Source organism: Daucus carota, chromosome 2 (assembly GCF_001625215.2).
Source record: "Daucus carota subsp. sativus chromosome 2, DH1 v3.0, whole genome shotgun sequence".
Taxonomy (NCBI): Eukaryota; Viridiplantae; Streptophyta; class Magnoliopsida; order Apiales; family Apiaceae; genus Daucus; species Daucus carota.
The window spans coordinates 25,704,048-25,776,136 of record NC_030382.2 but is presented as its reverse complement, the minus strand read 5'-3'; the positions used below and the strand labels follow the sequence as shown (position 1 = coordinate 25,776,136).

At 36.9% G+C, this 72,089-nt stretch overlaps 2 protein-coding genes, 1 long non-coding RNA gene and 1 pseudogene across 3 annotated transcripts; 2 read left to right on the top strand and 2 right to left on the bottom strand.

Moving 5' to 3' along the window:
• The first annotated feature begins 24,371 nt into the window (after positions 1-24,371).
• On the top strand, positions 24,372-30,199 carry LOC108207237 (protein MALE DISCOVERER 2). Its single transcript, XM_064086793.1, has 13 exons — positions 24,372-24,471; positions 24,559-24,691; positions 25,051-25,122; positions 25,559-25,702; positions 25,808-25,951; positions 26,689-26,820; positions 27,243-27,304; positions 27,391-27,813; positions 28,615-28,805; positions 28,910-29,042; positions 29,129-29,283; positions 29,456-29,647; positions 29,737-30,199. Exons 1-13 carry the CDS (start codon positions 24,372-24,374, stop codon positions 29,995-29,997), a joined length of 2,142 nt encoding a protein of 713 aa, XP_063942863.1. The 3' UTR covers positions 29,998-30,199.
• An 868-nt stretch (positions 30,200-31,067) lies between these two features.
• Positions 31,068-32,423, bottom strand: LOC108206994 (CBL-interacting serine/threonine-protein kinase 12-like; annotated as a pseudogene).
• Positions 32,424-55,701: 23,278 nt separating this feature from the next.
• Positions 55,702-56,667, top strand: LOC108207236 (uncharacterized). Its single transcript, XM_064086792.1, has one exon. The coding sequence runs from the start codon at positions 55,702-55,704 to the stop codon at positions 56,665-56,667; it is 966 nt and encodes a 321-aa protein (XP_063942862.1).
• Positions 56,668-59,777: 3,110 nt separating this feature from the next.
• Positions 59,778-61,952, bottom strand: LOC108206995 (uncharacterized). Its single transcript, XR_001804203.2, has 3 exons — positions 61,822-61,952; positions 60,596-60,674; positions 59,778-60,227 (listed from the first exon to the last, which is right to left on the bottom strand). It is a non-coding gene; the product is annotated as an uncharacterized LOC108206995 (long non-coding RNA).
• Between the last annotated feature and the right edge of the window lie 10,137 nt (positions 61,953-72,089).

Here is a 72,089-nt window from a genome sequence, read left to right as displayed (position 1 = left end):
ATGTCTACTGGATATCTCTGACTACATTCCAGTTTTCTGTCTCCCAGGTCTAAATTGGGCATAATGTCTTATCTTACATAGCTGTTAGAGTCGGCAATGAAGTACCTTTATTCTGGAACAAATCTATAGGTTACAGGTATTTAGTTAAGTTCTATACTTTTATACGCATGTGTAGAAGTCACCACAGAAAATATTAAATAGATTTTTTGCCTAGAGCTAAACCAAAACTGATTTCTTAGCCAAAAAAAAAAACCAATTAGTGCCAGGAATTTCCAACCATTTGTCATCAGTTGATTATAAGCAGTACTAACACCAGAATTTTTGTAACGTACTAACTTATGAGCAATAATTAATTATTTACCTTTTCTTTTCCTGGTCCGTGTGTCTTGTATAGATTGTTCAGTACCTCTATCGCCACCCGAATAATAGAATTTCTTATCTCTCTCATCGCGGGATGGTCTTGAGGCAGATCAGAATATCCTCCAATAACATTCCTTGCTAAAAGCTGTACTTCCTCGGGTGTGAGCGTGTACTCCTCCGGATGTGCTCGGGCCTGGTTTAGGGTCTCATCCACAACTCGCAAAAACATATCATCTTGTATGCGAGCCATGGAAGATCTACCAGAGCCCTCACCTTTCCGAGGCCGCGATGAATCTAATTCTAGACCTATATGTATACCAGTATGTTTCATTAATTAGACACATGTGTACCAAAAAATTCTATCTTATATGCGAAACAATTCAACTATATAACAAAATTGTACTTGGAACATCAGCAGGCCGAATACGCGGATGTCCAAGAATTGTGTTCTTGCGAGCACCACCTACCGCCTCTAGCCAAGTCTGGATATTACCTTTCTTAGGATCTACCCCTTGCTCTGAACATATATTAACATACCGCTCCTATAAAATAGATTTTTTTACATACAAATGGGAGTATTATGTAGAAGAAACCAAGGTTGCCAAAATCTGATTAAAAAGCATACATTAATTAGCAGTGCTAGATATGAACTGTGAGGGAGAAAGCATAATTAACATAGCGGCTTTCAATTTCAGTCCTTTAATTTTATTTAACCTGCTACAGAACATTGGTTAAATCTGGTCCCTCAATCTCTAATAATGTGCCATAGGATCAGTAACAAACTGGAATACCCTAATTATCCCCTACTTGGAAAAAAGCTTTAAAGGGCTTGCAGACCAGAATATATGATCTAGTGGGGGGTTAAATCTGGTCCCTCAATCTCTAATAATGCGCATCTAGTTTATAAACAAGTTCATACCAGTGCGTAAGAGGAATTATAGACCATAAACAATCAAAATGAGTAATCTCAACCACAAACATTAAATAGTTTTATTATAGATTACATACATAAATACACACACAAATAGTGCCATATAAAATCAGCTAACTAAAAGTACACTTCTGAAAACATCATACTGAAACTAGCAGTGCTACAATGAAGAATAAAATCAAATACTTACAATGATTTTTTTGGCTTCCTCGGTAATCCAGTTGCCCTTCCTCTCTTTGTCTTTCAAGGTATGGCAGTCCTTATAGACAACAGTATAATCGAGCTTGCCATGTTTTTCCGCATAATCCTGTTTGTCAAACAAGGAAGTTTAACGAATCATGTCCTGTAACTACGCGGAACGAAATTAATGACACTAATTCTATATATTAACTAATTCTATATAGTAACTAAGTTTATACATTACTTAGCATACCCGATGACGACGATCAAATGAACACGCGCCAGAGGTGTGAGGAATTTTGACTGCAGCCCGGGCAGCCTTGCCAGCTTCAGATTTCTTTTTAAATCCATCTGATACCTTCTGCATAAATACATGACAATCATGTGACTTCATGCCTTGAAATTTTAACTGGGATCTCTTACAACACCTCTTCAAGTTTGATGAACAACCATCCGGGAGTTTCACTCGATGAACCCGATTACATAGCAATTTTAACTGATCCCGGGTTAGGTTATATCTAGCTTTTGGCTTGCGTGTACCATTAAGCCATAACTCTTGCATGATGCCCATTGCTTCCAAGTCCTTTCTCGATCTGATGGTATCCTTTGTTTTTACGCTATCGAGAATAGTGTGAAAAATGTTATCAAATACATTTTTCTCTGTGTGCATGACATCAATGCAATGACGAAGACGCAAGGAATCCCAATATGGCAAGTCAAAAAAGCAAGTGACATGCGTCCAGTTATGCCAATCTCCAAATCCAATTGCCCTTTCCTTGGAATGTGGTTTCCCAGGTTGTGGAAAAATTATACTATCAAGTTTGTTGCGAATAACGCAACCTTTCATCCGGTTTTTTCGTCGTTTATCTAAGAACCCCTTATGCAACCCATAAAAACTTGACTTCCTGCTGTGTGGCAGTTGTTTAGCTTTAACTCCACCCATACACACATGACAAGCCATTTTCCCGTGAGTTGACCATCCACTAACCATTCTCAACCCAGGAAAGTCACTTATAGTCCATAATATGGCTGCTCGCATCATAAAATTAGTCTTCGCAGAAGCATCAAATGTCTCCACACCAACATTCCATAAAGTGATCAACTCATCAATTAGAGGCCTGAGATAAACATTCAAATTCTTTCCTGGATCATTCGGCCCGGGTACCAGCAGTGTCATGAACATATATGGATCCTTTGTAACCATAGTGTGTGGAAGGTTGTACACAAGTAGGACAACAGGCCATACTGAGTAAACAGTAGAGGTAGCATTGCTGTACGGGGGAAATCCATCGGTTGCAAGGCCAAGTCTGACATTACGAATCTCTGCTGAAAAATCAGGAAAATTCTTATCGAACTCTTTCCATTCTTCTCCATCTGCAGGATGAGTGAGAACCCCTTCAGTCACAATTCTGTTCTTGTGATACTTCATATGTGCAGCCGTGCGGGTAGACATGTACAGACGCTGCAAACGGTCAGTGATTTTGAAATGTCTCAAAACCTTTCTTGGAACAGTATTATTCCCAGCATTTGTTGTAGCTTTATATCGACTCAATTTACAATACTTGCAATTTCTTAGATCTTTATCACCGCCATAGAACAACATACAATCATTCTCGCATGCATGTATTTTTTCATATCCCAAACTCAACCTTTTAACCATCTTCTTAACAGCATAATAGTTGAGAGGAAGCTTATGTTTATCCGGAAACACATCTCCAAGCAAAAAGAGCAGCTCCTCAAAAGCTTTATCACTACATTTGTTGCGATTCTTCCAATGTAGTAATTTCGTAACAAACTTCAATCGAGAATATTTGAGATTGCCCGGGTATATTGGCTCACCAACTTTATTCACGTTATCTAAAAAAGTTGATGCTTGCTCATTCGGGTCCTCGTTGCTACTATTTTCCGCTCCAAATGCCCCCCCACCAATAGCATCCATAAACATTTCATACTCGTCAAACACATCTTCACGATCATCCATTTGTTCATTTCTTGATGCACTAGCTTCACCGTGAAAGCTCCATATAGTATAACTCTCAAGAAAACCGTTTGCAAATAAGTGGAACTCGACATCGGGAATGAGTTGGTATAATGCATTCCGACATGTATTGCAAGGACAATTAATCAAAAGATTCGGATCATTCGGCTTACTAGAATTACTTCGCGCAAATGCCAAAAAATATTTAACCCCCTCATTATATTCATCCGTAAAACCATATCCACCGGGTTTTATTCGCTTAGTGATCCAACTACGATCCGGAGACATCTATGAATAATAAATAACAAAATTTCAATTATAAATATGCACACAAGCCCACATACAAATATTGAAAAATTATATAAATCTAAATAATATATGGAAGATCAAAATTTCTACAATTTAAATGGAAAGATAGAAAAGAAATACTTACAAGAACGATTGATGCAAGTGTTGAGTGTAATTTGCTATATCACATTTATTCGATCAGGAGCATATTTTTTGGTTTTGGTTAGGAGCATATAGAAATGATGTTGGGGAGAAAGAGGCAGTAGCTTCTGAGGGATATATGGTAAGTTACGACGGAATTATCGTATCCGTCGTAAGTTCTGTTTAAAAATGAATATCCTCCCGTTTGATTTCAATGTGGGCAGGTGGGAGTTAATGCGTTAGGTAAACTTACGACGGTTATATTACGACGGAAAAAATTCATTTTATTTTCATTTATTTTTTGCCTTTAATTAGGTAGATATGTTAACTTACGACGGTTATATTACGACGGAAACAAAATCGCTTTATTTTCATTTATTTTTTTCTTTAATTAGGTAGATGTTAGATATAATTGATGATTACTAATATTCTTAAAGTCTGTTTTAGAACAGGAATCATCAGAGTTTAATCTGGAAGCTGATCAGAGTTTAGCAAAGTCTGACAGAGTTTGATAAAGTCTGACAGAGTTTGATAAAGTCTGACCAGAGTTTACATAGTCAAGACTCGTCAGAGTTTACACGTGGAAAGAGCTCAGAAGCGGATATACTTCAAGGAAGGATAGAAGCGGAGGAGTGATTTACTGGCTATGGAAACTAAACAGAAAACTGGAGCAATCTTTGATTGATAGAATTCATAGCAGATATATAGGATATCAAATCAGAGATTGATTTTGTAACTGTGTCTATATAAACACAGATTAGGGTTACTCTAGAGGAGTTGAGTTATCGAGTATATTTTACAGAACCCTAGCAGCTCTTAGTGATACATTATAAATCACTGAGAGAGTTTTTGTAACCATTCAAGCTTTGTGAATATAAGAGTTTACTGCTTTCAATCTCTTATATTGTCTTACTGTGTTACAGATTGTGATCACTATATCAGATTATATAGTGAATTTATAGGACCTAACAAGTGGTATCAGAGCCAGCTCTGTTAAGATTACTACAGTGAGATCTTAAACACAATCATGTCTGAAAAATCACAAGCTTCATCCTTTAGAGTTCCAATCCTTAAGGCATCTGAATATCCAGTCTGGAAAGAGAGAATGATAATATTCTTAGACTCTGTTGATCCAGAATATCTTGACAGAATCTTTGATGGACCACATATGCCCACCAAGCTCTCTGTTGGGCTTGCTGATGAACCTCAGAAGATGGTTCCAAAAGAAAAGAAAGATTATACCCCTGAGGACATCCTGTCAATTAGTAAAGACTCAAAGGTGAAACACCTTTTGCACAGTGCTCTTGACAATGCAATTTCTAATAGGGTAATTGGGTGCAAAACTGCTAAACAAATCTGGGATGCTCTGGAAACCAGATGTCAAGGAACTCAGGCCATTAAGAAAAACAGAAAAACAATCCTTACACAGGAGTATGAGCACTTTGACTCAAAATCTGGTGAGTCTCTGACAGATCTGTATGACAGATTTGTCAAACTATTGAATGACTTATCTATGGTGGACAAGGAATATGATCTTGAAGACTCAAATCTCAAATTCCTTCTGGCTCTTCCTGAAAAATGGGATTTGAAAGTCACCACAATAAGAGACAATCTAGATCTTGGAGAAATGTCTCTTGATGATGTTTATGGAAGACTGAAGACTCATGAACTTGAAATGGAGCAAAGGAGCAAACGTCATGGAGGAAAATCAAAGTCTGTTGCTCTGAAAGTTCAAGAGGAAGCTGCTAAGAGCAAAGGAAAAGCTCATGTCACAAAGTCTGACATTGAGTCATCAAACTCTGATGACTCAAACTCTGATGTTCCCTCAGACTCTGAAGAAAGTGATGATGAGATGATGCAGTTAGCAGCATTGATGGTGAAAAGCTTCAAGAAGTTGGCCTACAAAAAGTTCAACAAAGGCAAAAGTTTTTCAAGGAAAGACAGAAACTCTGACAGAGTTTATGACAAGAAGAACTTTAAGAAGAATGAGGGCAAAGAAGGAAAAGCTGGAAAAGCTGACAAGTATACCTGTTTCAACTGTGGTGAAAAGGGACACTTTGCATCTGAATGCAAGAAAGCCAAGAAGGAAAAAGAAAAAGCCTTTATCACCAAGAAAGGAAACTGGACAGATACATCTGACTCAGAAGAAGAAGTCAATTATGCTCTGATGGCAAACACTGACAACAACTCTGAATCTCCTGCTAAGGTACCTCATTCTACTCTTGCCTTTGATACTGAAGATATAACTGAGTTAAGATTGTTTCTTAAAACTTTGCATACCAGCTTTAGAGATCAGACTTTAGAAAATGAAAGATTAAAATCTGAAACTCTAAGTGTAAAGAAAAGGAATGATTATCTTGAAAAAGAATTAGTTCAGATGTTGGAAGTTCAGAAAGAAAGAGATGATGCTGTCATTATCAAAGATGAATTATTAAAGAGGTATGCATCTCTTCAATCAGAACTTGCTAAGGAAAGGGAAATTATTAAAACATGGACTAATTCAGGCAAAACTACTCAGGATATCTTAGGTAGTGGAAACTGGAAGAAGGGACTAGGTTACACTGATAACTCTGAAGCTGAGTCATCAAAAACAGAGTTTGTTAAAACTCAAAAACCTAAGGTTAAACCTGTCAAATTTGTTGTTGAATCCTCTAAGTCTAAACAGAGTAGACCAAAATCAGAGATTAACAAAAATTTAAAATCTGATAAGCCCAAACAGGTTAACATAGGACTGATGACTCAGAAACAGCTTAAACACAAGCTTAAAGAAGTAAGACTAATGACAAAAACAAGGAGCCTAGGAAAAACAGAAATGGCAAGATTGGAATAGACAAGAGTAATAACTACATGCCTGTTCCAAATGCACCTAGGAAAACATGCCATAACTGTGGTAATACTAATCATCTTGCTAATTTTTGCAGGAAGAACAAGGACATTAACTCTTTACCTACAAAGTCTGGAGTTAGAAAAAGTAGTATTAGATATAAACCACAAGATCCATGTTTTCATTGTGGTAGTTTATGGCATTCTATTTATACTTGCAAAGAATATCATAGTTTGTATTATGATTATTATCAATTGAAACCTTCTTTGAAGAAGTTTAATAAAAGCTCTGCAAGTACAAAATCTGTTTCTAGTACAAACTCTGTTGCAAAGTCTGTTAGCTCAAACTCTGATAATAATACCGCTGCAAAAGCTAACAAACTTAATAAGGCCAAGGGATCCAAGCAAGTCTGGGTCCTTAAAACTAACAATTAGTGGTCTTTGTGATTGCAGGGCAACAGGAAGAATATTCTAGTCTTGGACAGTGGATGTTCAGGACACATGACTGGAAATAAGGCCCTGCTGTCAGAGTTTGTGGAAAAGGCTGGCCCAAGTGTTTCTTATGGAGATGGCAACATAGGAAGGACTCTGGGATATGGCAACATCAATCTTGGAAATGTCATCATATCAAATGTAGCTCTTGTTCAAGGGCTAAAACACAATTTACTCTCTGTCAGTCAAATCTGTGACAGAGGATATCATGTTGATTTCTATGAAGAACACAGTGAGATAGTAAGCAAGTCAACAGGCAAAGTGGCAGTGATTGCTCACAGACATGGGAATATTTATGAAATCCACTTGCCTACAAACTCTGAAGGAAAAGCAATCTGCTTGTCTACAAGGATCTCTGCAGAAGAAAGTTGGAAGTGGCATAAGAAGCTCTCACATCTGAATTTCAACTCTATAAATGAGCTTATAAAGAAAAAGCTTGTGAGAGGACTCCCTGAATCACTACTCACATCTGATGGATTATGTGATTCATGTCAAAAGGCCAAGCAGAGAAAGACATCTTTCAAGAGTAAGACTGAATTCTCAATAAAGAAACCATATCATCTTCTACATGTTGATCTATTTGGACCAGTTAATGTACCATCCATTGCAAGGAAGAAATATGCTCTTGTCATTGTTGATGAGTATACCAGATACACTTGGGTATATTTTCTTCACTCTAAAGATGAAACAGCCTTGCATCTGATGGATCATGTGACACAACTGGACCATGGATCTGAAGACAAAGTGAAGATCATTAGAAGTGATAATGGAACTGAGTTCAGAAATTCAACAATGGAAGAGTTCTGCAAAGAAAGAGGTGTAGTGCAACAATTCTCTGCACCTGGTACACCACAGCAAAATGGTGTAGTTGAAAGAAAAAACAGGACTCTTATTGAAGCTGCCAGAACTATGCTTGATGAGGCTAAATTGCCTACTTATTTCTGGGCAGAAGCTGTTCAAACAGCTTGTTTCACTCAAAATGCAACCTTGATTAATAAGCATGGCAAGACCCCATATGAGATGGTGAAGAAAAAGAAGCCAAATCTGAAGTATTTTCATATATTTGGGTGCAAATGCTTTGTCTTGAAGACTCATCCAGAACAGCTTACCAAGTTTGATTTAAAAGCTGATGAAGGCATCTTTGTAGGTTATCCTCTGATAACAAAGGCCTTCAGAGTCTACAATCTAAGAACCAAGGTGATCATGGAATCCATACATGTGTCATTTGATGACAAGAAAATCATGGGCTTAATAGATATGGATGATCATGAAAAACTGCATTTTGAAAATGAAGAAATATTCTCTGATTCGATAAACTCTGATGAACAGTCAAACTCTGACTGTGAACAAGATACAGCAAACTCTGATGAAAATTTACAAGTTCATGATGATGAAGCACTTGCTGAGGGGGAGCATCAGAATGTTTCAGACTCTACCCAAGATTCATCAGAGAATGCTGATTCAAACTCATCAGAGAATACTGATTCAAACTCTGATAGCACAAACTTAGGGGGAGCTACAGAGAATAATCAACAGAATCAAGAGAGCATGGATCAAGGGGGAGGATCCAATGATGAAAATGGTCAACTTCCACATGCTAGGAAGTGGACAAAATCTCACACACCTGATTTAATAATTGGAAATCCAGAAGCAGGTGTGCAAACAAGGACAGCTACAGCAAATGAGTGTTTACATCATTGCTTTCTGTCTCAAACTGAACCAAAGAAAGTGGAGGAAGCTCTTCAAGATGCTGACTGGATTCAAGCCATGCAAGAGGAGCTAAATGAGTTTGAGAGAAACAAAGTATGGACCCTAGTACCAAGACCTAAAGACAGATCCATAGTTGGTACAAAATGGGTGTTCAGAAACAAAACTGACAGTGAGGGTGTCATTACAAGGAATAAAGCAAGGCTTGTGGCAAAAGGGTATTCACAACAGGAAGGTATTGATTATGATGAGACATTTGCTCCAGTTGCAAGATTGGAGGCAATCAGAATCTTTCTGGCCTATGCTGCTCACAAGAAATTCAAGGTATTTCAGATGGATGTCAAAAGTGCTTTTCTAAATGGGAAACTGGATGAAGAGGTATATGTTGAACAACCTCCAGGCTTTGTGGATCCAAAGCATCCAGACTATGTCTATAGATTGGACAAGGCACTTTATGGACTAAAGCAGGCTCCAAGAGCATGGTATGAAACTCTGGCTCAATTTCTTCTTGAGAATGGATTTACCAGAGGTACCATAGATAAAACTCTATTTTATTTGAATCATGGTAATGATCTGCTTTTAGTTCAAATCTATGTTGATGACATTATTTTTGGCTCCACTAATGCTAAACTCTGTCAAAGATTTGCCAAGCTCATGCAGTCCAGGTATCAAATGAGCATGATGGGGGAACTCAGTTATTTTCTGGGTTTACAAGTTTAACAGACTGAAGATGGGATTTTTATAAATCAAGCCAAGTATACCAGAAATCTCTTAAAGATGTTTGGTATGCAAGACAGTTCAGCTGCAACTACTCCTATGGCAACAGCAACCAAACTAGACAAAGATACTGGTGCATCAGTGGATATCACAAACTATAGAGGCATGATTGGATCTCTGCTTTATCTGACTGCAAGTAGACCAGACATCATGTATGCCACATGTCTATGTGCAAGATTTCAGGCAGATCCAAGAGAGCCTCATCTGATTGCAGTAAAGAGGATATTCAGATATCTCAAGGGAACCACATCATTGGGATTATGGTATCCTAGAGAATCAGATTTTAGTCTAATTGGATACTCTGATGCAGATTTTGCAGGTTGCAAAATTGACAGAAAAAGCACAAGTGGGAGTTGTCAATTTCTAGGTGGAAGACTAGTTTCTTGGTACAGCAAGAAGCAGAAGTCTATTTCAACATCAACAGCAGAGTCAGAGTATATAGCTGCAGGCAGCTGCTGTGCTCAGATTCTTTGGATGAAGAATCAACTGTTGGACTATGGGTTAGCATTTTCTAAAATTCCTATTTATTGTGATAACCAAAGTGCTATTGCTATGACAGGAAATCCAGTTCAACATTCTCTGACAAAGCACATCAGTATAAGATATCATTTTATAAGGGAGCATGTGGAGGAAGGAACCATTGAACTTCACTTTGTTCCCACAGAACAGCAGCTAGCAGACATATTCACCAAACCACTCAGTGAAGCAACCTTCACTAGGCTGGTGAATGAGCTAGGAATGATATCAGGAACTGAGTAAACATACTGGTCAGATCTTTCAAATTTCAATTGTCAAATTACAATATGTATTACTCACAAATTTGCCATGATATACTCTGATTGCTAAATCTGATGACATTCTCTGATGATATACTCTGTGTGCTATACTCTGATGACATTCTCTGATCGTCATTCTCTGACGATATTCTCTGATGTTTGTAAACTCTGAATCTTGATTAATGATTTCATTTTTATTTCTCTGAGAAAACAAACCTGTGAAGATACTATGAAGCATGATATGAATTAGTAATCATGAATCTCAGTTCAGTTCTTTAATCTTGATCTCAATTTTGTGCTACTACTTAACACTATATGCATATTGATATCATTGAGACTCTATTATTTCACATATCTTAATTATAAGTGAGACTGACTAATTTGCATTTTCTCTCAGTAAATTAGACAGTGATTATAAACTCTGATGATATATACACCCCTGCAAATAAGCATGGTACTCCTTTGAGATCTTAGATGTCTATATGACAGTGACTGGGAAGACCCAAACACTTACTGGTATTAAGTAATTGCCAAGATTTTATAATCTATGGTGACCAGTCACAATCTCTGATTACTGGAGAAATACTGTTGCAAAAATAATAAAGGTCGTGATTCATTTACACCGAAAAGCGTCCTTGAAAAAAAAAAAAAAAAAAAAAGGGTTGGGTTATTTTATATATTTCTCCATCAGAGTATATCTTTTGTCTATGTCTTGAGAGTTTAAATAAATTATTCTTGTCTACCTTATAATTACGAAATTGTGAAATTTTCAAGTCTCTAATTTAATATGTTAAAACACACACATACTGTCACAAGCACATTATTGAGCTATGGATTTTGTGACAAACTCTGATTTTCTGATGAATTTTCTAAAAATCATGTCTTTATTCTGAGGTACTTAGAAATTTATTTTCTTTGATGAAAATCTCAGAGTTTAAAATTCGAGAGATTTAATCTTGATTTTTAAATCTTGTACATTTCAGGAGTACAAAAATATTCAGAGAATATGAAGGGAGTATTTCAAACGGATGTATTGTTAGTGGGTTTACATGAAAAACATTTTCATAGGAGAACGTGTAATCAGCATTTATAACTGCACTGTTTTACTGCGCTCATAATGATTACTTTCTTTTCTCCATGCCACTAACTCTCGTCCACCAGTTAAAAACTGACAGGTGTCCATGTGAACAAAGAGACGTGCGTGTACAGCTACACAAAATCTGAAGGGTTTATCACATCAGATTTTATTGCTCATTATTCTCTTATACACTCAATCCCTACACACACTCTCTTCACAAACTCTTACTCTCTTCTCTCTGAAATTCAAATCTTCTCACACACATTTTCTCAAACATCTTTCTCTACTCACAAACTCTGTTATAATGGCAACTACTACATTCACTCATGCAGGTGTGGACTTTGTCCCCAATAACTATACAGCAATTCTTGACACTGCCGAAGCTCCAAGGGATTATCATCCCATGCAGCAATTTCTTGCCCAGAGTGCTATTGCTACAGCTCTTACCGCTCCTGCCAGACTCTCAGGAAGCCAAATCATCAGTTTTTGGAGGACGGGTAAGTACGACAATGGTGGTGAAAATGGATCACCATCAATTGTGTTTTCTTTATCTGAAGACATTTCATCCTGCTCATGCTCAGACATCTAAATCCATAGATAGTCTCAGAACAGAGGTGGCAAGTATCAAGGAGACAAATGATCTTGAAAAGAAAAGGACCATGCTTCCTCTGAAAGAGAATGTACAGAAGCTGGTGACTGCAAATGAATCTCTGGACAAGAGAATGACTATCATTGAGTCAACTCAGGAGAAGATGTCCAAACAGCTTGAAGCCATCCAATCTTCACTTTCTCTGATCACATCCATACTGATTCCTGATGAGGATGATGTCAAAAAGGGGGAGAGAGTAGCTCAAGTCAAATGCAAGTCTACTACTCAAACTCTGAAGAGAAAGAAGAAGGATGATGATGATGATATTGATGATTTCACCAAGCACAAGAGATTTCAAGCAGGGACTGGTGGAAGAGTTTCAAACTCTGACAGTCAGAAACAATCTAAGCAAAGTACAAAGTCTGGTCCAACACATAACTTCACATCTGGATCTAGGCAAAGACCAGTGACTGGATCAGACAAACCAATGACTGATGAAGAGCTTGCTAGATTAGTTTTTGAACAAGAAAATCCAGAAGCCAATTTGGATTTGGAGTTGATTGCTGCAGAGGAAGCTGAGCTGAAAAAGGAACATGTTGAAGCTATAAACTCTGGAAAGATCCAAAAGCCTGCAAAGTCAACTACCAAGCCAAAAGAGAAAGGAATATTGATAAAGGAACCTACTGTTGCTGATCAGAGTTTACCAGTCAAAAAGGTATACTCTGAAGATGAATATACTTCCAAGGGCAAAAGCAAAGTAGATGAACGTCTGGAGAAAGGCTGGGAAAAGAAGAAGTCTACAACCTCTGACAAGGATCAAGTTGTAAAGGAAAAGAAATTAGAAGCTGCAATCTCTGACAAAGCTCATGTTGCAGAACCTCAAAAAGAAATATTAACCTCTGACAAAGCTCAAGTTAATAAGGATGCAAAGACAGACACAACCTCTGACAAAGCTCAAGCTGTGTTTAAACCAACAACTACTCCACTGGCTGGATTTGCAAAGCCTACTCTGATGACTGAGATAAGCTTTGAAAAGGGCTCAATTCAACCAATCTCTCATCGTAAGGCAGGAAGAGATAAAGGAGGGCTGGGATCCAAATATGAGAAATTTGATCAGAGTATAGGATCAAGACCAGATGACCCCTCATCTCTCTGTGCTCCCAAGACTGGAGTATTGCAAGACAAAATGGACAAGCTTGATTCAGTCCAGCTGGTGAAGAATGACAGAGGAGATAATATTCTTATCTACTTCATGTCTGATGGAACAGTGTTTAGAGTACTTGAAGCAGATCTCTATGCTAAACACTGGGAAGAATTGAGATATGTCTCACACATATTTCTTGTGAAGAACAAGTCATGCCAGCACATCTCCAACCTGCTCAAGGATCAAATCAGAAGAAAGATGGGGATTACAGGAAATAAAAATGCTGGACCTTTCATTCCTAAATACCTCAATCATAAAGGACAGCTGGTGGAGATGAAGAAAAATTCAGCAAAAATTGAAACAATAGGTGGAATCAGAACTCTTGCATTTAATGAAGAGTCTGATAAAGCTTACAATATCAGGCTGGATAGGGACTTGAAGAAGAACAAGATCTATGATCTCAGAGCTGCAATTTATCAAACTGGAGTTTCAGACCCAGAGCTGAGAGAGATCAAGAGACAAATGACTACAGTGCTTGAAGAAGCTGAGAGAGAACTCCTCAGAGGGTATCTACAGACAGCAAATGGTGTCTATGCAGCTAAGGAGTAAAGTATCTGTAAGTTTTAAAAGTTTTCTGTTATATAGTTAAACTCTGTTGCATTTGACTTAAATGTTTTGACATCATCAATTATCTGTTAACTTGCACATAACTTGTTTATGCACAAGTTGGGGGAGATTGTTAGATATAATTGATGATTACTAATATTCTTAAAGTCTGTTTTAGAACAGGAATCATCAGAGTTTAATCTGGAAGCTGATCAGAGTTTAGCAAAGTCTGACAGAGTTTGATAAAGTCTGACAGAGTTTGATAAAGTCTGACCAGAGTTTACATAGTCAAGACTCGTCAGAGTTTACACGTGGAAAGAGCTCAGAAGCGGATATACTTCAAGGAAGGATAGAAGCGGAGGAGTGATTTACTGGCTATGGAAACTAAACAGAAAACTGGAGCAATCTTTGATTGATAGAATTCATAGCAGATATATAGGATATCAAATCAGAGATTGATTTTGTAACTGTGTCTATATAAACACAGATTAGGGTTACTCTAGAGGAGTTGAGTTATCGAGTATATTTTACAGAACCCTAGCAGCTCTTAGTGATACATTATAAATCACTGAGAGAGTTTTTGTAACCATTCAAGCTTTGTGAATATAAGAGTTTACTGCTTTCAATCTCTTATATTGTCTTACTGTGTTACAGATTGTGATCACTATATCAGATTATATAGTGAATTTATAGGACCTAACAGTAGATATGTTAACTTACGACGGTTAAATTACGACGAAAAATTAAAATTTATAATTCTTATTTATTTTCCTTTTTTAAAACAGATTTAATTATATAATTATATGAACTTACGACGGCTTATTTACGACGGAAGAGAAAATCAATTTATTTTCATTTATTTTTTTCCTTTGATTGGGTAGATATGTTAACTTACGACGGTTAAATTACGACGAACAATTAAAACTTATAATTTCCATTTATTTTTAATTTTTAAAACATATATAATTATATAATTATATGAACTTACGACGGCGTATTTACGACGGAAAAAGAAAATACTTTATTTTCATTTATTTTTTGTCTTTATTTATGTAGATATGTTAACTTACGACGGTTAAATTACGACGAAAAATTAAAATTTATAATTCTTATTTATTTTCCTTTTTTAAAACAGATTTAATTATATAATCATATAAAATTACGACGGCTTATTTACGACGGAAGAGAAAATCAATTTATTTTCATTTATTTTTTTCTTTAATTGGGTAGATATGTTAATTTACGACGGTTAAATTACGACGAACAATTAAAACTTAAATTTCCATTTATTTTTCATTTTTAAAACAGATATAATTATATAATTATATGAACTTACGACGGCGTATTTACGACGAAAAAGTAAAAACTTTATTTTCATTTATTTTTTGACTTTATTTAGGTAGATATGTTAACTTACGATGGTTAAATTACGACGGTTTTTTCGCGGGAAAAATATTTATTATTTTTTATTAGAGCGCGCCTGAATTCTAGCAAAACATACGACGAAAAGTTGTTTCGTCGTAAGTATTGACGAGAAAATACGACGAATGTTTGAATTCCGTCGTAAGTTTTGCGCTCCGCCTTTTTCGTCGTAAGATATCCGTCGTAATTGGCCAGAATTGGTGTAGTGAACAAAGGAGTATTTTAGCATATTATAGTTGCCAAAAAATAGGAATGGCAACCGGTCGGATCAGGTGAAGTTTCTTGAGATTCAGAACCGATCTATTATATTTCGGTCCGGTTTGGAAACGAGTCTCGGTCCAGAAAACGAAGATCCATATCCGATCCATCGGGTTTTTCCGGGTTTCGATTTGGGTTAATTCGGGTCTAATTCGGATATGTTAAAAAATAAAATTAAATAAAAATAAAAAATTATATATTTATAAAAACTGTGATTATTGATTTTTTTTAAAATTTAGGAATATAAAAAAGGGAATTACTGGTTTCATCTAGTACAATAAACATGTAAAACATGTTAACTTAATTGTATATAATCATTCAACTTATCATTTATATTTTATTATTTTTATTATATTTAGATTTTTTAACGTACAATAATTGAGAAAAAATAAATATTGATGAAATGAATATAAATTTTGTATTGCGCATATAAAATTAAGTAAAATGTTAATATTCATGCCTAATAATTCATAATATTTCAATATATATACTTAACATGTAACATATAATATATATATATATATATATATATGTATGTATATATGTATGTATGTATGTATGTATATATATATATATGGTTTTGCTCAAATGAGAACCACTCTTATGGTGAGATATGAGATGTAATCTCAGCCACTCATTTAAATACATTATATTCATCTCTCACCATTCATTTAATATATTAATATTTCATCATCTTCTAATTAAACTACCGTTCACCTTCAACCACCGCTGACCACCACCACCACCTTCGACGACCACTAGAAAATCACCACCGGCAAACATAAAATCACCACCGTCAAACTATAAATCACCACTTCAAAACCAAAAATCACCGCCAGAAAACTAAAAATCAACACCAGAAAATTAAAATCACCACACCACCACCATCTACAAACCACCACCACCCCCAAATCCGAAAAAACCACCAACTACAAAACAAAATCACCATCTGAAAATCAAAAAATCAAAAACACCACCGAAAAACTAAAATCACCACATCCAATTATTATTTCTGCCCACCAGATTCGACCAAAATCTCCATCGAATGCAAAAAATAAATACCGGCGACAACCATTTTTGGCAACAACCAGCTTCGGTGACTAGCATTAATCATCATCGGCGATTTGCTCCAGATCTGAGCGCACAAAAACAACAGCAACAACAAGTCAAGGTGAAAAGAAGACGAGGCTGGCGGGTGAAGATGATGGCGGCTGGGGGTGTGGGGCTCATTGCGACCGGAGGTGGTGGAGGGGAGAGGGAGGATTGGGTTGTAGTGTAACCGGCGGTGAAAACCCCACCGCGACACCGGCGGCAGCAGCAAAGAAAGAGGCAGATCGGAGCTGTGGTGGCAGCGGCTACAGAGGGAGAGAGATGAACAGCAGGGGCGACTGGGTGGTGGTCGGTGGGTGGTGGTGGTTGATGGTGGGTGGGTGGTTTGGTGGGGGTGGGTGGTGAATGTAAGCGATGAATTACAAAATAAAGGTTTCAATCTGTGGTTGTGATTTAATTAAGGGATAAAAATGTGGTGCTGAAATTAGATTTCATATCTCACATTAGTTGGAGTTCTCATTTGAGCAAGACCATATATATATATATATATATATATATAATATCTTGTATCGGGTCTTATCGGGTTTCGAGTTCAGATCGGTTTGAAATCGGGTTTCGGATCTCAGTTCGGAATACCTGAGATCCAAATCCACATCCAGATCCAAACCTTTTCGGGTTACTTCCAACCACTAGGATTATGTGATTGGAAGTGATCCTTTATGTGTAATCAAGCGCGTCCACTAGTTACTAATTATTCTATGAGCATGTTATGATTCTTAAGGTACTGTTGCAAAGATAACTCCTTCAGGGGACATGAAGAATATCTTTTTGAGAGATACGAAGATTACCAGTTCAGAGGATATAAGGACTTAGGCACCTAGAGCTCATCCTCAATCCTGTATTCTGCCGGGTTGTCCTCATGTGGGGGCTTAAGGTGATCATGATTTTTATTGAGGACCCTTTTAAATGGGTTGGTATGAAGAACAGTCAGATGTTTGGATCCTGCATTCTGGTGAGTTATCCTCATCAGGAGATTGAGCCAATCGTATGTCCTGAATGTTTAGGAGGAGACCGTGCCCTGTATTCCAGTGGGTTATCCTCACCGGTGAGTAAAGACGCGTCCTTACACCTCAAGGGTGGTCATGGCTGTACCAGACGACTCCTTCCATAATACATAATATTCTTGGAAGGTGAGTCCAACTCTGCTAAGGACTAGCCTTGAGGCCAACTAAGTAAATCCTAATTCAAATACATAATAGATTCGGCATTACCCCCAAGTGAGGATAATCCACCAGAATACAGGGCAAGGTCTCTTCCTAAACAATCAGGACATACGATTGTCTCAATGCCCGATGAGGGTACGTAACTCACCAGAATGCAGGATCCATACATGTCACCGTTCTTCATACCACCTCGGAGGGCCATCAATAGGAATTATGATCACCTTAAGCCTCCACACGAGGACAAGTCGGCAGAATACAGGGTGGGGGATTGTAGATCACGCCGGATGGGCTCCAGGTGCCTAAGTCTTCATATCCCACGGAGGGGTTATCTTTATGACGATACCTCAACAATTATAACTTGCTCATAGAACTAAGCCACTAGAGGGCGCCGCCTATGATTACACATAGAGGACCACTTCCAACCATATTGTCCTTAGCCAGCCAACTTGACACCAAAAGCCATCAAGGATTGCCCCCATTCATCCATAGCAAGAGATGGCACTCATCCTTATCAGTTTCTCAAAGGGATTCAACTCAATTCATAATTGTCCAGCCCAGTTAGGTACATACCTGGACCGATAGGGGCCTAGCTAAAGTTGGCTATAATAAGTACTCCCAAAATTCTCTTGATATTGAAAATGTCAAGAGAATTTTCATCAAATAAACAATCCAGCACATTACTTACTCGTATTCATCGTTTTCACATAGAGGTTGCGTCCATTCTTGAAGGCGTGTCTTGGTGGATATTACTATCTTTTCCTTTTGTTATGTGCATTGTACTTTTATTAAATTTCTATCACCGCCCAGATGACTAAGCTTAAAGTTGGCTTTCCTTCATGATATGTTCATAAACAGTGAACACTCCTTATGCATAGACTCGAAGCTGGGGGCGCAGTCTATATGTTATTAACAGGACGAAGTAGCCTTACATGTTCCTTCAAAAGGGCATGCTTGATTTTAGATCGATGCCGAAATCCATATATTTTATCATGGATGAATTATATCAAGAGAAGGGCCCGCCTTTACGTACAATATAAAGGTTCAAGACTGTTTTCATCAACATATGCCTATCAACAGACCCCGTTACCTTTATAATGATGCTTTGGACAAGTAAGCAGAGGGTACGGCCTATCTGTTGTTGATAGAATGACACAACCTTACTTATTCTGTCCATGAAGTTTGAACAAGTACGTAGAAGGCGCAACCTAACTGTTACAAAGAGAGGGGCATAACATTACTTATTCTTTTGTAATGGTGTTTTAGTTATAGATCACTCTCCAAGCCATTGTGCAAGCATAGAGTGCATCCTTCTAACACTTGTAGAAGTGGTAATAACTACTTGAATGCTCCGAATGAACACTTTTAGATGTTCTCTTTCACCTGTAAGCCAAAGCCTGACGATAAAATACCCCCCAAGTCTATACATCATCCAACATGGGGTATTACGATTATCATGCATCTTATCGTGATTTAAATATTAATAAAGTTTCGGTGCATCGCACGAGTCCCAAGACTTATAGCTCGATGGGGTATCATAAAATACACTCCAATCTATTAATACACTGGTCCTGGCACTTCAAGCTCGATGGGAAATTTTTGATCTAATAAGGTAAAGTTCTATCGAGAGCATATCATGGATTTTTGAATATAATGACTAGAATGTATCATGGATATATAAATAATATAGTATCTAGAATAGATAATAGTTGACATCCAGAACGGGTCGTGGATGGTTACAATTCACAACATCCAGAATTGACCATGGATAATTAGATAAATCCTTGAAAGACTTTAAGTGTAACAGTATGAATAGCATGGACCCACGGTCATGAATAAACAAAGACTTTACAGATATCACGATACATTCCTCATGACGCGTCGTATTGGGGGACATCACACCTCTCAAAAATATGTAAATCCATATAAACATAAAGCCTTTATCCATCGTGGCATCTTAAACACACAACTCAGGCTCAATGTAGATCTAGTTATATATAATAGATATTTAACAGATTTTCAGGTTATTATTTCACCTGAAATAGTAAACAAATATTTAGAGACTTTTTTAGAGATTAGATTTTTAAGCTATTTAACTTTTACTCTTCTATCACAACAATAATGCAAGACATGAGAAGAAGTTCCCATTGAATTTTGTTTCAACAGTTTCTATATATACCTAACTTAGACCATATAAGAAATATATGACTTATTCCTCTGTCCCTAATCAAAATTCTTTACTTTGTACTCTCCCTCCCCATGGGCGTGGCCCTATTTCTCTTGTTATTATACACACAATAAATAAGATTTGATTTGATTTGATAGGCTCCATGCCCTTTCAAAAAGCATGATTCAAAGAAGAGTTCGGTTCGTTCTGGGTTTTTGGCATGGTGTTCGATTCACAAGGTTGGTGGAAGAGCTTATATACAACAGTCTAGATGCTGGTGCTACAAAGGTATTTGTTGCTTTGGTTGTTGGCACAGGCTATATCAAAGTGAAAAGACACCGGTACGATCAGTTGAGTTATATACTAAGTAAGTTTTTCTCTTTAAGATTGAAAAATCACTTCGAAATCAAGACGATCTTTGCCAGGTTCTTTCTGAAATTCGTATCCTTATAATTAAAACCTCTTTTTCATCATGAATTTAGTTTTGATTTATTGTCAATCTTATATATTTTTATATCTTTGTTCATAATTTAGTATGTATTATTTGTCTTATGAACCATCCTTTTGAGACTTTTTGTGAATCTTTTTATTGCTAAATTAGGTTTGGATGTTTCTTTTGATTTATATCTTCTTGATTTAGTGTGCATGGAGGTGCATTTTTATAAATTTCTTGAAATTGAGATATATGATTATCTGTTCGTGTTGTCTCTATAATCTTTGTACGTATAATTTACTTTAAATTCTTATCCTTTCGTTATTGCTTGAGATCAAAAGATATATCCATAAAATATATTAGTTTGTGTGTGTGTTTTCATGATTTTCTTTTATACAAATTTTGTTTATCGGCCTTTTTCACTTTTAAGTTATTAAGGATCTTGAGAATTTTTACGATCTTCATATGGTGATGTTTTTTAAGGCAAGAAATTATTTTGATTTATATGTCTTAATTGTGTGTTTAATGCTCTTTTAAATGTGTTTAAAGTTGGTCAATTATACTTGAGTGATATATGTTATAATCAATTAGCTTCTTATAATTGATTCCGTTTATTAAGTTCTTAAGATTCAAATTTTGAATATTTTCAAATAAATGTTGTTAATTAGACGGATTTATATTGTGCAAATGTGTTATAAATATCTTTTAATTTTCTTTATTGCTCATAAATGATTTTGATTAAGTGGTCAAGTCTTATGGCTTGTTTGGTGACTTTTATAGTCAAAGTACCATTTTGGGGGGCCATGATTGATGGCATAATTGTGCCTTTAAGAGGTATTTTGGGTCATATTTGACGATGAGTATATATTAATATATTATTACGTTGTTAATTATTTAGAGTCTTAGTCATTGTATTATATTTCACTTACCACTTGTTAGCTCTATCTTAATTTTTTGTATGTATATATTTCTAAATATCAATTAATATATATATATATATATATATATATATATATATATATATATATATATATATATATATATATATATATGGTGAGCTTATATTTATTACTTATGGAAGATTTTTAATATATTTATATTTTAATGTCAATATTTTGCAGAGTTTAAATAGTAGTGTAATATATTTATATTATATTTTTATCATAAAGAGAATGATTGATTTTTCCTGACAAAAATATAAAATTCTTTGTTTATGTTATTATTATTTTCATAAGAAAAGCTTAGTATGATTTACGAATATTTTAGTATTCTGTGTGTCTAACCAAAGTTCTCGCTTTGGTTAGACATTATAATTTTTCTCATATTTTAATAGTTATGATATTCTTATTTGTTGGTTAGGATGTTATGTTTGTTTGTCAAGAAATTTATGTCACTATTGGATTTATTTTTCCCACTGTATATTTTTTTCTACTTAACTAAATTATCATTCTTATGTTTCTTTTTGCTTATTTTGATTTTCAGGATCATGGAAAGGGACTTTATGGGTTTTCTTATTCAGACTTTAAAGTTTTATTATCTAAACGTCTGGAGATATTTTACGTATCTTTCGGTTAGATGATAAACTTTGTTGGATGATAGGAATCCCTAATGCAGCTATTGTATCTATGATACAACTCATCTGCGAGTATGCAGACCCTGACAAAAAAAAAAAGAAAGAAAGAAATATATGACTTAGTACAGTTAGCCAGATATTACAAATTCTCAGTATAATGATTTTTTATTTTGACATAGACTCTGATATAACTCCTACGTCAAAATTAGCTGGCATAAGTTACCATTTCTATTGTAATACTCATCACATTTGAATAGTTGTGTAAGATTTAGAAATTCACTCTATTACGATCGTCAGTGACGGACTTGGCGTTTAATACTCACTTGGCTAAAAGAAATTTTTATATGCCTAAGATATAAATTCAAAACTCATAATCTACCGTTATGTATACTATAATATTAAAGATAAATATGTAAAAATTTGGTCATTGATTTGTAGTCTGGTAAAGTAGACTATAATTTAGATTATAATTTTCATATTTTACACTACTAAAAGTCTAAGGTTCGAATCTTATAAACACCATATTAAAACAAATTATTAATTTAATTAAAATTGTTAGTAAACTCATGGATTTTGCTTAAAATTTAAATTCATATATTTATTCTATTTAAACAAACCCACCTTGATAAAAATAAATTTAAAATTACAATATGCATGTAATTATTTCATAATATTTTAATTTTTTTAATCATCATCAAATAGTGTCTTCACTAATATGCTGTCAATAAAGAATTTGTTTAGGAGTTACTCAGAAATATAAAAAAATATAGAAGTTCCAATTTAATTGTGTTTGGTGAAGAGAGAAATAAATTTTGCACTAATCAATTATATATATAACTAATAAATCTAACTTGTTTTATGACATATTTTTAATTTTAAAACTACAGTAATTAGTGCAAAATTATTAAAATAAGCTAGTATATGAAAGGAAAGAAGAACTCCGAGTACCCAGATAAAGATAAAGATATTTGAAAAAGACAGGTAAGAAATTATATTCATTCGGGCTAAAGTCTTGTGACACAAAAATATAATGATATTACAGGACCGAAGCTCGTCCATGCTATGGTCCGCCCTGCATGGGCATAATAATGATGGTTTTTAATATTCATTACATTTGAAAGTTTTGTAAGATTTTAAAATAAAATTTTATGATCGTAATAATGATAATTTATGATATGTTTTTAATTTTTCTTTTCATTCAAGTGCTTAACCGAAAGTTATAAAATATAATTTAGTGGTATAATTTAGTATTGTATCATGACATTGTTGTGGTTTTGATCGCGAGGGAAAAAATTCAGAAATAAAGATTACAAATAGTTTATGATATGTTTGTAAATTATTTGACATAGTTTAATGGTCTAATTTAGTATTGTGTGCCCGTGCATTTGTGGTGGCTTCTATGGGAGTGAAAGCTAAATTTTAAAAATAAAATTTATAAATATCAGAAATATTGATTAAGACATGGCAATCAGGGGTGATTAAACAAAATACAAGAACTGAAAACAGAGAAAAACAGGGAAAATATAACACACAGTTTGTGGAATGGCAACATTGGGTCGGAGAGAGAAAACAGTGAGAATTTCTTGAGGGAGAAAACCAACCAACATAGAGAAAGAAAGCTTCAGGAAAACAAAATAGAGGTTCCTCTCCAAAGATTAACCTGAAAAGACAGTGAAAAAATTACGATATATATAATTTTCATGATATTTGTTATTGTACAATTGTAATCTGATTTTTCAGAGCATTCATTTTCTTTGCAACCTTTTCCAAGAATTGCATGCAATTTTGTTCTGCTGAGGGGAATTTGCAATATTAAATAGGAGCAGCTGGATTATTCTAACTATGCTTTTTGGCCCTTTTTTCTGGTATATTCTTCCTCTATCTTTACATTTCACCTTTCTTTTCACCACATTGCTTGCTCTTTGATCATAAGTTGATTCTTTTGCTATTATTCCTTGAAAATTACATGTTATATTGCACCCCCATGTTTTCCAAGAATATTTATAATTTTGTTATGTTTAAATGCACCAGGCTATGCAATTTTTGATGGAGATAACAAAGTTGTGACATTAAATATGTGTAATAGGAATCCAAGATGAGGGACCGCAGTGGTCAGTATGTTTAAGAGAGATTTTTATTTCTTATTGTGATATAGTTTGGGTGCAGTGCAATGTTTGGTGGTACATATTAGTTTGTGAATTTGCATGAATTGGTGGTATTGTTGTTGTTGCTGTAAATCACACGTCCGAGTGGTTTATAACTCGGAGCGTGGGTTGTAAAAGAAATCTGGCGATTTTTTATAGCAGCGTGTTCAGAGTCCTGGCATTTGGCAGATATTATCACTGCCTCCACCATCGTAGTATATGGTTTCACGAGCGATGGGGGTTAGATTGAACACAACTGGAATTCAACTATCCTCTTTTACATTTTTCATTCTTCTTTTAAAAATTCAAGGGCATTGCTTCCTGAATTCTGAAGGTATTACTTATGATCAGAGTGTATCTTTGTGTCTGTCTTTGCTTTCTTAAAAATAAAACTTAGACATGCCTTGAAATGGAAATGCAGGATTGGTATTATTAGCTTTTCGTGCAGCGGTTGAAATGGATCCACAAGGTGCTTTTAGGGACTGGAATCCTGATGACTGCAATCCATGCATGTGGTCAGGTGTTCACTGTGTTGATGGTCAAGTGCAAATGCTGTGAGTGTTAATCATACTTCATGTTCAAGATAGAGTTACGTACACTTGTAGCCGATAGGAAAAAAAATCAATTTCTTATTGTTAATCGTACTTCATGTTCAAGATAGATTTAATCACACTTGTTGCTGATTGAAAATGAAATCAATGTCTTGATTATTTATATTTAGAGGATTTGTCCAGAATTAGTAGTAACTACATCTGTTTTGAATAAATCTTATTGTTTGAAACTATATCAAAAAGAGAGTGATTCATTTGTCATATGCGTGTCACAATCATAGGAATTTATGTGGTCAACTGTTAATGTGAGAAGAGATGTGCATTATGCTTATTCACATGTTATTTGTTCCTTTGTGCAAAAGGAATCTCAATGGGCTTTCGTTGGAAGGACTATTAGCACCAGATCTTGGGAAACTATCTCACCTACGGATACTGTAAGTATAACCTTATAATTTTGACTCGCATACAGTTTATTATGGAAGCTAATTTTTATATGGTTTACTTGTGAATGAGTATCTCAGCAACCATATTAATATCTTAAATTCATTTGGTACTATGTCAACAAAATTGATTGCTTAGGATCTCGTCTACATGAATTTGCAGTATAAATGTTTGTGTAAGAATAATGAATGTTCATGTGTTTCTGTGTTTGAAGATTATTAACTTTATCTACCTAGGTCGATTGTGAATTTATTACTTTTATGGACTTTGAATATGTTGTTGAAGATCAAAATGAGTTTCTACGAGATGCATAGCATTGGCGATAATCCTTTTATATTAGTGTTATTTATTCATTGTGTTTACACTGGTTGATAGAAGTACAAATTTTTCTGCACTGTTATAAGTTCTCCCATGCTTTAATATTGACAGGATACTCTCTCAGAACCAATTTTCTGGCTCTATCCCTAAGGAATTTGGTGGGCTTGCAATGCTGGAGATAATGGACTTGAGAAATAATAGTTTAAACGGAACGATTCCTTCAGAGATAGGAGCGATGCCTGCACTGAAGTGTTTGTAAGTCCATTATCTGATGTACTCTTGTGAAATTATTAAATCAATATGTAGTATCTTGTTTTTATGTTACATAAGAGACCTTCAACTTCAATATACCTAAACCAGGTTACTTCATAATAATAAGTTTGAAGGGGTAGCTTCATCACAACACGAAAATATTGAAATGCCATCTGAATTGCAATCCGATGGAAGCCCTGTAACTGGTGCTGCTGCGGAATATGGTTGTCTAAATAGAAAGTTTGGGCACTGGTAAGATATTTTAGTTCCTTACACTTGTACCTGTACGTTTTGCTATCTTTTTACCCTGCTCTGGTTTTGTAGCTTTCACGACAAGAATGCTACATTTGTTAGTTTTCCAAATTGATCCTTGCCAGGGCACATGTAGAAGACTCTCATTATCTGCAGTATGTGTAAACCCTCATTACTAAATGTTGAACATACTCACATACATGATAAAAATTAAGAATTCAACTCCCGTTTACTAAACTGAAGTTCAAGCACACAAAATTGGTTGTAGCAAAATTTATTCGCAGTAAACTACAAAATTTCTAGATTGCTCAGCCTCTTGTTACATAATAAAGCACAGAGTGTTGCAACCAATTCAGAACAGAACTGTAATTGGGCCGAGAGAACAAAATTAAATAGGTCTACAATTTGACATATGTTGTTAGGTGTTAACTACAGAGAATATACTTTTTCTTCAGCAGATTTTAACCTCACCTTGTTTGGTTTGCTATATCTATTCGACCGTGATTCTTAGAAGATCTATATTGGCCTAGCCTTGTGAGATCGTGGGAAACTAAGTACAATATAATTGTCTCCTTACCTGCACATCTATTGGCATGTTGTGGACATTATCTAGAAATTTTACTATTCCTTTAATTTGTCTAACATGCAAAATGCAATTTTTAATATTTCCGCTTGGGGAAAAAAAGGTGTTTTTAGAATCTCTATTTACAGTGTCATCTTTATTTTGCTTTGTGTAGCATCTCGCATTGTGATATATTATCATTAAAAAAAACTGAAGCATTTATGAGATCAGAATCCGTTTTGAAAGCAGAACTCTTCACCACACAGATCAAAGAGACACTGAATCGTTATCGGCCTATTATGCCTTCGTAAGAATCTCAAATTCCTAATGATTCTTTACATGTTTCTGTTCTTGTTTATCTGGATTTTGAAAGTATTGGGAAACTATCCACTTGAGTTTGTTCATAGATGGTCTTTTGCTTGAAAATAAAGAATACATAAATCATACTTTTATTATCATATGCATGTACAATTTTTAGGCTTCCAACCGTATCTGTTTCATCCATTTCCTAGAAAGGAGCTAAAACCTAATTAATACATGATCAACATAATTAATTTTTACCATATTTCTATTGTTATTAAATATTCATTGCTGCTTTTGAGGTGGGGAGGAGAGATTGTGAGCACTTACTTAAAAAGACCTTTATATAAAAATATTACACCTTTTGCCCATTTTTACGCTACTCAGGTTATGAATATTGTTTATCTTAATCTATTATGATGTTTGAAGGTTCAAATCTGAAGAAGGCTCCTCTTCTGAAAATGCAGAGGATTGTTGTGAAAATCTAACAAGTATGTACAAGATATTTAGTATGTAAATAACATCGACTGAAATTTAAGCGTGTGATTTTACTGAGGAGAATGTTTACATTCTGCAGGTGCTATTGAGCCACATATAAAAAGTGCAGTTAACTCTATACGTCGTAGGCTAGCTGAAGAGTCCACCAATTTGGCTGCTACCCCCGCTAGTGGTAGTTTTCCTGAGGAACCCATTATTGCCCTTCCTAGTACTAGAAGTAGTGGTTCGTTTCCTGCTGTACCAAAAGAAAAGAAAAACACTTCTCTTGCACATGCTGAAACTCCACAAGTGCCTCACCATGCTGCTGCTAAACCTAAAAAATTGGAGGAAGCAGATAGACATTCTGGAGAGAAATGGAAATATCTAGTTGGAGTGTTGGTTGCTCTTTTTGTCGTATTAGTGGCTACGATCATATTTTTTGTCTGCCGCACCAGGGCAGTAAAAAACATAACACCTTGGAAATCTGGATTGAGTGGACAGTTGCAGAAAGCATTTGTTACAGGTATATTTCCATGTGTACACATCTAACCACAAGACCGGAGTTCAAATTACACGACAAATTTCTGGACTTTAACTAACTTGAACTGCCAACTACAGTTCTTTAGACCTTTGTGATTATCTTAAGCTGAAGCATAACACATTTTTGGCCTAACCCTGAAACCTGAAATATGTTTATTCTAAAAATATCAGTTTCTTAAGCTTGCATTGATTTAATGAGGCTTTGTACACTTATTAAGTTTTTTTTACTTTTGATAATTAAACACGCTCACACACTCATCTTGTGTGTAAAGAGATGCACCAATGCATCATACACACATTACTCGATAAGAGCAACATGCGAGGACTCACATAAAATTTTCTAATATATACAAATTTTCCTGGAAATCTTGAATTATAACATTAGCGGTGCAAGTTGCTCATTTATTTATCTATATTTATGCTTTCAGTGTTTTACATACTTTTGGTCTACTGGTCATCATTGTTGTTCCTATTAGATTCCTTAATTCTAGGTTTTATCATTGATCTTGTCAAATTCATAATTGTTTATAGAATATTACAACTATTCTCAGTTGACATCCTAATAGTTCTGACACTATTATGTGGTGGTCAGTTCTCCAGACATGGGACCTGTGTTGATAACTAGATTTGAGATCTGTTGTGTAGGCCATTTAAGTCAATTTTCTTAAACTCAAATGACCAACTTATTGACTGATCAATATATCAGTCTATTATTGTTATGATTTGGAGTAGATGGTCTAAATTTATAATGTTTTAAATTAAGGATAATGTTCTAAAAATTCAGGTGTCCCTAAGCTAAACCTGCATGAGCTAGAAACCGCTTGTGAGGAGTTCAGTAACATTATAGAAACTCACGAATCCTGCACTGTCTACAAGGGAACATTAACAAGTGGAGTTGAAATTTCTGTTACCTCAACCACGGTTCCTTCTCGTAGAAGATGGTCAAGACGTTCTGAAATTGGGTACAGAAAGCAGGTTAGTCGCTTGTGTATGCATCGAATACATTACATGTTTGAACAGTTAGTCTTATACAGCAAAGATTAATTACATGCCTCCTGCTCTATTTGGGATTTCTTTAGATTGATTCGCTCTCACGAATAAACCACAAGAACTTTGTCAACCTTATTGGTTACTGTGAGGAGAATGAACCTTTTGTTCGGATGATGGTATTTGAGTTTTCTCCAAATGGGACACTATTTGAGCATCTACACAGTAAGTATTATAAAATCCCTACGCTTTTAGTAGCTAGCTTAATCAGACATACTGAGGTGATCCTCGTTTTTATGTTTTTTTCTCAGTCAAGGAATTAGAACATCTTGATTGGAATGCTAGGGTGAGGATCATAATGGGTACAACTTACTGCCTACAATACATGCATGACTTGATACCTCCGCTACCACATTCCAACCTTAAATCAGATGCAATTTTTTTAACTGACGATTATGCTGCAAAAGTATGCTTCTCTCTCAACATCCTTTAATTCAAGAAGCTTTATATCTGGGATTGCTTAAATTTGCCTTCACCAAGAAATAAGATAATGTAGTTGTGTGAACATTCATAGATGATAGACATACTCAAATTTTCTTGTATTAGTTACACTCTTGTTCTCCCCACTTCCCTTCCAGGTTGCTGAGATTGAATTTTGGAATGATCTTCATTACAAATCAAGGGTTACTACTGCAGATGATTCTGGGAATTGTGAGCTACCACCACTTCCAGATGTTGAGACAGATGTTTACAAATATGGAATTTTGCTGCTCGAGATAGTATCCGGGAGGCTTCCGTATTCAGAAGAGCAAGGAAGCATTACAAAATGGGTAAACAATAGTTACACATAGATGTATATATTTTTACAATCCTGATTATACTTGTAACTAATTAAGCATAGCATATCTTTTCTTTTTAGGCATCCGAGTACCTGGAAGATAGTCGTAAGTTCAAACTCATGATTGATCCGATCTTGAAGTCCTTCAAAAATGATGAGCTTGAAGTTATATGTAATGTTCTTCAAGAATGCATTCAACAAGATCCAAGGAAGAGACCGACTATAAACGAAATAATACCAAAGCTGAGAGAAGTTATCAAGGTATCTCCTGATGCAGCTACTCCAAGACTCTCTCCCCTTTGGTGGGCTGAGCTAGAGATTTTGTCAGCGGAAGCAGCTTAATTTGAGACTGTCCATATTGTAACATGCATAGCTGGTATACAAAGTACAAAGTTACGTAGATCTCCTCACCTCACCTCTTTCTATAGAGCCTATTAATATAGGTATAAAATTGTTTTCTGTATATTATTTCTTTGTTTGTCATTAAATTTCACTTATTGCAGACTTATACCAGAGGGGCTTTATCCTATGGTGTAAAATATACGACTTGTTCGACTGTTGTGCTACTACAAATCTATGATGATGGCATGTAGTTAGAAAAACCACGACACAAATACAAACGACAAGGATCCTTGATGGAAGATTTTCTGATCTGTGAATGAATCTCTTTTTCATTGCCTAAGCCTTGAGCTTAGCTCAAAGAAAGGATGCACTCTCTCATTGTTTCTACAAATTTTTTCTTGCATCATTTCTTTGACCTCAGAATAATCGACAATTTTATATTAAATTCTTGATGAATTCAATTTTTTACCAACAAAACAAAGCATGGTTCATAGGTTAGCAGTTGGTACTAGCAATCACTTTTGTAGAAGGAATAATAAAGAAAGAAGGAAGAACTATATTAGCCAAAAGTGTTACTTCAGTTTACTTCTCTTGTCTAAAATTGATTGTTTAGAGTTTAATCTTTCATAAACTCTCGTAAAGAAATCTGCAATAAATGCAAGATTTTTCATAGAAACGGCAACTCTTTCTGCAATTTTGTGTAGTAAAAGAAATGAAAGCCTCTGTGTACAATTCAAGTAATCTGTAACCATGATCCACAAGTATCCATGATAAAAAGAAGGCAACCAGGTTAAAATTTATTGAATTATCAACCTGGCACTTTAACATTCTTTTGTGTTAAATATCTGAACTTAGATGCGCACCTGCGCCTCATTTATATAGAATTGTTCAGTGATTTCATTTCTGGTGAAACAAAGCAAAGATCACAAGATACACACATCTGAAGTCCCAACTAAGACTAAAAGGCACATTTACAGAACCAAAGACAAACAACACCTATATAAAGTGTCAAATAATGAATAAAAATCAGAGAAAAAAGGCTTGTAACCTTCTGCCCATCTTTTTATTCTCTATTCTGAATCTGAAGGCACATGCGAAGACTGAGCAGAGTCGAACAACATAAGATTTTGTAACCGCGGACTTAATTCACAGTCACGAAACTCTTCGCACTCTCTGTTGTCCCTCCTTTCTTCCTCACCTCTACCACCCTTAATAATGGTGTTAGTTCAAATATCTCAGCAGAAACAGTCAATGGCCCCTTAAAACTCTCTGTGGAACCTTCGAAACTCACCCTGCAATCCTTCTTCCTCACACTAAAACCAACCACCTTCCCAATTTCCTCTAATCTGGACATAATTACAGGCACAGGTGCATGAGTAACAAACCTAGAATGCTTCCCTTCCTCCTCAAACAACCCTGATAAATCAAAACCCTACGACATTGAAATGATATCAAAGGCATTTAGGCTAGATGGTCTAAAATCCTCTGGTTCCATCTCAGAGATAGATATATCCGAAAAATAATCAATCCCATCATCAACATTATCTTCGACACTACACAACTTATAATCCTCAACATAAAACTTGGTATGCTTAAACCCTTTTCTAGACCATCGATTATTCATAATCTCTGGAATTGTAATCCGAGTTAAGTCTGGTTAATAACAGAGTCAAGTCAGGTGAAAACCATCTAGGACATCTAAATTGCCCTTTACAAATCTTCTTGTACATAATCATTATATTCTGATCATGAAAAGGTAAATAACTAGCCATTAACACAAACAAAATTATCCCACAAGACCATATATCAACCTTGGCAGCATGATAGCCTTTTCGTCCTAAAATCTCAGGTGCAACATAAGCTAGAGTACCACAAAGAGTATGAAATAAACCATCCCCTTTCATTTGTTCCGAAATGGCACTCAATCCAAAATCCGAAACCTTGATATCCCCGTTATCATATAACAAAATATTTTCGGGTTTAAGGTCCTGATGAAAAACACCACGAGAATGACAAAAGACAACCGCGGAGATTAATTGTTGAAAATATTTCCTAGCATTTTCTTCATTTAATCTTCCTTTAGCTACCTTACCGAAAAGTTCACCGCCTTTTACGTACTCCATTATGAAAAATATTTTAGTTTTAGTAGCCATGACCTCGTGTAACTGTACAATATTAGGGTGTCGAACGCGACGAAGGATCGAAATCTCGCGTTTAATGTGTGCAATTAGTCCGTCTTTAAGAATCTTTTCATTGTCGATAACTTTGATTGCTACGTTTTCGTTTGTTTTGATGTTACGTGCATGGTAAACTTTGGTGAAGCTGCCATGGCCGAGAAGTTTTCCGATCTCGTAACGGCCTAAAAAAAGCCCCCCTCGTTGTTTTTTTCTGGTGGTTTTGTGAGGGGCAGCGGCCGTGGCAGCCATGAGGCCTGCGAGAGGTGGGATCAAGACTTGAGGGAATTCAGGTGAGGTTTTTCATATTCTATGATTAAATATTTCATGTTTTTTTTCTTACTTCCCATGTTTATGTTTATGGTGAACCTGTTGTTTAGTTTGCATGATGAATTTTTGAAATTGACCCTCTACCAGTTGGTTAGACAAACAAACTCCCTCATATTGCTACTTGGATTATTGAAATGATTCTAGAATAGGCCTTGTCGATTTAGACCAAATAAACTGACTAACTTTGAATAACCGATCAAGACATATTCTCATCACTCATTGTCCGTTGATTACATTCTCACGTGTGTTAACTGATTGGTGGCATTATTTGCCCATGCTTACGCACACGGATAATGATTCTTTGTTTTCCAATCGAATTAACCTATATATTTTCATTAATAAACTATGATCAAAAAACATGATACATGTAATGAACTTTTTGTTTTTTTATCGAGTACACCTATATTTTTTTTATTAACAAATTGCGATCAAACAATATGATATGAGAAATAAGTTATTAAAATTAGTGGGTGTTTTTTATTAGGATTTTAAAGAATATTTTTATAATTCACGTAATCTGAGGGTATTCAATTGGGATTGTTTAAAATCCATTAAAATATTGGGGGTATTCACCTGGGTTTTTTTTATTATACTACAAAATTTGGTGGTATTCAGTCAAGATTTTCAATTATGCTTAAAAATCCAATGGTATTCAATTGGGTTTTGTTTGCTCGGTCAATTTAAAGGTTTTGGAATTTCACACAAAATTCATAAGATTTGCTCAGTCTATTTAAAGGGTTTGGAATCTCACACAAAATTGATAAGATTGTGCGTAAATCATAAAGTATCTATATCAACTCTGAAACATTTTATCAAAAATCTGCACAAAATCAAAATCACATACAATCCATTAAATTCAATGCATTAAAAGCCATCCATTAAAATCCAAATCGAATGCACAGCCCCTAATGTGTGTAAGAGTTAAAATATAAATATTTTATACGAATATCGATTCAAAAGACAAAATCACGCAATAAAAATTAATGTGACACAGACTATATAAGTCTCTATACTTAAATACATCAATTGTTATAAATTTAAACAAAATATGCAGATAATAAAGCTTTCATCAATTTCCTTATAAAAATTATAAGTTTGCCGGTTAGCCAACCTCCAAAAGAACTCAAATATCTTGTTTAATATCATAAGGAAACCAAATAATGCCCAAAAAATAATTATATGAAAATTTGATCAAAATAGACCAGATATAGATGAAACAGTTTTATTTTTTGTGAGGTGGAATTTGCGGAACTTGGAGTTTCATGATTAACGAACAAATCAATCACACTTTGGTTATTTTACACAAAACTAAAGAAAGATGTAGAAGGGAGGTTGAATACAATCTTTTAAAACTTAAAAGATTCAAGAACAAAACACACACAAATTTGCAGAAAGATAATGACACCAAGTATTTAAAAATACGGGTGGATTGGTTGATCCACATGTGAAAATTATATTAAGAAGAAATCTATGGATTGGTTACAATTCTCACAGCTGTCGGTTCAACACTAGAACTTACAAGAATGCTTAAGTTATTCTAATATTTCGAACAGTTCTAATATTGCTACAAAATTGGTTATATATCCCAAGTTTACAAAGATAACTAGAATACAAATAATGCACTCTAATACACCACATTTGTCTTATGCAAGTCTTCTGAATTATCTTCATCCTTGACTGATCTTCTTTGAATAATCCAAGTTGCATTGCATAAAACAGATGTGTTTTTGTTTCTTCGTTATTGTCCCAAATAGGCTACCATGTCCAAATTAGTTTAATCAACCCATGCGATTTGTCAGAATTAAGCTCTAGTCACTTTCAACGGCTGTTGATTCATCCGTTGAAATATGACTCATTTGTTGATTAATTTACAGACCTCATCCATTGAACACTATATAAGCTTCAGTCGTTGAAGGTTCTTGAGATTCATCCATCGAAATTTGTATTGCCATCATCAGTCGAAATACTAAGATTCATCCGTTGAACATCTTTGACTTAGATAAAATTACATGGCATTGGATACTAACAATTAATCATCCTATTCTACCCATCCGTTGATGCATCTTAAGATAACTCATATAACATTACAACTGATAAAATGATAGAGATTTTAATTGAACATGTTACAAAGTGTTATGTTATCATCAAAATTTATTGATTCCTAATAACCTCCCCCAATTTATGACTAGAGGAAATACAAACATAAATTCTACACTTGATGATAACAAAACACAAAACAATAAAAATAAAGCATTGAAATACAAAGGATAAGAAATTTACAGATGAGATTGCTCCTCTAGCCTGAGCAGTTTACCTGTTCCTAGAAGATCTTCTTCTGGTCCTAAGCTTTTCTTCATGAATCTCAATCTGTTTTTGAAGGATTCTATTGAACCAAGCTTCATCACTGTCTTCTCTGTTTAGCTTGTTCTATAGATCCCTTAGGGTCTTGATGCTAGCCATTTTGAGTTGTTCTTTTGGTCTGAAGAATCTTCTAGTTCCTTCACTGTCTCTGAACTCTATAATTAGAACTGGTTCATGATGACTTTTTTTCCAGTGCAAGGAATCTTCAGCTTCCTTGCCAAACTAGTATCAGAATCCCATTCATTTCTAATTTCTTAAATCCTTTTCAACACCATCTTCTTAGCTGGAGATGTAGAGCCACCAGTCCTCTTCATAGAAGAAAATATTTTTGTGAGAGTGTTAAACCCTTCTTGAAGAATTCTATGAAGAGGCCAGATGACATCAGTTGAGATTTTATAGACAAAGACAAGTCTTTCAAGCAATCTTGAAGTGGAGTCTATTCCCCTGACTTCAAGTAGATCATCTAAATGAATGTCAAGTTCTGAGAAATCTTCAATGTTGGCAATGAAGAGATAGTCATCTTTGTTTTCAGGCTCCTTAGCTGGATTTGGTTCATTTACCATCTTTTTAGCCTTGATTTTTCTTTTCTTCTGTGGAGGCTCTTCTTTATGTTGCTGAAGTCTATTGGTTCTTCTTTCGGAATGATTGGTTCCTCAAAGAAGTTTACATCTGGATGGACAACAACATTTTCCTTGATTGGAAGAGTAGGCTTAGAAACCTTGACTGGTTCTTCTTCTCTTATTTTGGCTTCCATAGGCATCTTAGTTTTTGCTTTGAGCCTTGACTTCTTTACAGTTAATTCTTTTCCTGATTATTCTCTTTTCTTTTCTGCTTGAAGCCCAGCTTCCAACTCTTGCATCAGCTCAATTGCATACCTTTCATCCACTTCTGTTTTTGTATTAAGAGCAAGCTGAGATTTCCTTTCTTTCCTTTCACATTCCCTAACCACCTCCTTAGCTTTAGAAAAAGAGTAATGTGGATGGCCAGCACCAATGAACAACTTTTGGCGTTCTCAGTATATGATGCCAAAATGAGCTTTGAGAGTTTCATCTGTTGATTCTTTGTAGCTTTTAATTTCTTGGCCCAGAAGCTTGTACTTGTCTGGCCTTGCAAGAGGAAAATTGATGGAACTGGATTCCTTGACAGCTCTTGAATACTCAGAGTTTGAAGGAGTGAGAATAGGCTTGAACTCATTTATGAAAGAGGGCTCACCCTTTTCTTTAATAAAAGGAATCACAATTTCAGGTGTGATAACCTTGAGAATAGTGTTGGTGGTGGTTCGAAATGAAGTGAGAATTATAGCTAATGGTTGAGAAGAAGAAGAATTGGCCTTGGTGCCTTGGCTTCTCCATCTCTTCAAGTCTTGTCTTTATAGAACCCTCTCCTTGATCACTTTCAATTCAACTGGAGTATAGTAGGGAGGAGGAATCGTAGCCACAAGATCATCTGGAGAGGGAAGTGGCACTATCTCCCCCTTTTTGTTAGCATCAAGTGAAGGAGGTCTTGGAACAGACACACCAGATGCAAGGAGAAGATGTTGGAGAAGATCAGTTTGCACCCTCTGGTGTTGGAACATCTCATGCATTCTAGCATCCAAAGTATTCACTCTTGAATCAAGACCATCCAATCTTTGTACGTACAAGCTTCTCATGCTTCTTGTCAGACTCAGAAAGTGTAGAAACTAGCTTTTTAGGCAACTTTTCATCAATTTGATCCTTGACAGCATTTTTGAGAGAGACTAATAATTCCCGATGGTATTAGTACCTTACCTTTAAAATATTCCCTTACCCTTTAGACCTCAAATGTTAGATTCCCTACTAAAACTCCTAATAAAATCATGACACATTCATTTTTATAAATACCAATTATCACCTTGATACGATGTAGAATTGACTTTCTTTGACTTTGGAACTTACCCACTTAAGTCCAATATGCGTTGACACATCATTAGTGAACTTGAATCCCTTTGTCATATTTCTAATAAAAGTGTTACCAAATCTTTTCCGGCATCCATGTTATAAATCAAATGATTATAAAATGTTTTCTTAACTTAGTGGATTGGACTAGACGCAAGTCCTTTTCACACTTATTAGGCTCACATATAGCCTAGGGATCCCATCATATTTGAGAACCCAGCGCGGTTCGGGATTACTTCGCGACTGATCACCGGCTGTAATCCGTAGCGTCCTAAAATGAATTTTGATGATTATATGATTGTAACATGTTTCCATGTTGCCATAATGCCATGATTCTTGTACCATGATTATCTATATGATTTTTCCATGCCTATTTCATTATGTCATCATGTTACTTAATGTCATTTTTATCACTTATCCATGATTCTTGATACAGATACCCTTGATATTGTAATATTGCCATGTATATTAGGACTGTTAGTACTTGATGAGCATTTTAGCTCATTTTCTCGTATTTAACCCCTTATACAGCTAGAAATCATGGTACGAACGAAGCAAACTGCCCGTAAGTCGACTACCGGATACGCCGAGAACTGTTTGAGGTCGAAGGTAGATTATATATGATATAGGCGACATCCGTTATTATATTTTGTACTAGTTAGATGGTTTGTTTCAAAATTTAAACTTGTAAAATCTTGGGATTTGTATTTCACCTTTGGTTGGATTTGTACTCGACTTATTCTTGTCTTTTGGGATTTATATTATGTAATCTTTAGTTATGGGTTTAATTATATTCCCCATGTTCATATTAATTTGTGTGTGTTTGTGTCTTGGTTTGGGGTGTGACAGATCATTGCTAGAGCCACATATTGCAACAATTTTTCCTCTATAGCAATGCTATTTAAATCATTGCTTTAGTTTGTTCTTTTATTGCAACAAAATTTTGTCCCAACACATTGTTATTTAAATGATTTACAATAGCAAAATCAACCTCTATGGCAACATTATAATCATATATTGCAACAGTATGAATAAAAAAATTGACATGACCATTTCAAAAATATATTAATCCATCATAAAAAGTTCAACGCCAACAAATCCCAAAAACAGTACTAAGACTGTTACCAATAACACGTATGATCATTGCTAGACAACCACAGCCAAGATCAGTACCATGTTTACTAGACAAGAAAACAATTTTGAGTCGAACACTAATGGAAATAGGCCAAAATAGGGTAAGTACATCAAATTTTGGACATCAAAATTAATTGGGCCAAATCTAGAACATTGTACTACTGATCATGAATAATCAGCTGCATCGCTATCGGCATTCGACTCATGTTAATTCTAACCACTAGCATATAGTTCTTTAAAATTAATATGTAGTGAGAGATTCTTTCTCAGCCATATGTCTGAGGATTGTCTTCAGTTTTTTTTTAACTTTATCCTCCACATGAGAAGCTTTCTTAGAGATCTCCAAGTCCATTGATATCCTGTACATCGACCAGTATATAATCATGTCATATATCCCTTAAAATTGTAGGAAAAATAAATAAATAAAAGTGTCAACTACCTTTTTTTAGAGGACAACGCCATTATAATCAATTAACTGATTTTAATTTTATATTATAATATATAGACAGATTAGCATATTAAAATTAACATATCAATAAAGGTTATTGTTCAGCTCTGCCTTCGTTAATAAAATGATCAAGTAGGCTGATAGAGTATATATTTACATATATTCTAGATGATTTCATTATCATATTTATTATATTTTGCATTGAATTTGATATGTATGTAATAGATTTTTAATGTTTTATTGTAGGAAGCAAGGAGTTCCTAAACTTGAAAGAAATTGGAATAAAAAGCTTAAATTGGAGATTAATTTGAAGGAAATTCGGATTTGTTGGATTGGTAGCACTTGATTCACTGTCTGGACCATATCTTGAGTTCTAGAAGTCAGAATTGGGTGATCTTACAGCCCACACGAATCTTAGTGAATTTTCTTTAATTCAGAGATGGTCCAATATCCAAAATCCAACAGAATCAGCCCAGAAATAGGCAGAAAACAGAGCTACGAATTTTCTTGAAGAAACCTATTCTGTTTAGGAAACTGTTTTGTATTTTCTTGTAAGTATTAAAATCAAATATATTAGAGAGAGGGATGGGTATTGTATAATCAGGTTATGTTAAAAAGACTTTGTCTCTTCTTCTTCAAGACTTCAGGATTGGAGAATTTAATTGTAATATCCATCTTTATTTTCTTTCATATTTTTATTATGTTAGAGTAGATTTTATTTCAGAGTTAAGCTGAACCTTAGTTATGGTTGATGCATGATTTTTGATGATCTCTGATTGATTAGGTTATTTGCTCTTGCTTATTGAGTGTGCTAATTAACAATAACAGGTTAGATGTGATTCGGTGTATTGCTTGAACCGATATCTATCTACCTTCGGAAGTTGGATTTAGATGGTTGTGATTTATCCAATAAGGACAAGAAATTTTCCATGAGAATAGGTAGAATGGATTGTTTGGAAGTTAGGATGCTGTGTTTAATGTCTCTAAACTACATGATACCATGGAAATAGGCTTGATTGTATTTTGGAGAAGCCATTAATACTCAGAAGAGGTTATTGGTATTTTATAGGGTGCATCTTTCCTCTTGGGTAATTTATCTGATTTGTTATTCAGACAATGCAAACAATAAGTTAGATTGTAGGGGGGGTTGAATACAATATGCAAAAATTTCAACTAATTTTTGCTTAACAGACTATATTCAAGCTACAAGAGAAAATTAAGAACTAAAACAGAAATTTAAAGAACAAGGATCTTAAAAAATTTCAGGTGGATTGTTTGATCCACCTGAGAGATTTTTATATCAAGAACCTTCCAAGTAAAATTACTTGGCTGCTTACAAAAAGAATGAAGAGCAGAAGCTTACAATTTCTTGCTCACTATCTCTACTGCTTTGCTCTTCAGTTCTCAGTGTTTGGATACTTTGAAATGTAAATTACAAAGTGAATATATACTACTACAAACAAAACTAGTCTGTAAAAATATTTTCCTACTTAGTTTCTAGCTATTACAAATATAGAATTTCTTGGTCGTGATACAATATTTGGCAGCTTGAAATTCTTGTTGCTTTGTCAGAAATGGTAGGCTCCGAGGTTCTCAATATTTGACTAAACTGCTTTTGGTTTAGCTTCCAAAACTGGTGCAGCATCTGTCACATCAACCCCTGTGCTTCTTGTCTTTTACTTGACTTGTAGCTGTCAATTGATAACAGTCAATTGCTAATGTTATCAATCGATAATATCTTTGAACTGTCGATTGATAACCTTCTTGATTTATCGATTGATAGCCTTCCTTGATTATCAATTGATGTGTTGATGCAGCGATTGATAAACTCTTCAATTTAGCAATTGATACTTCATGACTAGCGATCGATCTTCACTTCACTTGGATAGATTACATGACTTCACATATTTACAATTATGTCACCCTATCTATATATCCATTGATAGATCAGCTGCTAATCTAAAAGTATACATTATTATCATATCAATCGCTAAGATGCTCCAGATTTTTTACAGTACCTCATCATCCATTGATGGGTTAATATGATCAATTGCTACTGCCTTAGCATGCTAGCCATTGATCAGCTACATATAGTTTTATTGTAAGTAAGAATAAAACACTTTGTATCATCAAGCATCACATATTCCTAACAATCTCCCCCTATTTATATTTGAAGGAAATTCAGATATAAATTTGAGGTGCTTGATGATTACAAAACACCAAATAAAGAAAATAAATATCTTTGAATTGAAAGGGGAATTAAATTACTGAAAGATAAGAATTTTTACAATGATTGAATTTTTGCTCCTCTAGACTGAGCACAGATATTCATGATTGATTTTTCTTTTGCCTGTCAAGTTTCTTGTTGATCTCCCTTTGCAAGTCTTTAATGAATTTAGCCTCTTTTGTGATCTTGTTATCAAGTCTCTTTTGCATTTCCCTCAAGATGTCAACATCTGCATTTCTGGCATGATCTACCAATCTGAAGAATCTTTTAATACCTTGATCATCTCTGAAGGTCATCAATCTTGAGGGATGATTATTAATGCAACTGCTTGTGTTTGGAAGAGATAACCTCAAAGGCAAATCAGAAGCTTCATTCCATTTTTTCCTTATGTCTTCAATTTTATTGAGAACTTCACTTCTGATTCCTTGTGAGAATGATGTCTTGGTATCTAGCTTCATATACACATACCTGAGAACATGATAGTCTCGATCTAGAATCCTTTGCAATGTCCATGGAATCTTTGATCCAGAAGACTAGTGAAATTCCAACCTTTCTGGAAATCTTTTGGTCCTTGTAAAGGCCTTTACAGATGCCAGTTCATCTAGGATCAGCTCAATTGGAGGTTGTTCACTAATGTGAAATGCATGTGCATAGGTAGATTTGGGAACCTTGACAATTTCTGGCACAGGTGGAATTACCATCTCTTGTTGAAGATCTAACTTGAACAAGCCCAACTGGATCATATCTTTTTGGATTTCCACTTTTCTTTTTGATATTTCCAGGCATGTGCTTTGTCCTTTTTCTAGTTCTGCTTCTCTTTGGTCTCAAGGAATCTGCCAGCTCATCTTCTTTTGTTACAAAAATCTTTGGAAAGTGCATAGATGAGAGGTCAAACTCTATTGGCTCTTCTTTGAGTTCTTCTGGATTGAAGAGATTTTCAGGTTGAGCTGTTGAAGTAGGAGGAGGTGGATCTTGTTTTGGGACATTAACTGCTTCATCTTGAGGTTCCACAGTTATGTTTGAATTTATGTTTTTCACACCAGCTCTAGCCTTCTTTGGCTTCTTCTTCTTTTTCTCCAGATTTTTCTTGGCCTTATCCAGAATTTGTTGCTGAATAGCAATGTTGGATTCATCATCAGCCAGGCCAAAACGCTCCTCATCAAGTTCGTCTTGGAGCTGTGCAACAAATCTCTCAATTTCTGCATCATCATTTGCAGAAGGCCCTTTGTTCCTTTCTTGTTCTTTTTTGGCCTTAGCATACAAGGGGTGTCCAGGAGGCACACAGATGATTTCATTGTTCCTTGTTATGTAGGCAAACTCAGATCTCCACAAAGAGTCTTGATCTAGTTTGCCAACAACTATCTTTGGCTTGACAGGCTTCCCTTCTGCAATATCTCTTGCTTCTAGCTCAGCCTTCTCCTATTCACCCATTTCCCTTTTCTTCTTCTCTTCTTCAATCTCATCCCACTTCTTGCCAAATTTTCCCATATGGATGGCAAGACCAAGTAGTTTTGATTTGTCAGATTTTGGCATGGGAAAATCTTCAACAATCTTGTTCTTGCCATGTGGCTTCTCTGGAGATGGAGGTTCAATCAAACAAGGCTTGAATTGATTATTATAAGATGGCTCACCTTGACATTTGATGCTCTTGACTTTAATAGTCTTTGTCTTCTTCTTTGGTGGCTGTCTTTTCTTTGAAGCTGGAGGGGCTTTAGATTTTGGGACTAGAGCAAGTTGCTCCCCCTTAGTTGGTGGCTCCCCCTCAGTTGTAGGCACTTGTTCTGTAGAGACTGGAGGAAGAGCTGTAGAGTTTGCAGGGATGGTTGATGATGGGACTGTAGATGTGACAATGGCAAGACTTGTGTTGTTTGTAGAGGAGGTGGCAAGTGCAGTTGGAGTTGTTGAAACTGTTGGAGCTGTTGAAACTTGAGGAATAGGATTGGCATTGGCATTAGTAGTTGTGGTGGTGGATGTGGTAGCTAGAGCAGTTGACCTTTTAGACTTCTCCCCCTTTTTGTAATCATCATGCAGGGTTGGAATGGGAATGTTCTGAGCCTGAAGGAGAGTGAGAAGTAACTTCTGTTGATTGTTTTGATTGATGAGAACTTGATTCAATCGGCATTCAACTTCTGAAACAATGTTGTCTAAAGCATCAATGGAGGCAGAGAAGGTGGATTCTTGATGAAGCTTGGATCAGATATTGGCCATGGTGTTATAAGAAATCCTTTCCTCTAGATTTTGCTTGTTATCCTCCTTGACTACAGAGACGGCATTGTTAAGATCATGGACTTCTTGTCTGATTTGATCAAAATGAGATTTGTGAAGTCTCAAATTGTCTTTCACAAACATAGAAAGAGTCTTCTTGATGGGATCTTCATCTGCTTCCCACTCCATAGCTCTTTTGTACTACCTTAGGATTTCCATCTTGGTGTCACCAAAGGAGAAATTTTGGCTGAACACCCAATCTGGAATTTCTGCAGGACCAGCCACTTCATCCTCTTCATCATCATCTTCATCAGCAAGGGAGTCATCATATTTTGAATCACCCTGAGTAGAGAGCATGCCCTTAGGAATAGCAGCATGTGAAAGTTGTGCTCTCTCCAATGCTTCAGATGTGTGTAGCAACCCCAAAGTCTCCTCCGCTTGGACACTGGATTGACCAGCCATAACTTGATAGGCTGGTATTGGGTGTGCAAATTGAGAAGCATCCAAGTTGTCCACAACAGGCTCCATCCTTATGTCTCCAGTACCTGCATTTCTCTCAAAATCTCTCTGTTCTTGCATTAGGGTCTCACCCCGGCCCACCTCACACTCACCTTCACCATCTAAGGTGGTACCCACAAGCTCTCCTTTTGCCTGGGAGGAAGAAATTCCCAGCCCCTCACTCTCAGCCTCTCTTTTTTCCTGCTCTGAAGGCAGCCTCTCCTCTAACTCACCATCTCTCAATCCTAAGAGTGCAGTAACAATGATGAGTTCCTCACTAACAGCCCTTGTGATAGCAAGATGATCTAATTGTGTGTCAACTGCTAGTGGGTTCTCTTATATCAATGACTGAGGAATAGCCATTGATGGTATGTTGTCACTCATCAACGGTTGACTGTTGTTAAGCACATCCGTTGACAAAAATGCACTTATCGATCGATGAGGGATATCGATCGATGATGTAGAAAGATTAGTAGTTGATTTGTATGTAGAAACAACTAGAAAATCTGTGAAGAATGAAGGCCTTGGTATTTCCACAAATTCACTAGTTGTCCTGGAAAGAATAGACTGATGACCCAACAAACCTTGTGAAAGATGATCATCAGTTTCATAAATTGGCTTCTCCAAGTGCAGAGTTGGAGAATTTGGGTGGGGGAAGTTGTATAGTAAATCAACTTCCTCCATTTGGAGATCTGAGCTAGGAATGAGTGTATCAATTTGAAGGGGTTGTGACTCCATATTTGCTGCAGTCACATCAAACTGAATTTGAGAAGATGAATTTTGTACTGTCACAAAATCTGTGATTTTATACAGTACTGTAGTGTGTGCACGAAGTGCCCTTTTCTTTGGTCTCTTAGAAAAGGTTTTGGGTGGTGTTTGGTCTGTGTCCCTTCCCCTTTTGTTCTGTGCTCTTGGAGGAGAGCTATTTTCAATAGTGGCATCTTTTTGGGAAGATGTCACCAAAGATGTGTGTAATCCATATTAATCACCACATCTTTTTGAGAAGATGTGGGATGGCTTGGCTGATTTCACTCATCTCTCCTGTCTTATTCTGGGGGCTTCTTTGATGTTCACCCCTTCCCTCACCACTCACCTCCTTCACACTTCTCTCTGGTTGTGAAGTAGTTGTTACAACTGGTGCCTTTTGGGAGACACCAGAGGAGGGCTTCTTAGATTTTTTTTTGATAATTTTCTTTGGTTTGGCAGCCTGGGTAGGAAGTTGGGAGTGTTCAACTTCCATAGCTGCACTGAAAGAAGAAGAAATTTGGGGGTTGGAAGAGTTAACAGGATGAGAAGATATCTGCATGAGTGATGGTAATGTCAAGGGTACTTGATCATTTGAAAGTATCCTCAACAGATCACCACACACTCTTTTGCTTTGCACCCAACAATCCAGCTTGTTGTCTGGCTGTGCTATTACTAGACTCTTGATTAAATGGTTAGCAATAATCATCAAAAATCTAGCAAAATAGATTTTCTTGGGCCTGCCCTCATGAGGATCCAATTTAGCAACAATTTCATTCAAAACTAAGTCACCAATGTTAAAATAATCATCAGTTAATAGCATATGGAACATAGTTTGCATAGACATTGTGAAAGCATCATAATTAGATATTTTACCAGAAAACACCTTAATAAAGGAATCACACAGAAAACTCCATTCCTTGTGCATATGGCGCCTAAGAATCTGTCCTAAGTTTGACAAATCACCATTATAATGCATATCTCTAAGCATTTTAACAATTTTTTTATCATTAGGCACTCTATCAGTAGAATTGATCCTAGGCAAATTAAGAGCAACTCTAACAGTTTCACCATCAATATTATAGCTAACATTATTAATCACAACAGACAGAGTTTTGGACTCAGGGTTGTACCTGGCAGAAGTCCATATTTGTGCTACAATCTCACAGTAGATTGTTGGAGCATGAAGCATAGCATAGGAGCACTTGCATTTCTTGATGAAATTCATCATGGTATGAAAGGCTTCAGTCTTTTTGGCCTCTTTGTCCATATAGGCAACGTGGTTGTTCTGCTCGTAGATAAACCCAGTCGTACTTGTGATTTTGACTACAGGCGCCATTGATGAGAAAACTTGAAAAGAGATTAGGGCTCGAGAGAGTTTTGTAGAAGAGAGAGAATTAAGAGTTTGCAAATGCAGGTGAGAAATGAAATAAAATTAAAGGCAAACTATTTATACTCTCAGTAAAATAAATGAAGTAACGATTCAAAAAGTAGCCAAGCGTCATCAATCGATATATATATGTATGTATGTATGTATCGATCGATAAAGTAACTGGATACTAGCGGTTGATATTTTAGTATATCAATGGCTAATATGAGAGAAAAAAATTAGCCATCGATGTACCAAAGATACTTTCATTTATCCAGTGATATGTGATATACTATCGATTGCTAAAATAGCGATCGATAGGTTATTTTGACTTAAACAGAATTTTAACCAAACTGTCACATATCACAGGCTGCGTAAAAACACAAATAATTAACTAGAGAAGTTTAACATACCAAGTTCACTTACTAATCTTGAGAATGTGGATTCATGAAGTGGCTTGGTAAAAATATCTGCTAGTTGTTTTTCACTGAGAACAAAATGAAGCTCAATAGTTCCATTCATCACATGTTCCCTAATGAAATGATACCTGATGTCTATGTGCTTTGTTCTTTAATGTTGTACTAGATTTTTAGTTATGGCAATAGCACTTGTGTTGTCACGGAAGATAAGAATTTTGGAGACTTTTAAACCATAATAAACCAATTGATTTCTCATCCATAAGATTTGTCCACAACAACTTCCAGCTGCAATATATTCAGCTTCTGCAGTCGACGTGGAAACTGAATTTTGCTTTTTGTTGAACCAAGAAACCAGCTTATTTCCTAGAAATTGACAGGTGCCTGTTGTACTTTTTCTATCAATTCTACACCCTGCATAATCAGCATCTGAAAAACCAATTAAATCAAAACCAGAATCTCTAGGATACCAAATGCCAAGATTTGGAGTACCCTTGAGAAATCTGAAAATCCTCTTAATTGCTATCAAATGAGATTCCCTAGGATCAACTTGGAATCTAGCACAAAGACAGGTGGCAAACATTATATCAGGTCTACTAGCTGTTATATACAAAAGTGAGCCAACCATGCCTCTGTAACTTGAGATGTCTACTTTTTTTCCTTAGTATTTAACTCAAGTTTAGTGGCAGTGGCCATGGGAGTTTTAGCAGTTGAGCAATTTACTAGATCAAACTTTTTCAATAAGTTATAGACATATTTAGTTTGACTAATAAAAATGCCATCACTAACTTGTTTGACTTGCAAACCAAGAAAGTATGTTAGTTCTCCCATCATGCTCATTTCATATTTACTTTGCATAAGCTTGGCAAACTTCTTACAAAGTATCTCATCTGTAGAACCAAATATTATGTCTTCCACATAAAATTGAACAAGTATACTAGAGCCATTAACATTTCTATAGAAACTGTGATAAGGTGTCATACCAGGCTCTAGGTGCTTGCTTCAGTCCATAGAGAGCTTTCAAGAGAAGATATACAAATTCTGGAAAATTTGGATCTTCAAAACCAGGTGGCTGACAAACATAGACTTCTTCTTCTAGCTCACCATTTAGAAAGGCACTCTTGACATCCATCTGATAGACTTTGAAATTGGCATGTGCAGCATAAGCAAGAAAAATTCTAATTGCTTCAGGTCTGGCTACCGGAGCAAATGTTTCATCATAGTCTATCCCTTCTTCTTGAGAGTAGCCTTTAGCAACGATTCAAAAAGTAGCCAAGCGTCATCAATCGATATATATATATGTATGTATGTATGTATCGATCGATAAAGTAACTGGATACTAGCGGTTGATATTTTAGTATATCAATGGCTAATATGAGAGAAAAAAATTAGCCATCGATGTATCAAAGATACTTTCATTTATCCAGTGATATGTGATATACTATCGATTGCTAAAATAGCGATCGATAGGTTATTTTGACTTAAACAGAATTTTAACCAAACTGTCACATATCACAGGCTGCGTAAAAACACAAATAATTAACTAGAGAAGTTTAACATACCAAGTTCACTTACTAATCTTGAGAATGTGGATTCATGAAGTGGCTTGGTAAAAATATCTGCTAGTTGTTTTTCACTGAGAACAAAATGAAGCTCAATAGTTCCATTCATCACATGTTCCCTAATGAAATGATACCTGATGTCTATGTGCTTTGTTCTTTAATGTTGTACTAGATTTTCAGTTATGGCAATAGCACTTGTGTTGTCACGGAAGATAAGAATTTTGGAGACTTTTAAACCATAATAAACCAATTGATTTCTCATCCATAAGATTTGTCCACAACAACTTCCAGCTGCAATATATTCAGCTTCTGCAGTTGACGTGGAAACTGAATTTTGCTTTTTGTTGAACCAAGAAACCAGCTTATTTCCTAGAAATTGACAGGTGTCTGTTGTACTTTTTCTATCAATTCTACACCCTGCATAATCAGCATCTGAAAAACCAATTAAATCAAAACCAGAATCTCTAGGATACCAAATGCCAAGATTTGGAGTACCCTTGAGAAATCTGAAAATCCTCTTAATTGCTATCAAATGAGATTCCCTAGGATCAACTTGGAATCTAGCACAAAGACAGGTGGCAAACATTATATTAGGTCTACTAGCTGTTATATACAAAAGTGAGCCAACCATGCCTCTGTAACTTGAGATGTCCACTTTCTTTTCCTTAGTATTTAACTCAAGTTTAGTGGCAGTGGCCATGGGAGTTTTAGCAGTTGAGCAATTTACTAGATCAAACTTTTTCAATAAGTTATAGACATATTTAGTTTGACTAATAAAAATGCCATCACTAACTTGTTTGACTTGCAAACCAAGAAAGTATGTTAGTTCTCCCATCATGCTCATTTCATATTTACTTTGCATAAGCTTGGCAAACTTCTTACAAAGTATCTCATCTGTAGAACCAAATATTATGTCTTCCACATAAAATTGAACAAGTATACTAGAGCCATTAACATTTCTATAGAAACTGTGATAAGGTGTCATACCAGGCTCTAGGTGCTTGCTTCAGTCCATAGAGAGCTTTCAAGAGAAGATATACAAATTCTGGAAAATTTGGATCTTCAAAACCAGGTGGCTGACAAACATAGACTTCTTCTTCTAGCTCACCATTTAGAAAGGCACTCTTGACATCCATCTGATAGACTTTGAAATTGGCATGTGCAGCATAAGCAAGAAAAATTCTAATTGCTTCAGGTCTGGCTACCGGAGCAAATGTTTCATCATAGTCTATCCCTTCTTCTTGAGAGTAGCCTTTAGCAACCAGTCTTGCTTTGTTCCTTGTTACAACACCATTTTCATCCATCTTGTTTCTGAATACCCATTTTGTACCAACAATAGCTCTATCTTTTAATTTGGGCACTAGCTTCCATACTTTGTTTCTTTTAAACTGGTTTAGCTCCTCTTGCATAGCTAAAATCCATTCAGGATCAAGAAGAGCTTCTTCAACCTTTTTAGGTTCTTCCTGTGATAGAAAACTGCTATACAGACATTCATCTATGGTGGCTCTTCTTGTTTTGACACCTGCAGCTGCATCTCAAATAATGAGTTCAAAGGGGTGATCCGGCCTTGTCCATTTTCTTTGAGGAGGAAGTGTTGATCTGGATGAACTTGTTTTATTTGTGAAGTCATGTTCATTCAGAGAAGCTCCCCCTAAATGTGTGGACCTTGAACTACTAGCCATTGATGGACTAGTAGTTGATGGAACATTAGCCATTGATGAGGTATGAGATACATCAATTGCTGTTCTAGCAATTGATGTATTATTAGAAATTGATGAAATGCTTCCACCAATATTGACATTTTCAGCATGATCATCATCATCACTGTCCAGCTCTTCCACTCCTTTAGACTCATTTTCAAATTGAAGAACATCATAAAATCCTTCATCTTCCAAGCCTTGAATTTTCTTGTCATCAAACATCACATGAACAGATTCCATAACAATTTTTATTCTCAGATTGTAGACTCTATAGGCCTTTACAGCAGCATATCCAACAAAAATTCCTTCATCTGCCTTTGCTTCAAATTTTCCAAGATTTTCACCTTGATTTCTCAGTACAAAACACTTGCATCCAAAGACATGTAGGAAGTTCAGAGTTGGCTTCTTTCCTTTAAACAATTGATAGGGTGTCATCCCTTGTGCTTGATTTATCAAAGAAATGTTTTGAGTGTAACATGTTGTGTTAACAGCTTCAGCCCAAAAATATGTAGGTAACTTTGATTCTTCAAGCATTGTTCTAGCAGCTTTAATAAGAGTTATGTTCTTCCTTTCAACCACACCATTTTGTTGAGGGGTTCTTGCAGCAGAGAACTCATGGTGAATTCCTTTTTCCTCACAGAAGTCTTTCATTATGGAATTCTTAAACTCAGTCCCATTGTCACTTCTGATCCTTGACATTTTTCTTTTTGGATCAATGTTGTCAACTATCTTAATATGATTGATGATGATTTCACTTGCTTCATCCTTGGAATGAAGGAAATAAGTCCAAGTAAATCTTGTAAAATCATCCACAATCACAAGACAGTATTTCTTCTTTGATATTGACATGATGTTGACTGGTCCAAACAAATCCATATGCAGAAGCTGTAGAGGTCTATCAATCGAAGATTTCAATTTGCTTTTGAAAGATGACTTTCTTTGCTTTCCAATTTGACAAGCATCACAGAGACCATCCTTGGAAAATTCCAATTTTGGCAGTCCTCTAACAAGATCTTTTCTCACAAGATCATTCATGGTCTTGAAATTTAAGTGGGAAAGTTTCTTGTGCCATAACCAACTATCATTCAGACTTGCTTTGCTAAACAAGCAAGTGAGTGAATCTGCATTGGTAGAATGAAGTCGACTATGTAGACATTTCCCTTCCTGTTTCCAGTTAACACCACTTTCTTATCTTTCTTGTCAGAGATAACACAGGCTTCTATTGAGAACCAAACTTGATGTCCTATGTCACATAGTTGACTGATGCTAAGCAAATTGTGCTTAAGACCTTTAACTAATCCAACATTGTCAATTATGACATTCCCTTTTTAAATCAAGACATATCCCAGAGTAAATCCCTTGCTGTCATCATCTCCAAAGGTAATACTAGGGCCAGCTCTTTCCACAAACTTGCTGAGCAGAGTACAATCTCCAGTCATGTGCCTTGAACATCCACTGTCAAGGTACTAAAGATTCTTTCTTCCTCCCTGCATAGTTCAAAAACATTTTAAGTTTACTTTGGTACCCAAGTTGTCTTGGGTCCAGATTTGTTAGAAACCACCTTTGGTTTAGAAGCATTACTTTCTTTGGATTTAGAAGGTTTAGAAACAACTTCATCCTCAGAATTATGCTTCTTAACTTTAGGCATCACGGCAGAATTAGAAGAACCAACATTGGTAGAGTTCACAGGAAATTGATTGACAAAGGCATGATTCATGTTATCATGATGAATGGGCATAACAGGCATGTTAAATGCACTAAAGTAAGGATTAGGCATAAATTGCATGTTAGCATATTGAATGGGGGCATTTGGGAACATAGGCATATAAGGCAAGTGAACATTTATCGTATGATTAGGCATGCAATGATCAGTTAAAACATTTTTGCAGTTAATAGCAAGATGATTAACACTACCACATTTATAACAAGTTTTTCTCACAACATTTTTATCAGGTGTGTAATCTTTCCTTTTATTGATCCCAACTTTTCCATTCCTAGAGCTCTTCTTCTTTCCTTTTCCAGCCTCCACCTTCTCTGCACTATGACAAATCCCTTCTTCCTCAATCTTTTTGGAACTACCAGATTCTTTCACAAAGTTTTTATTGATGGGCCCATATTTCTTGTCAGGCTTTTTGTGTTTGTCTTCATCAACTACTGTCTGATTCTTCGATGGAGAACTCTCATCCGTTGATGGACTATCTATCAATGGATGATCACTATCCAATAAGAAATCAGACTCATCTAACAACTTTTTGTTCTTCTTCAAAGAATTCTTGTAGGATTCTTCAGGAACATGAGTAGAACACATGTTTTCAAGAACATTTCTGGAATCTTTCCACTAGCTACTATCTCGTGTTCCCTTTCCAATTGCTTTTTGAGAATTTCTTCTCTTTTCAGGACAGCCAACAACTCATCTTTAGCAAGCTCAGAAGACTTTTTGAATTTAATTTATTTTCAAGCTTTCCATTTCTTTCAGCAAACAAATCATTAGTCCCTTTAATTCTAACATTTTCTTTTGTTAGAGATTTAAGAGAGACTCTGAGATTATAAATTTCATTAGACATGTTATCAATGATTTGTTTGCACTCAGTCTTAGTGAGATCAGATGTGTTGGTGTTTTTTACCTATCCATTGCTGGTGATGGCAGAATCAGCTTCATCTCCAATTGCCATTAAAGCCAAATTGACATGCTCCTCATTGTCAGAGTCACCTTCATCAGCAGCCCAGTCACCATCCTCAGTTATAAATGCCTTTTCCTTATTCTACTTGAGTTGATCAATATATTTTCTTCCGTAATCTACACTTTCAGATGAAGATCCCTTCTTCTCAACAGAGGGTCTTCTGCATTCATTTGAGAAATGCCCCGGTAGACCACAGTTGAAGCATTTGAATTTTAATCTATCAACCATATTAGATGGTTTGGATTGATTTCCTCTGTTGAAGGGTCGAGAGCTGACAGCATTTCTTTTGAACTTGAGTTTGGAGAATTTTCTCGCAAGAAAGGCTAGGTGTTCATCAAGATCATCTAGCTCATCTTGGGTTGAAGATTCCTTATTTTCTTCAATGATATTTCCTTTATTCTTTCCAGCTTCATTCTTTCCTTCACAAGCAGTATTGCTTGAGGCTTTACCAGCAACTACAGATTTTGATGCCTTCTCCTCTTCTTCTTCCTTCTCAGCTACAAGAGCCACAGTTTTCTCCTCTTTGGAGTTCCTTTCCAGTTCTTCATCTTACAGTATTTCAAGCTCATAATTTTTAAGAATACCATAAAGTTTATCCAGTGAGTATTCATTAAAATTTAATTTTTAAGAATACCATAAAGTTTATCCAGTGAGTATTCATTAAAATTCTGAGCCTATCTCAAAGCAACAGTCATGGGCTTCCAATCTCTAGGCAAGGCTCTTAGAAATTTGAGATTTGAATCCTTGACCATGTAGATTCTTCCATACAGCTTTAATCCATTTAACAGTTTCCGAACTCTGTTAAACAAATCATGTCGAGATTCTCCAGATTTGGAGTGGAAGCTTTCATACTGTTGAACAAACAACTGCATCTTGTTTTCCCTGACTTCATCAGTGCCTTCACATAGAGTTTGAATAGCGTCCCATACTTCTTTAGCAGTAGGACAATTGATGACACTGTCAAACATGTCATCATCAATACCATTAAACAGAATGTTCATGGCCTTGTTGTCCTTGTGCACCTCTTTCTCATCTTCTTCAGTAAACTCAGAGGGATTTTTGGGCACTTCAACATCATCAGCTTCACTTCCATCAAGTCTCAAGGCAGTGTTGATTTTGACTGGAACATGTGGTCCTTTTTCAATACAGTTGATGTAGCTAGGATCTAAGGAGAGAGATGCATCCTCATCTTCACTTTCCAGTGAAAGTAGTGTTCTTTGACCAACATTGGAATCTTGACTCCTTCATCTCTTCTTCCCATTGTTGATTGTCTTTAGGATCTCGAACTTCTTGTATGTTAGAAGATCGGCTCTAATATTAATTGTTATTCAGACAATGCAAACAATAAGTTAGATTGTAGAAGGGGGGGTTGAATACAATCTGCAAAAATTTAAATTAATTTTTGCTTAACATACTATATTCAAGCTACAAGAGAAAATTAAGAACTTTAAAAGACAAGGATCTTAAAAATTTCAGGTGGATTGTTTGATCCACCTGAGAGATTTTTATATCAAGAACCTCCTAAGTAAAATTACTTGGCTGCTTACAAAAGAATGAAGAGCAGAAGCTTACAATTTCTTGCTCACTATCTCTACTGGTTTGCTATTTAGTTCTCAGTGTTTGGATACTTTGAAATGTAAATTACAAAGTGAATATATACTACTACAAACAAAACTAGTATGTAAAAGTATTTTCCTACTCAGTTTCTAGCTATTACAAATATAGAATTTCTTGGTCTTGATACAGCTTGAAATTCTTGTTGCTTTTCCAGAAATGGTAGGCTTCGAGGTTCTCAATATTTGACTAAACTGCTTTTGGTTTAGCTTCCAAAACTGGTGCAGCATTTGTCACATCAGCCCATGTGCTTCTTGTCTTTTACTTGACTTGTTGCTGTCAATTGATAACAGTCAATTGCTAATGTTATCAATCAATAATATCTTTGAACTGTCGATTGATAACCTTCTTGATTTATCGATTGATAGCCTTCCTTGATTATCAATTGATGTGTTGATGCAGTGATTGATAAACTCTTCAATTTAGTCATTGATACTTCATGACTAGCGATCGATCTTCATTTCACTTGGATAGATTACATGACTTCAGATATTTACAATTATGTCGCCCTATCGATACATCCATTGATAGATCAACTGCTATTCTAAACGTATACATTATTATCATATCAATCGCTAAGATGCTCCAGCTTTGTTACAGTACCTCATCATCCGTTGATGGGTTAATCTGATCAATTGCTACTGCCTTAGCATGCTAGCCATTGATCAGCTACATACAGTTTTATTTTAAGTAAGAATAAAACACTTTGTATCATCAAACATCACATATTCCTAACATGATTGATTGGGGGAGAAAATCATATTTGTATTGATTCATGCTACTGGGGATACTTGATTCTAGATATTTTTATTTAATTATTTTCTAGATATTATTTATATCAGTTTAATAATCTCCCAATTTTTATTGTGTTACTTGTTAGTTGGATTGTGATATGGGTCTGAAATTGGCCCTAAAACTTATTGGGTTATTTTGAGCCCGGGGTGTGATGAAAGGCCTGAGTATAAGGCCCGGGGTCTGGGTTTATTAACCAAAATTCGTAGCTAGAATATTGAGGTTATAAAAAGCCCGTTGGGCATCCGTGTTTGGGAAACGTGGGCTGCCCAATCTCAAGGTACGAGCCTCCAGCCCGGTCAGGGCCCAAAACTCGAATCCTAGTTCTACTAGGAGTCTGACTGACGAGTCCAGGACTTCGACAGTCCTACAAGAACTCTGAATTTTGGAGATAACTATCTAGACTCCTAGATAACCTCCAACAGCTCAGGATAAGGATTAGGGATCAGTCCTATCCTATCTCTAACTCAAACCCCTACTTCTACTCGATCTCTAACACCAGGGATCCTACTTCTAATCAGTCTCTAACCCTGAGACATCTATATAAAGGGCTCTACCCCTCCAAACTAGAACTACGTTTTTTGACTTGATTCTTCACCCCGCTGAGGATACGTAGGCACCTCGTGAGGACCCGTCTGAGTTCCGACTCGCGAGATCAGTCAAAAAGCACGAAGTTTACCCCTCGATTTTTGATCCATAACATTTGGCGCCGTCTGTGGGAAGAAGACAACAACCATGGTGTCCACCAGATTACGCTCAGAAATTCATGCTCCTTCAAACGGAGACAACATTGCAACCCAGGATCCACCCTCTTCTCAGGTCACCGCGGGAACCTCGAATCCCGTCACCACCACACCACCAGTCACGTTGACCCTTGCTAGCAGTGGCACAACCACCGCTGCTCAAACCTCGATTCCCATGATTTTTGGCACGCTGCCCCCTATTACTAATGTTGTGGCCACAGCCACTGATTTTGGAACTCATTACTCAACCGTTGTGACAACCACAAGAGGACCAACAGATGAGTATGTAGTTTATACGGATGACTCTTCTGAAGATTCAGAGAAGGACTATGATATTCCCCCACGAAGAAGGAGAGACAGAAACCAGAGCCGAGGCTCCCAGCACAACACTAGGCCGAATGACCCCGAGTCCCGTCGGCCCACGGACCAGGAGTACAAAGCCAGGATTCGAGCTTATGAATAGGAGATACCTCAGTTGAAAAGAGACAGGACGGCACACCAGGCCAGGCAGCCACCGCCCGAACCTCGGCAACAGACTGAAAACCCTCAGAACGCAGGTATAAATAGAATTCACTTGTTGGCTGCAGGTGATTTAGATAACCCGATCCCCCCATTCACCGAGGAGATCATGGCAGCAAGGATTTCTCGAAAGTTCAAGTTGCCCACTATTAAGGCGTATGATAGAAGGGGTGACCCCGCGAATCATGTACGAACCTTCATGAATGCATTGCTGTTGCAACCAGTCACGGAGGCCATTAAGTGTCGAGCCTTTTCCCAAACCTTGAGCGGGATGGCACAACACTGGTATAGTCGACTACCCCCTAACTCTATATCCTCGTTTGGAGATTTGAGCCGAGCTTTCATTGGCCAGTTTATTGGGAGCAAAACCCACGCTTCGTTGATGAACCTTCACGGAGGCAGGAACGAATCCCTTCGAGACTATATGAATAGGTTCACCAAGGAGGCACTCAAAGTCCCGGATTTGGACCAAAAGCTAGCGATGATCGCCCTTCAACAAGGAACCACGGATGATAATTTCCGCCGCTCACTAGCCAAGAGGCCCCCTGACAACATGAATGAGCTGCAGGAGAGAGCCGGGAAGTATATTAAGGCAGAGGAAAGCATGAGAAAATCCCAGAACAACCAGGGACCAACCACGGACTCTAAGAAGCGTGGGAACGATACTAAATATGATGCTGATAACAAGTATATGAAAAGGGAAGATGGTGAGAAGTCACCCACCAAGAAGCAATCAGGACCGAGGTTCACAGAGTATGGAAGGCTGAATGCCCCTAGGAGTCAGATTTTGATGGAAATTGAGAAAGAGGGAAGTGTTCGATGGCCGAAGCCAATTAGGACCGACCCCGAACAAAGAATCATGGACTTGTATTGCAGGTTTCATAGGGATACGGGACATAAGACCGATGATTGTCGACAGTTGAAGGATGAGATTGAGTTTTTGATCCGGAAAGGAAAGTTGTCCAAGTATACTAGGGATGCAGATAGGAATACCCTTGACAATGATAGTCGAGATAGGGACAATGATGATCATGATAGGAGAACCGAGCCTCGAGGGCCCGTGATCAATATGATCTCTGGGGGACCGACTGCAGCAGGCTTGTCTAGTAACTCACGAAAAGCTTATGCTCGTGAAGTGATGTGTATTGTTGGAGAACCCCCGAAGAGGGCCAAGACCGAGGTTGCGTTAACCTTTGATGATTCTGATCTATCTGGAAGGGGTGAAGTTCCCCCATAACGACCCGTTGGTCATAACTCCCGTTATTGGAAACTCATTTATTAAGAGAGTTCTTGTAGATAATGGAGCTTCTGTAGACATTCTCTTCTATGATGCTTATCAAAAGATGGGGTATGCTGATTCACAGTTGACACCGTCCAACATGCCGATTTATGGTTTCAACGGAGTAGAATCCAAGATTGAAGGAATGATTCAATTACCAGTGACGATGGGAGTAGAGCCACGACAGGCCACTTATATGTTGAACTTTCTGGTCATTAAGGCCTCATCAACCTACAACGCTATCCTAGGAAGGACTAGGATGCATGCTTTTCAAGCCATAGCATCCACATATCACTTGAAAATCAAGTTCCCCACAAGAAACGGAGTTGGAGAATAAAAAGGAGACCAGAAAATGGCCAAGAGTTGTTATGTTGCAGCCTTGAAACCCGGGGGAGTCGGGGGGCAGGTTCTATCAATTAAGGAATTGGTTCCCATCTCCTTGTACCTAGATAAACCAGAAAAAGTTATGGAGTTTGATCTTAAGAATGCAGGAGCCGCGTATTGGCGCCTATCAAATAAGATGTTTAAACATCATATTGGAAAAACCATGGAGGTCTATGTTGATGATATGCTAGTGAAGAGCTTGAAGAAAGCTGATCACCTTGAGCACCTGAGAGAGGCTTTCAAAGTCCTGAGGACACATAAGATTGAAGTCTTGGCAGACCAACCCCTTAGGATCATAATGCATTGCCTGAAGGCTAGTGGAAGATTGATGAAATGGTCAGTAGAGCTCGAAGAATTCGACATTCGATACAAGCCACATGTGGCAATCAAGGCTCAAGCTCTAGCTGACTTCCTCGTTGAATGCACCATTGACAACTAGGAAGTCGGGGGGCAGGAGAGTAAGGTAGAGGAACCCAAAAAAGAGGAGAAACTTAAGGAGCTTTTTGACGAAGCTTCAAAACAAATGGTGCAGGCCTTGTGCTCCAAACCCCTGATGGGTTCATCATTGAGTTTTCTATACAGCTAGACTTCTCAGCCACAAACAACGAGGCTGAATGTGAAGCCTTAATGGCTGGCCTTGGACTAGCTAGAACTCTGAGAGTCGAGAACCTAATAGTCTGTGGAGACTCAAGACTTGAAGTCTTTCCGTTAGCTTGTGGGGCCAAAGCAGTGGTGTCACTGGTCGCGACTCGTACAAGCTTCAGACCCGGGATGGAGTCGAGGTTCCAAGGAGTTGGCAAGCCACCAACTTGAATATTTATTATGTTTGATTGTCTTAGTAAGTAAATAACCATTGAATAAGGTCCGATAGACCACTGCCATTTAGTTTCAATCTTAGTTGATTTCAGATATTTATCTCTTCTACTATAGTTTTAATAAAATTTCTTGAGGATTATTCCCTATCTAATGTTTCAATGTTTGCCTTGAGTGTTTGTTTATATACAATGAATGAATCAATTCGAAACAGGGGTTCTGTGGTCTTTTCATGGCCCTCATCTTGATCCCTCCAAGCTTTAGCCTGATAAGGTCTAGGAGAACCCTCTTATGGAATTAGCCTAGAAAGGGCCTCTGAAATACTTGTCAAGGCTCAGTCTTAGTTAAGATATTGGCTTATGATATTCCCGAGTGATTATTGTTCAACTTAACAAATAAAGGTTAGACTCGATTAAACATTAAGCTACCTCGACACCGCGAGGCTCGACTTTAACGCCTCCTAAACTCTTAATTCAACCTCAACGAGGTCTATCATGACCAAATATGATTACACTTAATGGTTGCATAATCCATGTTTAACCCAACGCCCGAGAGCGCCCAAAAAACGCCCTGGGAGCGCCCTATGAGCGCCCCAGGAGCGCCAAGAACGCCCGTGGAGCGCTTGAGGATCTCACCACGGTCGACCTGGGCACCCAAGATGCCCTAAATCGACCTGGGTGAGGTCGACAATCAACTTGGGTGTTAAATAACACCCAACGCCCGAGAGCGCCCAAAAAACGCCCTGGGAGCTCCCCAGGAGCACCAAAAACGCCCGTGGAGCGCTTGAGGATCTCACCACGGTCGACCTGGGCACCCAAGATGCCCTAAATCGACCTGGGTGAGGTCGACAATCAACTTGGGTGTTGAAAAACACCCAACGCCCGAGAGCGCCCAAAAGCGCCCTAGAAGCGCCCTATGAGAGCCCCGCAAGCGCCAAGAACGCTCGAGGAGCGCTTCAGGATCTCACCACGATCGACCTGGGCACCCAAAACGCCCTAAATTGACGTGGGTGAGCTCCACCATTGACTTGGGTATTCAAAAACACCCAACGCCCGAGAGCGCCTTAGAAGCGCCCCGGGAGCGCCGTATGAGCGCCCGAGGAGCGCCAAGAACGCCCGAGGAGCGCTTGAGGGTCTCACCACGGTCGACCTGGGCACCCAAGATGCCCTAAATCGACTTGGGTGAGGTCGACAATCAACTTGGGTGTTGAAAAACACTCAACGCCCGAGAGCGCCCAAAGCGCCTTAGAAGCGCCCTATGAGAGCCCCGTGAACGCAAAGAACGCCCGAGGAGCGCTTCAGGATCTCACCACGGTCAACCTGAGCATCCAAAACGCCCTAAATCGACGTGGGTGAGCTCCATTATAAACTTGGGTGTTAAAAAACACCCAACGCCCGAGAGCGCCCCGGAAACGACTCGGGAGCGCCCTATGAGCGCCCAAGGAGCGCCAAGATCGCCCGAGCGCGCTTGAGGACCTCACCAGTGTTGACCTGGGCACCCAAGATGCCCTAAATCGACCTGGGTGAGGTCGACAATCAACTTGGGAGTTGAAAAACATACAACGCCCGAGATCGACCAAGAAACGCCCTAGGAGCGCCCCGTGTGCGCCAAGGACGCCCGAGGAGCGCTTGAGGATCTCACCACGGTCGACCTGGGCACCCAAAACGCCCTAAATCGACGTGGGTGATCTCCACCATCGACTTGGTGTTAAAAAACACCCAACGCCCGAGAGCGCCCTATAAGCGCCGACGAGCGCATGAAGTGCGCCCCAAGCTCGACCTGGACGCCCTGAGCGCCCTAAATCGACCTGGGGGAGGTCGAGCGCCCGTGAGCGCCCTATGTGCGCCCAAGCTGTGCGCCAGTGTTGGCCTGGGCACCCAAGATGTCCTAAATCGACCTGGGTGAGGTCGACAATCAACTTGGGTGTTGAAAAACACCCAACGCCCATGAGTGCCTTAGAAACGCCCTATGAGCGCCCCGTGAGCGCCAAGGACGCCCGAGGAGCGCTTGAGGATCTCACCTGTGACGCCCCCGGCCCGGGATGACCTCAGCAACCCGACCCGGGGGTGCCATTCTACTGAACACAACGAACTATATCTTCATAATCTCAAACTTAATATAACTTAAATGTATATTTTACCTTATATCAGAAGTCTTACATAGCTTCTATAAACGTCCAGGACACAAGTCTACTACGAAGTACACATTTAAAACACTTCTGTCGATTACATAATACTTCTACTTGCAAATCCAACCAAGTCTAGCACTTCAGTTCATCTCACTTTTACCCTTGCCTGAATATTCTTCTCCAGAATTCTTTCCTGTAAAGTTAGTACATAAAAGAAAGGATGAGCTCATAAAGCTCAGTAAGCATATACGACATTTCAACTGAGTTTTATTCACAAAACTTGGTGAACCAAATCAATATTTCACCAGAGTCATCAAAACAAGTTTCACACACCAAGATGAGTATGAGTATGAGTATTCAAGCATGATTAGTTCATCAATTCATCAAGTTGGGATCCCGGCCAGCTAAACAATTGGTTTAGCTTTACTTCCAATAAGGAAGCATCATTATCAGTTCATCAAGTATCAATGCAAGAATACTCATTTCTCATTAAAATCATCAACAAAATGTTCACGGAAACATCACAAAATATCAACAGTGAAGGGTACAGTATATACTTACAGCGCACCACGTTCCAATTTAAGTTGACTCACGTTCCAATTTAAGTTGACTAATCAAGCTCGCCTTCCAGATAAACAATCTTCTATGTCACAAAATAATACATTTAGAATCTTATCTTAAAATGACGATCTCGTAAAATCTACTTATAATTCCTCATTTAGATCGTTTCTCATTTATTCTTCTCTTATTATTGATTTAAGTAAAATATTCTTTACTGACTCATGTTATTATCCTAAAAATCTCACTTTTTTATAAATATCCCTTTTATTCAATTACTAACTAAATCTACCAATTTAACTTGTTATTTAATAAATCAACCAAAATATAAATTTATTTAATATCTCTCGAACCCAAAATTAGACTTCACCATTAAATCTGAAAAATCATTTACTTAAACTTTCATGTTTTACACTTTTACTAATACTATCATTTAGTCCCTCAAATAAATTAAACACTAATTATTAATATTATAACCAATCAGAAGATGCCACGTCATCATCTTCTCCAACACACCCATCTAGTTTCTCTCTCCCCGAAGTCAACACTCATGGCCAAACTTTGACCGACCATAACTTACTCATTTTTCATCCAAATCACTTGATTCAAGAGTCCATTCCATCTATTTTTTAACAAGGAATCCAAATATGTAATTTATTCTATGATCCGACATCAAATCGATGCCCAGCGAATTATTTATCAGAAATCGTTTTTAACAAAATTACTAAGTTATCCTTGCTCATCTCTCCTCTCTCCCTCCTCCTCAACCCAGCACCACCACTGCCGACCGGAAAGATTTCCGGCGGCCTGCCATCTCCCCCGCCCGATCTCTCTCTCTCTCTCTCTCTCGTTCAAACCCCCTCTTCCCCCTCGCCATCCTTCCCGCCGCGAAGCTCCTTCGGCGTTTCCGCCGTGAGCTCCGGCCTCTCCCCTGCCGCCCTCCCAACCGATTTCAACCTTCATCAATTCTGCTCAGCCAAACTCAACTATCAACAAAATCAATAACCCAATAGACTTTTCCGTGTATAATCCCCAAATTAGTATACAAACCCTAATTAATTAATTAGGTTGGAAAGAGGTTGATTTTACAATCTTAGAGATTATTTATATGTATAAAGCAATATTACAGGTTAATAAAACTCAACAGCTTCGCTAGTGGGGTCATTGTAATGTAATAAAGAATAAATTTGTTAACTCATGGTTGTTCCTGCATAAAAGGAAACAATTACCTTATTAATATGATTGATAGTGCACCCAAATTGCTCCTGGCTATCCTTCACATTCACAATCTCTTTCAGTGTCTTTCGTAAAAGAGATGCTTGACTCATTTCTTTAACTTTTATACTACACTATTAAATGTAATTATCTCCTTAAGTACTTATTAATTTAAGCCTAATTATGTGATTTCTTGGGCCCCAAGTAGTATTACTTGGGCACCAAGTAGCACAACTTGTCCCCCAAGTAACGTCTCACCTATTTATTAAAATCCGGTTTCCTATTATTCTCGTATCGATTTTAATAAACGCGAATATAATATTCTTAAATATCAGACAAAATAATTAAATAAATAAAATATTCGATATTTTCTAATCAATTTCCAAATTTATAAAATAATAAAGATAAAACAATCATCTCGATAATATTTATTCAAGAGTCGGTAAATAAACAAATATTCGTGTCTACTATATTTTTCGTATAAACGCAACTCTCGGATTAACGAACCTATTTAAATTAACGACCGGCTCAGACAATACGACTCACGTATTTTCTAGCATTCTCGTAACTATAATATTTTAATTAATACCTCCTGTCTCATGAATTTTTATTAAATCCGAGACTAATAAATAGTCTTTTTGCATAATTAATAATTTAAATCAAATAATTGTATATTTTACGTATTGTAAATTTAAGGGATGTTACATTCTTCCCTCCTTAAAGGATTCCGTCCTCGGAATCCCGATTGGTGCTGAACAACTCTGGGTAGTATTTCTCATTACATATTCTAATTCGCACGTAACTTCTTTCTATTAACTCCGGTTGTACTAACATCTCATAAATCCTTCCCTCTTTATGCTCTGAATTCTTAATTTCGAATCCTAACTTTTCAATTGCCTTAATCAACTCCTTTGATAAAGACATATATATCATCAACTCTTTCTTTTCTACTTAATTCATCAGCAACTACATTTGCTTTCCATGAGTGATAGTTAATCGTACAGTCCTAGTCCTTTATCAAGTCCAACCATCTCATTTGTCTCATATTCAACTCTTCCTGAGTAACCAGGTAACTCTTATAATCAGTAAATATCTCACACTTTCCACCATACAAGTAATGTTGCCAATCTTTAAAGCAAATATTAAAGCAGCTAACTTTGAGGTTATGGGTAGGATATCTCAATTCGTAGTCCTTAAGTTGCCTAGAAGCATATGCTATATCTTTTCCATGCTACATAAGAACACATCCTATTCATAAGAACCATAAATGTTATAGGTGCATTAGTCAATTCGAAAGGCATCTCTTAAGAACTCATAATGTTCATGTCGGGTCCTAAAGGCCATCTTAAGTACATTTTCAGGTCTGATCCTTAATTGATGGTATTCAGATCTCAAGTCTAGCTTTGAAAAATAAGATGCGTCCTTCAATTAGTCAAACAAATCATCAAAAATGGTCATCTTATTGAACTCTCAATAATCGATGTGGCATCCTTCAAATCCGGGGTCTAGATCTGACGTCTTAATACAACACCTTCTTAAAACACTTTTTCCAAAAAAACTGTATTTCTAAAAAGAACAAAATCAAAGAATTTGAAATCTGAGCATTTTGAAAAGAACTCAAAGGAAATAAGGATTTTAAAACTTTCTTAGAAGTCTTTAACAATGGTAATCACTGATCAAGGAGTTTTCAAAATAGATTTCATTTGAAGTAAAAGGATGACTGGGAGATCAATTATGATCAAGTGAACTGAGTGTTGCGTGTCTAAGTTAAGACACTACTAAAGGTTTTTAACCTTCTTGTAATCACAACACACACAAGTGATGGCGTCCCATCCAACTCCTATCACACAGACAGGTATACCTTGTGTCCCCTATAATTAGGGTTGTTCATCCCAATCGGATTGAAGAAATATCAAGGAAACAAGATTTATCTCAAAGATTTGTTTTTGAACGGTTATCTCATAACTTGGACAACTTGATTTACCATATTTATTTCCTGGTCAACTAATTCCATACTCATCGCTTCTGCTAAGGGTATTGACTTTTCTTTACTATTCGAGGCACGGATCTTATACTTAAGCAACAGAGGTCTCACTTGTAATCTGTGAAAGTCTAAACCTTTGATTTCTTTCTATAATACCTATGTTCTCTGCTCGCGGCATCTCTTACTTCCCAGAAGGTTCCTTCATACTATGATTCCAAAGTTTCTTTCCAACATTTTGATTATTCTGCGGGGGTTCCCGCTTCCTATCGACTTTCTCTTTATTAAAGAACTCACAACTTGACGCCAAAACGCCCTAAATCGACGTGGTCGAGGTCTAGCGCCCTGGAAGCGCCTGATAAACGCTCGGAAAGCGCCCCCAGAAAACTTGGTTTACCCCAGAATCCCTCGGATCGACCGAGGAAAGTCTGTAATCGGCCCAGTTGCCTGACTTTACTCGGAATAGGCTCGAGATGTAGTCTAAAATGTGCAAAATCTGTAGAAAAGTTTCTACGAAACTTATCCAAAGTTGGGGGGCAAATGATATGGGTCTGAAATTGGCCTTAAAATTTATTGGGTTATTTTGAGCTCGGGGTGTGATGAAAGCACTGAGTATAAGGCCCGGGGTCTGGGTTTATTAACCAAAATTCGTAGCTGGCAGATTGCGGTTATAAAAAGCCCGTTGGGCATCCGCGTTTGGGAAACGTGGGCTGCCTAATCTCAAGGTACGAGCCTCCAGCCTGGTCAGGGCCCAGAACTCGAATCCTAGTCCTACTAGGAGTCTGACTTACGAGTCCAGGACTTCGACAGTCCTACAAGAACTTTGAATTTCGGAGATAACTATCTAGACTCCTAGATAACCTTCAACAGCTCAAGATAAGGATTAGGGATCAGTCCTATCCTATCTCTGACTCAAACCCCTACTTCGACTCGATCTCTAACACCAGGGATCCTACTTCTAATCAGTCTCTAACCCTGAGACATCTATATAAAGGGCTCTAACCCTCCAAACTAGAACTATGTTTTTTGACTTGATTCTTCAACCCGCTGAAGATACGTAGGCACCTCGTGAGTGAAAGTGTTTGTCCTAAATCCAATCATGTATGATGAGTTAGGAAATACTTTCTTGTATTCGTATTTGATTTCATTAATATTAATAAAAGAATAGTTTTGATTTTATTATGGGATTTATCTATTTAAAGTGTTTTAAATAAGATGTTCCATAGTTTGGAGTAAAGCTTCTAGAATTATAATGAGATTATAATAGTGAGATCTAGAAGATGATAACTCTGGACTTAAACAGTTCCTGATCATAGGATAACTAATCGGAAGTTAGTAAATCCGCAAAGATTGGTACATACTGTGCTTGCTCCCTTGAGGAGGATGTCTGTTCTCATAGGCATTTGTGTGGTGACACTATAGCCAGTATGTAGGTGCTTATTGGGGAATAAGTTCACTGAACATGACTCGATAAGTTGAATAACTAATGGAGATTACTCACGTGTCAATAGTTATTCACTAAGTGATAGTTGTACAAGTGTCCTAAGACTTGAGATCGTTAAAGTTATCTTATATATAAAGAACTGTGCTTTGGTTTAGTCCTTAGTCTCAAGGACAACCATTAGGACTATTCTGGGCATAGGGATTTATGTATATAGATAGTTAACGTCAATAGAGGATCTACCCCTTCCAGTATAGGAAGAGAATATCCTATGTTATTCTTTCTATGCAAGTTCTAGAATCTCTGGCCAGAGTGTATGAAATTAGAAAGGAGTTTCTAATTTGCATTAATATGAACTTCGCATTAAGAACAAGAAATCATATGATTAAATTTGATAGGCTTGACACGAGATCCATGCCTTGTATTTAATCGGGATATTGTATGGGTAGAAGGAATTAATTGTACGGTAACTAGTCACTGACAGGTTCTTGTTATTCTAAGCAGAGAATTCATATTATCCGGATAGTCGCGATATGTTGAGAAGCATCACTCACGATGTAGAATAAATATAATTAATCAGTTAATTATATTTAGTGAATTTTAGAATTCATATAAATAATTAATAAAAGGTTTATTATTATTTATTTCTACTACCGGCATAATATTGAACCTACAGGGTCACACCATAAAAAGATTAATTTATTGATGAAGGGATTTTTTGAGAGAGCAGGTTATTTTCTAAGGAGTTTAGAAAATAATAATAATTAAAATAGTTTTAATTATTATTTAAACATTTTATAAGATAAAGTGTGGGATTTATATATATTAATATATATTGATATAATAATTGTGTAAAACCTAGGAGGGCCCTATATAAAGAAAGAGATGAGAAGGCTTTAGAGAACTGGGGTTTTGTGAAAACCTAGTAGCCTCCCTCACCTTCTTCATCTCTCTCTCTCTCTCTCAAAAGTAGAAGGGCTCCATCTTTATAAAAGCTTCATCGAAGGATTAATCTTGGTGGATACCGGTAGAGTGCTTCACGCATTGAGAAGCAACTGCTAGGACCTCTCTTTGTCTTCCTTGGATCGCTTTTAAAGGTTAGAATTCGATTCTAAAACTATTTCATAAATCGTATGTGTAATTTATGTGTCTTTCTATATGCGCGATTCATGATTTACGGATTGATAATTGTTATATCATGCTTCCGCTCTTCCGTAAATTCCTTCAATGGCATCAGAGCCAGGTTGTATGCATATAGATTCATGATAAAAATTTCAGATTTTTATTCATACGTATGGATTTTTAAATTGATTTTATGATTCGAGGGCTTTATTGATTTAATTATGAATTAAATCGTAAATCTTTTTAAAGGCTTGTTTCTTTTCAGATCTGGGTTCCTTGTATTTTTCTGAAAATTTCCATATTTTTTTCGAAATTTTCTGAGGTCAGAAAGTATTTTTCTTGAATTTTTTAAGTTTAATTCTCCCTGAAAATTACTTTCCGATTTATGACATGGATCTGCCACGTGTCGCATTCTGATTGGCTGGGAGTGTTGACTGTGCAAACGAGTCAGCAGCTGACGTCAGCGCCACGTCATCTGATGACGTCAGCGCCACGTCAGCGCTGGTTGGTCAACTGCCAGGTCAGCGCTACGTCATCAGTTGACGCGCGCGCTTGATTTCGTTTTTTGGCTTTTCCGGGTGCGTCCGAACTCCGATTGAGACGTGTAAGGTACCGTTGGATTTGTTTTTTCGAGACGCATCTGATGGAATAAAGAAACAGATTTTTTAAATTGTTTAAAAAAAAATATATATTTACAGCCCTTGGAGTGTGTTGAATGCCTTGTTTGATGATATTTGATGCATCCCATTATTTGCAATCTTGCTTATAATTGTGTTACATGCTATAATAAATCCATACATCATTATATCAATATGTAACATGATTTTATTTGCATTCTTACTTGTTTATTTAATTTTATATATGAGATATATGCTTATGTTTACCATGCGATGATAGATTTAGGTGAACTTAAATCAATATAAGGCGTGCTCTAGAAAATCTAGAATAGGAATCGTTTCTTGCCTTAATAAAAATATTATGATTACAATCATGAGATTCTTGTGTTTATGAAACACGTAATTAAATATGAATTTTCAATATTGAGAGAAAGGATGGTTCTGTCAAAAGCGGATTTCGATCTGTAAGAAAGGGGTATTAAGTGACGCCTCTTGACAATGCTCCCCCCGATCTGGGAATCATCCAATTATCGATTATTGATTTGAAATATTTAATTTAAAAGGAAGAATCTCTTTATAATATGATTATGATTGTAATATAATATAATCCCTCTAAAATTAAATAATATCAAGTAATAATTGGCCAATGACACAACGGGCTTGTGTCGGTCATTTCCAACATGGTAGAAAGTAGCTCTTGTTTTTAAATCATTGTCGTTTCGTGCTACAACCGAGGGCTTTGATTTCGAAATAAGAAATACTTGTCTATTACATAGAGATGTGTACATTGAATTAGAATCTACTGGTCGTTACGTGCTGCAGCCGTGGGCCGTTGGAAACTGATTTAATTGTACGAGATGTTGGGTTAGACTTGACTTAGAATATTGAGTTTGTCGTGCTACAGCCGTGACTCAATTATTCAAGAGGCTAAAGTTTTATTAGGGAATAACATAAGATGTAATTGACAAGAGTTGTCTGCCTATTGAACGTCGCATGACGTTTCGTGCTACAGCCGAGGTTGTGTGATGGAATGTAGGATCCCTATTCCCACTAGCATTATGAATGCTTAATTTTTCAGTTAGGGGGTTGTATAAATTGGATAAACTAGTGGGAGCCACTTATGAATAAAGACCCAATTCATATAGTGTTTTTAAATGAAATTGAATATTTGCTAAGTGTTGTTATGTGTTCATCATTTACAGATTTACTATATACATTATGTCTTCTGCACTATCACTCCGTAGCATTCTTGATGCTAACAAGTTGACTGGTCCCAATTTTGCTGATTGGCTTCGTAACTTGAGAATTGTTCTCAAGTCTGAGAAGTTGGACCATGTGATTAACTCACCACTGCCTAAGGCCCCTGTTGATGATGCACCTTATGATGAGCATCAAGCTCATCGCTCGTGGATGGATGAGGCAAATGTTGCCCAGTGTATTATGTTGGTCTCCATGAACTCTGAGCTTCAGAAGCAACATGAGTACATGGATGCTTACACTATACTGATTCATCTACAAGAGTTGTATCATGTTGAGGGGAGGACAGCTCGATATGAGATATCGAAAGAGCTGTTCCGTTGTAAAATGGCAGAGGGGACATCTGTGAATGACCATGTGCTCAAGATGATCAATTTGATTGAACGTTTAGGACAACTTGGTTTTGTCATGGATGGGGAGCTAAGCCAAGACTTGGTCTTGCAATCGCTTCCAGATTCGTTCTCGCAGTTTGTTGTGAACTTTCACATGAATAAGATGGATGTTAGCTTGCCTGAACTCCATAACATGTTGAAAACTGCTGAGTCGAGTTTCCCTTCCAAGAAGAGTTCTGTTCTTCTTATTGGTGAGGGTTCTACTTCCAAGAAAAGGAAGAGGGCCCCTCCCAAGAAAAAGAAGAAAGGTGGTGAGAATAAGACTAATCCAGCGAAGGCCAAGGTTGACCCCAAAAGCACAGCTGTTTGCTTTCACTGTAACAAGTCGGGGCACTGGAAAAGGAATTGCAAGGTTTACCTTGCAGAATTGAAGAAGAAGAAGGGTAGTGAGACTACCGCTTCTGTTTCAGGTATGTTCATGATTGAAGTGAATATGTCAATAAGTCAAATTTCTACTTGGGTATTAGATACCGCCTGTGGTTCTCACATTTGCAATTCGTTGCAGGGACTAAGGAGAAGTAGGACTCTTGGGGAAGAGGAGGTGATTCTACGAATGGGTAATGGAGCAAGAGTTGCTGCTGAAGCTGTAGGATCATTTCATTTATATATGCCTACGGGCAAGACTATTGTTTTGAATAATTGCTACTTTGTTCCCTCGATTATAAGGAATATTATTTCTATTCCCATGTTAGACTTGGATGGATTTTCGTTTGTTATTCAAAATAATAAATGTCTAATTCAAAGAGATAACATTCTTTATGGAAGTGGTAGTTTAAATAATGGTCTGTATATATGTGATGTAGAGCATAATTTACTACAAATTGAACGTACTAATAAAAGAAAAAGGGATGATGAAAATCTCACCTTTTTGTGGCACTGCAGACTTGGTCATATTAGTGAAAATAGACTACGGACATTGCAAAAGGAAGGGATACTTGAACCCTTTGATTTTGAATCATATCCTACATGCGAGTCTTGTCTATTGGGCAAAATGACCAGATCTCCATTTAGTGGACATGGAGAAAGGGCTGCGGATTTGCTAGGATTGGTACACACAGATGTATGTGGACCAATGTCTACGCAAGCCATTTGTGGATTTTCATACTTCATTACCTTCATAGATGACCGATCTAGATTCGGATATGTGTATTTGATGAAACACAAATCTGAAGCCTTTGAAAAGTTCAAAGAATATAAGAATGAAGTAGAGAAACAAACCAAACGTAGTATTAAAACTCTTCGATCAGATCGAGGTGGTGAATACTTGAATGGAGAGTTTCTAGATTATCTCAAAGAAAATGGTATAGTCTCTCAGTGGACTCCTCCATATACTCCACAGTTAAATGGGGTATCTGAAAGGAGAAATCGAACTTTGTTAGACATGGTTCGGTACATGATGAGCTATGCGGATCTTCCAGTATTCCTATGGGGTTATGCATTGGAAACCTCAGCATATTTACTGAATAAGGTGCCTTCCAAATCTGTTCCTCAAACTCCATATGAGATATGGAAACAAAGGAAACCAAGTCTTAAGCACATTAAGATTTGGGGATGTCCAGCTCATGTCAAGAAAGTTGACCCTGATAAGCTGGAATCTCGATCCATAAAATGTAGCTTTGTGGGATATCCTAAAGAGACTTTAGGGTATTACTTTTACACCGATCATAGGGTGTTTGTCTCCAGACATGCTACCTTCTTGGAAAAGCATTTTATCCTTGAAGGGAACAGTGGGAGCAAAATTGAACTTGGTGAAGTTCAAGAAGCACAAACTACTACGGTTCAAGAGGAAACACCTGTTCAGACTGAACAGCCTTCTGTGGAACAGCCCCTTCGTAGGTCAGGGAGAGTGACTCGCCAACCTGAGAGGTATTATGGCCTTGTCATTGAGAATGACAATGAGTTGTCTTTCATTGATGATGACGACCCTATAACCTACAATGAGGCTATGAGTAGTGTTGACTCAGAGAAATGGCAAAGTGCCATGGAATCCGAAATGGAATCTATGTATACCAACCAAGTATGGACTTTGGTCGAAGCGCCTGAGGGCGTGAAGCCTATTGAGTGCAAATGGGTATACAAAAGAAAGATTGGAGCAGATGGCCAGGTGGAGACCTATAAGGCCAGGCTCGTGGCAAAAGGATTCAGACAAAGGCAAGGAATTGACTTTGATGAAACCTTTTCGCCTGTAGCCCTGTTAAAATCAATTCGGATTTTGCTTGCAATCGCTGCTTACTACGACTATGAGATCTGTCAAATGGACGTGAAAACGGCCTTCCTCAATGGGAAACTTGAAGAGGAAGTGTATATGACACAACCAGAGGGTTTTCTTTCCAAAGGAAATGAACACCTAGTGTGTAAGCTACTACGAACCATATATGGTTTGAGGCAAGCTTCTCGTAGATGGAACATCCGTTTTGATGAGACAATCAAAGAGTTTGATTTTATCAAAAACATAGATGAACCATGTGTCTACAAGAACGTTAGTGGGAGCGCGGTAACATTTCTTGTATTGTATGTGGATGACATACTTCTTATAGGAAATGATATACCGATGCTGCAATCAGTCAAAGTGTGGCTATCAAAGAACTTCACTATGAAGGACTTGGGAGAAGCGTCCTACATTCTCGGTATGAAGATCTATAGGGATAGATCTAGAAGAATGATAGGTCTTACCCAGGGTACATACATCAAAAAGGTGCTTAAAAGGTTTAGCATGGAAAACTCCAAAAGAGGTCTCATACCGATGAGCCATGGAGTATCTCTTTCTGGAAAGATGTCTCCTAAGACACCTGAGGAAAGAGAGCGTATGAGTAAGATTCCTTATGCTTCAGCAATAGGATCTATCATGTACGCGATGTTGTGTACTAGGCCTGATGTTGCTTATTCAATTAGTGTGACGAGCAGATATCAGTCCGATCCAGGTGAAGACCACTGGAAAGCAGTGAAGAACATCCTTAAGTACTTGCGAAGGACTAAGGATATTTTTCTTGTTTTTGGTGGTGAATCTGAGTTGAAAATAGAGGGTTATACCGACTCTAGTTTTCAATCAGAAAGTGATGATAGTAAATCCATGTCAGGGTACGTGTTTACTCTAAATGGTGGTGCGATTAGTTGGAAGAGTTCCAAACAGTCTACTACAGCTGACTCCACAGCGGAAGCAGAATATATAGCTGCAAGTGAGGCTGCAAAAGAAGCCGTTTGGATGAGGAAATTTGTTTCTGAATTGGGAGTTGTTCCTAGCGTTGAGGAGCCTATTGTGTTGTATTGTGATAACAATGCAGCAATAGCACAAGCCAAGGAACCTAGGTCTCATAAAAATTCCAAACATGTTTTGCGACGCTTTCATTTGATTAGGGAAATCATTGAAAGAGGAGATGTCAAGATTGAGAGAGTTGACACACATAACAACGTAGCAGACCCACTCACAAAGTCATTATCTAAGATTCACTTTGATCGTCATAAAGAGAAGATG

Bases quoted from the DNA above. Each gene is read 5' to 3' on its own strand.
- LOC108207236 (XM_064086792.1), top strand. From the start codon at position 55,702: ATGGCACAACACTGGTATAGTCGACTACCCCCTAACTCTATATCCTCG.
- LOC108207237 (XM_064086793.1), top strand. From the start codon at position 24,372: ATGGGGGTTAGATTGAACACAACTGGAATTCAACTATCCTCTTTTACA. The intron at 24,692-25,050 runs GTGAGTGTTAAT...TTTGTGCAAAAG, and splicing joins GATGGTCAAGTGCAAATGCT to GAATCTCAATGGGCTTTCGT. The intron at 28,806-28,909 runs GTTAGTCGCTTG...GGATTTCTTTAG, and splicing joins AAATTGGGTACAGAAAGCAG to ATTGATTCGCTCTCACGAAT.